The following is a 72089-nucleotide window of genomic DNA, read 5'->3' on the forward strand; positions in this document are numbered from 1 at the left end:
CGCCTGATCTTGCTCCAAAATTGGAACAAATTGGCTTAAGCCATTTTTTCCTAGGAATCTTATAGGCTGGGCATACAAAAAAAGTGTGTGCTGCTGTTTCGATCTGTGTTGGACATGTAATGCATTTGTTATCTGACATGGGATGCCAACTACTTGTGAAGGCTTTTATGGGGAGGGAACCCACCCTGAATTGGTGGTACAACTTACTATCATGTTTGAGCTCCAAAAATCCCCTTGACAGGATGGACCTAGTTACAGTTGAGAAACGATTAGTCTTTACCATGTTCCAATATGCTGCCTTAAACTCTTTTTTTGACGCCAATATGTTGATATCAGGATCCGCCCACAAACTACTCATCCCCATATCTAATAAAGTAGTTTATACTTTGTTTAACCAAGAAATCCTATGTAGGCAATCTGCCCCCGTACTTCATAGACAGCTTGAGCATACAAAGAGAGCTCGGGAGTAATCCAGAGCCTTCTCCACAGTGCAATAGGTCTAAAACGCGCTGTAGCCTCGATGGTGTTACAACCCAGGTCTAAATATAAGGGCGTGAGTGGTGTTGATTGAGGGAGGCCAACTAGAACTCTCATAAATTTATTTTGTGTGGCAGTAAGAGCTGATAAATCTTTAAGGCAGGGGCAATGGGCTTGGTCTGTGAAAGCCTGTGTTCTTTTATGAGCGCTCCAGCTCGTTGGGCGAGTTTAAGGACCAGCATCTCAATCTGGGGTTTCCAATTCAGTCTCCTACCTAGTGTAGTCCCCAGATAGGTAAATACATCTGTCTGCTCCAGGAGGACATTATTCATAAAGACTTTCCCTCTTATAGCTTTATGTTTGTGGAAAACCATAAACTTGGTTTTCTCCACATTTACCACTAGCTCATTATCACGGCAACGGACCTCGAATCGAGACAGGGCAGATTACAACCCTTTCTGGGTCTTTGAAAGGATCAAGGTATCATCCGCGAACATGAGCAGGGGTATCTTCATTTCAGCAAGTGTAGGGGCATCTGTATGATAGGTAGAAAAATACTGAACCACCCTGTTAATAAATAAAGATTACAGGGTTGGTGCCAACACGCACCCTTGTCTTACCCCCTTTGGGACAGAGAACCTGTCCGTAACATTCTCATGCATGCCCCAGCATACCTGTGCATAGTTAAACTCATTTAATTTAACTAAAATGGCCAGTAATTCCAATACCATCCCGATATCCACAAAGGCGCTCCACATATTGGTTCGAGGGACCAAGTCAAATGCGGATTTGAGGTCGACAAAAGCCACATAAAGTGAACCCCCTTTGATAACAACAACCCGCCAGTAAATTAGCATAAGTCTAAAGAACCTGATCTATAGTGCTAGTGTATGGGCGGAATATCCATTTCATCTATCCCAGGTCTGGATTCTGCCCAACACTAGCCTGGCGACGATCTTTTGGATGGAATCAATAAGACTTATCGGCCTGTAGTTACCTGGAAGGGAACGATCACCCTTTTTATATATCGGGAGAATTTCAGCACCAAAAAAAAAAATTGTCTTGAATGGGGGCGCCACTCGCTATTGCATTGGCCAATATGTGTATGTAGGTTACCCAGACTTCTTTATCGTGCAAAAACAGGTCCGCTGGAATGCAGTCAGGGCCGGGGGCCCTACCTCTCGGGATCATTTTAAGAACGGATGCGACCTCTAATATGGTAAAGTGCAAAGCTGTAGTAGGAGTGGGCATTTGAAAGGGGTCATTACTATGAGCGGAAGTGGTAAACTGCGCCTCATAATGCGAGGCCCACAACTAAGGGGCTAAATAATTAACTGGTGTTTGGATTAGTGCACCACTACCCCATTTAACAAGCTGCCAACATTTTACCATATTTTTCCCTTTACTGGCGTTAAACAGATCTTGCCAGTGTTGGTCATCCCAATCCTTCTTTGCGAGATATTTGGTTTTCTTGTACCCAATTCTTGCCTTTTCAATATCAACCATAATTTTAGATCTAATGGTTCTTGAGAGAAACTTGTAAGCCTCTCTACACTATTTGTTATACCAAAACACTGCGTTTGGACGTGCTTTAGACATCTGTTTTTTAGGTTTAATTAAAAAATTTCTTTTAGAAAAAAATCATTGTGGACCTGGAGAGCAATTGCATTAATATCCTCCTGTGTATCACAGTTTTGGAGGATAGCTACAGAGCGAACAACCATTATCTTTATTTGTTCTAAGTCCCCATCATTGTTAATAATCGCAGCACATCTAACTCTCCTGGAATCATTAGTAAGCATGACAGCTGCTGTAAGGGGCTCTGCAGGTTGGTCGTTGGCGTTAATTAGACCCAAAATCTGCATTGATAACACCAGAGGATTATGATCACTTTCATTCCGCCCCTGGACTTCCATATCCAATAGGGATGACCAAAATTCTATATTAAGGAATATGTAGTCTAGCCTACTACTTCTCAAGCCATTATTGAATGTGTGAGATTCTGCTCTGTCCGACCTGGAACTCCCATTTACTGCCCTCACACCCCGTTCCAAGCACAGCCCCTTCAGCTGCCAGGGAGCCTCAGTCCACTTTTTAATTGGACATAGATCTAGTTGCGGAATATTTCACTGAGCATCCTCCTCTATACTGAGGTTACCATCATCTTGATCTAAGGGCTCAAAGGAGCAGTTAAAATCTCCTCCTATTATCAGGTTACAACTCCCCTATTTTTTTCAATAACATTATCAAGAAGGGTAACTATGTTGGAACTTCTACCACCCGCCATCCCTCTTGCATAAACGTTAATGATCAAAATATCTGGTGGTTGTACCAGACGTAGCCGTATAGCCATGATGTCCAGACTATCAATATACACTTCCTCCACCTTGTAACCTGTTTGCTGTCTAACCCAGCAGGTAAATCCACCTATCGATCTACATCTCTGTCCCCCCAATGCTCCTTTAGAGAAATTAAAATACCCGGGATGTTAAACCTGCTCCAGGGACTAGGTTTCCTGGAATAACCAGATATCATGGTTTTCAATATATTCAGACCATGAGATTGAAGTAGTTTTAGAAAATAATCCCGCTATATTCCAAGAAACTATGGACAGATTTGGTTTTGAATGCCCTGGGGCTGTGGCTTCAGAGTTAGCAGGGGTAATGGGCAAGGTTACATTGCCCAAAGCTTCCATTCCAGAGATGCTGTTGGGAGAGGAGGATCTTGCTAAGGAAGATTTTGAAAAGGCAATTCTCCCTCACCACCACCAAACTCATGCCCACCCCGATTTGTGGATCTTCCCCTGAAATACTGTTCCTATGAGCAGACACAACCCCTACTCTTTTATCATCTCTATTTTGAAGGGGATCATCACTAGTGAATATAGCTGTTTCAGCGTCAGACTCTTGATGTCCCTTGGATGCTTGGGTACCAGTCAAAGTGGGGAAAACAAGTGTTCTGAGTCAGTCTATATCTTCTAGAGAAGTAAGGACTTCAAAGGGATTATTTGTTGGGACGAAATTATTAGGTCGACCATAAGGTAGCATTGCCCCCCTCCTCACCCTATGCCAGGAATCACTATTTGGTAGATTAAAGAACCCTAAGGGGAATATGTTAATACCATCCACCTTGATATGGTGATTACCTGCTCTCTCCAATATAAACTGAACCAGACTTGGTGACCTAAAGCTCAAGACCACGCAGTCACCATCAAAGGTCTTGCGTGATTTTCCGAGCCATGGTACTCTGCGAGCCATGTTAAATTGCGTAAAAAGGTGATCATTTGAGCCGATCCTAGTGCTCAACAAATGTAGGGCCTTATTCCTTAATGTTGACCTATGCTCCTGTGCATTAGGAGAAAGCACTGGAACATTGGCCAGAACAACTGTGTATGGAAAAGATTCCGGAGAAAGGTGAAGGGACATTTGAGCCCTCGGAACACTACCAACCAATTGCTGGGAGGTCCGAGAGCTAGTATCACACGTCCCCTCGATCACTGTTAATGGTTGAAGTAAACCACCCTGGGGTAAATGGCTCGATTGAATAACTTCCATTTCTAACCTGGCTGTGAGTAAGGGACAGAGTAGTTATGTGAACGTACCCTGGAGTCTACATGTGCGTATCAGGCCTACCTATTTTCTGCACACCCTGATAAATTTGCGAAGCACCATGAATGCGTTGCTCTATTTTAGTGACTCTATCTTCAATCAGGGTCAACTTTTGCAATAGGGAATCAAGCAAAGCCGAGAGTTTTGATGCTAGCAGTTTGCCCAGCTTGTCCTCGTTTAACCGAAATGAAGAGTTGGTATTGCCTAGTGCGATGCCCAAATTTATTGGCAGTTTAGTGGGTGCCTAGTTACCATCACTCTCTGTAGCGGCACCCTTACGTTTGACTACTTTAGAAGCCTGGATTTTGGACTTAGGGGGTTCTCTGGCTTTCCTTCTTTTGGACCTTGGTTCACAGCCATTAGCCTGACTAGACTTCTTTCCCGTAGTGGCAACCATTACTGAGCGAGAGCAACTTTCCGGGCTGGAAGAGGTAAGAAGCAGTGGATCTAAAAGTGCCGGAGAAATCTGGCTGTGATGGGGAATTAGGTCATTTGTATGATTACGTAGGGGAAGAGATGGGGACACTGAACAACTAGGGAGTGAAAGTGGATGTGGCTCTAGCGATAGCCTACATTCGGTTAGTTGAATCTCATGAATTAGCGCTGTTTCTGCCCTAGTAAGAAATGCGTCAAGTGTCCGAACAACCCCAGAGCCCACTCCCACCCTACATTTACTCATATTCCCAAACCCCAACAACAGTTGCAATACAAAATATGGTGTTTACAAGCGATTACAACTTACAATTTAAACGTTGATAAGGTGGCCCAGCCCAGTCTCCTTCAGTCAAAGACGGGCTCGGACGGGAGCCCAGCTGATGATTTCAGCGCCGCCTGGCCCGTCCTGATCTCCGGTGCGCTGTGGGTGCCTCTAAGATGTCTGGGAGTTGTGGTCTGTTTCGCAGCACTCGCGACACACACGGCTCCCTCGATATGCAGGACTCCGGTCCCCTGGGCCAAGGCAGAAGCACAGAAGCACACAGAAGCTCAGATTCTGCGCAGCCGTTTCTGTCCAGCCAATCTCCTTCGATGCCACTCTGGAGATCTATGCAGCTCCGCTTTGCGGTCAAACTGCGCTCGCCAGTTGCTTTACGTTTGCCTCGCGTTTGGCCTTTGGCCTCGGATACCTTGGATGTTGTCTTGAGTGTTTTTCTGGGCTTCCAGCCTGCAGCCCACGTTGCCCTCCGCACTTTTCCCTCCGCACTCCGCCCTCCAGCACCTGCACTGACTCGACTGGGAGTCTGCATTCTCGGCAGTCCGGCTACCGGTGAGCTGGCAGCAGTATGGCAACAGACTCAGCCCTCAGATTCGACAGGCTGTTTTTCGGGCGTTTTTTTGGGCGATTTCAGATGATTTCAGGAATCAGGAATCGCGGCTGTTCTCGGCGGTGGCGGCCGGCTGCAGCAGGAACGCGAATGCGAACTTGCTCCGCCTCTCTGCCTCCGCCTCTCTGTCGTCAACAAGGAAACCAAAAGTAGTAAGTTTAACCAAAAGTAGCAAGTGCATTCTGTGAATACCAAAAGAAATAAGTGCCTTCTGTGAATACCAAAAGTTGTAAGTTTAGGATTTTGTCTCAGTTCTGTGAATTGGGCCATGAGATATTAAGTGATTTGCCCAGAATCACAGGATGTTGAGCGTCATTGCCGAGACTCGAACCCGGTACCCCAGATTTGAGACACAGATCATTGTATTGCCTGGATAAAGTAAAGAAATAACTTGAATGTGAAAACAGCATCTAGGCACAAGATGGCTTCCCATGCACAACACACATAACATATGCATGCAGTGTACATTCTGGACAAGTGAAGGAATCCTCTAATGGAGGACCAAAGGGTTTTAGTGAGAGGGCATCTAGGTACTTCTCCCAAGTGTGCAGGCAAATTGCCCTGTGCTCCGGTACAATAATATACTGCCAAAAAGAAGAGGTCTCTCTGTAGCCAGTAGAGAATTCTGCGGGGGAAGGGGTAGAATGTTGCAGCCATTGTGGCAAAACAGACAAGAGATCAGAAAATAAAAAAAGGACATAATGTCACCTCTACTGTGTGGGGCTTTAAAGGTTATTTAGATAAATATGTGACCATTACCCAAATACGTCCCTCTAGTCCAAATTATTCAAATATGGGTTAATATTAAAAGTTGCAATACTGTTTGGATTTTTTTCCATAACAAATTGTGAGTTTAGTTTTCATTGAAATCAAAATTCAATTCTAAAACACTGCAGATTACCAATGAGCCGCTGGGGTTTGTCAAAGAAAAGAACAATGAATATGGTTTAGTTATCTGAAATATGTTTGTGGAACAGCCTTCAAACATGTCAGGTTTAATAAATGACGAGAACATTGGAGGAAATTGCATTGCTGTATTTTGAAAGCAGATTGCATCTGAGATTTTTTGAAGTCCCCTTGGTATATTTAAAAAAACATTAACATGAACGGTTTTAAGAATATCTTTGAAGAAAGGCAGCTAAATTACAGAAAAATGTAAATGAACACAATATAGGCTAGTAAAACAATGAATATTTTTTAAAGAGTGAGCCAGCTTCTTTGCATTTGATATTTTGAGAAAGTGGGTAATATACTCTTATTAATATACATTTTCAAGCGGGGTAGGTGGTTTAAGTCAGTGGTGGTGATGGAGAGTTGCAAGATGTTACATATTGTATTTTATTATTTTGGTGAGTGGAACATAGAGGCCCTGCTTACAATGTTGGTCGGAGTTGCCTCAACCCGACTACCGTTTCCATGAGGAAACCGCCCGACCATAGGTCAGTGGTTATGAACACCTAATTACGATGCAACCCCAGCACAAGCTCCCATTGAGAAATGGAAGTTGGTGAAAATCCCTATACCGTGTGACAGGCACCTCATGGTGTCTGCCACATGGTGCAGGGATTTTCGGGGGGGGCCATAGGTGACCCCCAGATACAGAGGGCCAGGGAGGAAGGGGGCGCTGCTAGGGTCCCCCAATGTCACTTTCCGACAGCTATTCGATATCAAAAAGGTTGATATGGAAAGGCTGTTGGAAACCAATATCATAATCCAGATGGCAGAACCGCTGTCCTCAAGGGATTATGAGGAGCTTCCGACTGACCGACGGCTCCATAGAGCCGTCGGAAGGTGTTGGTCAGTCCCTCTGACCGCACGCATCCTAATGCATTGGTCAGACCGCAGCAGTAGATGTGGTTTGGAACGCAACCAACAAGCTGTTGGTTGCGGTCTGAACCGCATCATAATGAAGCCCAGAGTGTTTGGGTGAGGGGTGAGGAAGTGTGAAAAGCTGGCAGGTACTATTTTACATTTCATTTAGAAGGGATCGGGGGCCAGAGAATGGCCGGGCTGGGTGGCAGGGTAACAAATGCTTCCTATTTTAAGGTTTGGCGAGAGGAGACAGACTAGAAGAGGTGAGGCCATGTTCTATATGTAGAACATAAAATTGTAGATGGGTAGCTGCCAATAATGTGGAGTTTTCTACCTTGGATTCCAAATAAGAGAGAGGTCGAGCTTTGCTTGTGACTATTAGTTACCTGGAGATCTCAGTGTAAAGCAACCCTATTACATGCCAATCTATAATTCTATCTGTTAGTTGAGACTTAGTAAAGGAGACTACCATTTACCTGTAAAGTAATATAATATATGAAATTAGTGCAATAACATTTTAAAATAATTTGCTGATGTATCTACCTTGCAGAACATCAACTTCATCAGGTCAAATATTGCCTTAAACCAAGTTGAGTCTTCAATTTCAGGTGCACAGTCAGAAAATATTTTTGCCAGGGGTGTGGGTAGTTTGTAAAAATACATCATATAAAGTGACAGTGTCTGCAAGTTTCCAGACCTTATATTGTTATGTATGTTATTTACTGCTGAGAAATTTCCGATACAACAAAAGTTTGAGGTCTATAGGGATAGTGTATGGTTATTTGTATAGTTTTACTGACCACTTATACCATACCGGTGACTAGTAAGAATTATTGAAAGCGAAGTAAAAAATAACAAAATTAATGAACACTTTCCGCTTGATTAAGATTTTAAAGGTGTGACAATTAGTGGAGACCCAGGTCTACTATGGCATGGTCTAATAAAAAGCAGGAATTCATTACACACACAATTTGAAACCACTGGCAGTCCATGGCTGAGCACTGATTTGGAACCCTTAAACTATGATCTTCATTCAATGGCAAAAGCAAAAGCCTTGGTTATCATCCTGATAGGTATCAAATTCTAGATGATTTTTATGCTAACATGAATCATTTTCTCTAATAATTATGCTACAACCGTTAGGTAGAGGAATTTTGGCATTACAATCTTCCATCCATATAAATGCTTTACCAGTATGTTGTTCCGATAGATTTTGGTAGATATAAGATGATCCAAGAAACATAAGAACATCACTTTGAGTACCATGTCGTTCATGTCACTTGGTACAGTAATCAATATTGTCAAAGCAAATGTCTAGTTTTGAAGGGTAGGTGATTCTGGGTTGCAATATCGAACCTGTGCACACCTTAGTACAAACAGCTAAGCTATCATATGGTCTACATCCATATTCCATAAAAGCCAAAGAGAAAAAAATTGTCAATTTTGGAACATAGGGATTTAAATTATTCAGGTCTCTTGGAACATTACCGTATCACACTTCAATGTCTTGTTAGTGGTAGTAAGTGCCATATAAATACAGTTTCCAATCACAATTTGCAATTACAATATCAAATGGCTCCAGAAATAACATGAAAACATAACTCAGCTACGTTCCAGGATGCAAAGGAGCAATGAAAACATTAGTGAAGATGAAGATTCATAGATTATTTAGCATGGAGGAACTTGATTGCTTTAGACTATCTTTGGAAAATATCATCAGTTTCATAAATCTGAACGGATGTTACTTTCTGCATGAGGGTTGTATCTCAATGTAAATTGTTTTTTAAAAAGCAGTTTCTCACAAAGTAATCATGTATGTATCTGGATGTATGTGATTTTTGTATTGCATGACAATTACCTGCAGGAAGCAGATCAGTGTACAGGGCCAATGGCTAAGGTAAAGTCAATGTCTGACTGGAGAGATTCAAAGTGGAGTATAATTTCACCACAATGCAGTTTTCTTTAATGAGCTGTGTCTTCAGATTTGCCCTAAATTGGAGCAGTGTTGGAGAAGTAATGATGAATACTGAGATACCATCCTAGATTCTGAGTGCATACATGAAAATGTCTATGACCTTGTTTTATCTTTTTTGCAATTCTTTACCTCCAATCTCATGTTGTCCCGACTGCAGGTGTACCGAGAACCACCTCAGGTGGTGAACTTGACAGTTAGTTTGGGGGGCACCAAGCATGATGGCATGATGCAGCTGGTAGAATTCCCTTAATTGGCTGAATGGGGCCCAATGTTGAGTCTGGAAGGCCATGGTGCAAGGCACTGTCACCATCCAGATGTATGAGGCCTTGAGAAACAATTCTCAAATTTCTTTGGATCAATGGTTTCACATTCATTAGTGGTGATATCTACTGTAATGCAGCTTTTGACCTATGGGAAATGAAAAGTCTGATAAAGACAATTGCCCTCACAATTATAATCAAGATAATGAATTCCCTTATCGACTAAGACAACAGCTTTCTGCTGGTGCAGCGCATCAGTATCGTCATCAGCTCATTCTTTGGAAAATCCTTTGTTCCAGCTTTACTTCAAAAGTACATATGATTCACAGCTTTTAAAAACATATTGCCATTGCTGTGTGAAACCTCTCCAGTTTTTCTGATTTATGAAGCACTCTGGTGCTGTTTTGAAAAGGAATGGAAGCATGGCTGTAATCTGTACGCGAACTTGAAATGTCTAGAACAATCTGTCAAACCCCCCTAATGATGGCAAAATAGCATCTTTGGGCCTCTTGGAACTGTCAGCGAGATTAAAAATCATGACCAAATCATAATAATACATTGTAAGTCAGACAGCAGAACAATCACAAACTGCTGGCCATTATCTAGCAAAGAGAATGACAGTACGGAGTGTAGACATGCCTCATTGGAGACACAAAACACATACCATTACACCTTCTTTGAATAATCCATCTCTGTGAAGAACTAAAGTGGTCTCCAAACTCACAGAATGTGCCAGCACTGGGAGCTGTGCTGCTGAGCAGGAGGGCTTTAGAATCATCAGTTTCCTACGCAGCAGGATGGTTATGTGTGATAGCAACAGTTTTGGAAGTGGGAGATGCAGCAAACACATTCTATATCCTTCCGTTGCATAGCCATATATATAGTTAGGTAGATTTCAGTTTGTAATTTTTTTTGATTTGTGCAAGTTGATAGTGTAGTGTAGTTCCAATAGTACCCTGTCATGCAAGACCTACACTGTTTACGGATAACATATACTGTGGGTCTGGTGGCAGACTGACTCCGTACACCCCCGCCGAATATGTTAGCCTATGTTTTGCATTAGCTATATCGCAGTGCCACTAGAATCTCCTGTTATCAGAGAGATTAGTTTTTGGCAACCGCAGAACACAATAACCTCAGACTCGTGGAAACAATATACTACTTTTCACTTGTGCATGCTTGTTTTGCTCAGGGAGATACATCGAAGAAACAGTTGAGCGTGTTTACAATAAGAATTTATTGTACCGTCATTCTTCTCATGTAGAATAGTGCGCTGCTACAACTGTAACACAGTAGCAGAGATATAGAACCAGCAGTATAGTGAATAAAAAGGAATAGTATTGTTCTACCATTTTGCAATAGTCATGAACACATACATGAATACAGAATTCATTTATAAAATAAAGTGCATACTCCTAAGATGCCTGTCTAGATGTACCTAAGTGTACCTAGCATGTGAGTTGGTGCGAATGAGCCTAAGGCTAAGATTCTAAGAGCCTAAGAGCCAAGAATCCAGATAGGATTTAGTCGAACCCCCATACCTGAATAGTGAGAGTGTGGGACTTTGTCCTGGACTTGAGCTGGACACCCCGCAAGGGATAGTCAGACCACTGTCAGCTGGAGCAATGGCATGCCGGAGCCACAGCGTCTCTGGTCAGAGTGTTGGCCTTGAAGTCTCGGTTTCCTCCTGCCTACTGATAGCAAGAGGTGCTGTATTTATACAGTCTATGTACGTGTGTTACCGATTGTTCAGTATGAGGATGACGTTGGGGATTAAACCTTGTGCGTCGATGGAAGAGGTGAAGTATACCTCATGGAGAGTGTACTCATCAATTATTCATATGTGCTAAGGATGACGTCTTAGCAATATTGATTGGGAAAAACCCACCCTCGGCATGGAACTAGGTGAAAGGTTTAGTCCATAAAAGGCTGCAGTCCTTAAAAGGCGTGATGTCCCTATAAGGCATTCTGTCCTTATTTGGAGTTATGTCCTTATAAGGCTTGTTCATATGAAATAACCAGCGATGATGTAGGAAAAGTGTACAATGTTCCCTGGACCTATATTAGGGTACAAATATGAAATATAACAGTAGATATTTCATTGTGTGTTGCAAGAGGTGCCACATTGGCACTGATTTATTTATGTTACTGCAGGTGCACAATGGAAGCAGCTGTTGATTCCATACGTAGTGGCATAGCAAAAGGGGATGGGATGCAGTATGCCCCGGGCGGCACAAGTTTTGGGGGTGGTGATGTCCCCCCTCTCACTCTTACTTGCGCTGTCCAAGGGACGGCCACCAAGAAAATCAGCAGCACCCTCCCATACGCTCTTACATACGGCCGTGGGCAGCTAATGCAGGAGACACCATGGGCAGGCCTACACAAACGTCCCTCAGTGCTGAGTGGGTTATAGTGAGTGCCCTAGCCACAGTTTGCAACCTTTTATAGTGTTAGTGAACATACTCACTGGAAGGCGTCCCTGATATCCTTCTGACTAAACCGCATTGTGCCCATCTGCCACCAAGTCAGGCCAATGAGCCCTTTCAGTATTACTGCCCGGTCACAGAATGTACTCAATCGTGTGGACCTTACTTGAGCTTCAATGGGAAATCAAGACACTAATGATGGCTCCTCTTCTCTTCTTGCTCTATTACTTTCTTCTCTAAAGCCACTTCCGGTTGGTCTCAGGACCTTGCAATATGTGGTTTCAGAAGAGATACAGTGGTGGAGTTGAAAATGTATCCAGCGGGCACTGCATTCAGACACTGTAGGAATCATCGAATTATCAGGTATTGTTCATACAGAGCCAGGCCAGCCTTAACTACTCTGTTAGCTTGTTTTACAAAGGATATATCTTTAATGGTGAAGAGGAAATGAGAAATCGTGTGTGGGGTAAGACATCTATTTTTTAATTGATAGGTGTCTTCCACATGCTTTATTACAGTTAGAAAAGGGGTTACAATTAACAACCTCAATACATTGTGATCTCTGTTTTGATATCTAATGTGAATTAAGGTATCCATGAATTTTACTCTGTTCAGTATATATTGAATGCTTAAAACTCTGATGGTTTGGACTGAACGTAACCAAAAGAAGTCCCTCCAGGGAGAGAAGAACAAACGGAAAAAACATCAACATTTGCATGGAAATGAAAAGGTTTTCCTTTTAAGTAACCCTCACCCACCAGGGTAACCCCTTGGTGGCATACTTCATAATAGGGTTCATCCCTAACCTGATACGGAAAGGGGCGTGCTATGACCAACGAGTACATGGGAGCACTAATACTATGATGTTTATGTGCACCTATGCTGGTAGTAATGGTATTGGAGTAAGTTTTATTGTGCATAAAAAGAGGTTTAAAAATAACATACTAGTGGGAAATAAGGTTAGTTTGTCCACTCCCCTAGCTGATACGATTAAAATACGGGGATGTTGAGAAACTCCTAGACTATATGACCCACCCAGGTCAACTAGTTTCAAGTCCTACCCCAAGGCTTTTCTTCAGGACCTAATGGGGTTGCTCCCTGTTACCACTCCTCTAGTCAACTGATCTCTAAGTAATAGAAAATAATGAATTTGATGAAAATAAACAATATAGTGGAAATGAAGGTAAAGGTATACAGCACCTAATTGGTCTGTTCAAATTTTTTCAAACTATCTCTACAGAGGTTGGGGAAGAAAAAGGAATCATTAAAAATATGCACAGCCCTTAGGCATTGTAAAGTAATTGTTTGTCATGCATTTAAATAATAGGTAGTGATATATTTCTCAAAACACATAAGCACTCTGTGAAATGTATTTATAATGAAGAGAAACGTGGACACTCAATACACAAAACAAAAAACAAAAAACACACAACAAAGTAGTTTCTCAATGAAAAATGTAGTGGACATAAAAAAATTCATGACATTACATACATGAACACGATCCTAGTCAGGCCTCATAAGTCTAAATCAGGGAAGGAGGGACGCCTGTAGTCAGACCCTGTGAATTAAGAGACAGAGTTTCTCCTGGAGAAATTAGATGCAGCAAAGGAAATAATCTATCATCATGGGAGGGTCAAAAGAAGTGGATTTGATTCACTGCAATTACTTCTTCAAGGCTACTCCCTTACTGGGGAAGACCTGTGTGCTAGTGGCTCCAGTGATGCTGGAGGGGCATTACGGGGTTGCCTCATATACGCGGTTGGCATGCTCCCGTCTGCGTCCTTGTAGCGGTTGTGGTGTTAGACCACTAACCTGCTTGGGGAGAGCAATACTCACTTCCTGTTTACCTGCGGGGCTTCCATAGTGCATGGGTCCGCGCCTAGGCTACTCGATTTTTCCAGCGCATGCAAAAGAGATCTGATACCAGAAAAAACCCAGTAAACCCAGTAAAAAAGGCGAAACAGACTAACTCCATACTATCCACCCCAGTGCCTTACTTAGAACTCCTGGAATTCCCTAAACAGTACCCCTATCAACATTTAGGCAGTGCCATATTCAAGTTATCCCCACTTTTTTTGGCACACCCAGCACACGGTATGGTAATATTATATATGGTTCGAGGTCCAGTGCACATTAACTGATTTATTTTAATATTAGCAGCATCCACGATCCTTTCCCATACGTTCCTGATTTTGATACCCTGAGGGGACCTTTTCCCATCCCATGGTGATTATCCAAATGCCTAGGTGCAGAGGTGAGTCTTTAAGGATATTTAAATTTCCAGTCTGTTAAAGGTGTAGGAATTTTTTCCTGGACTTGGTGAGATCTACCTTGGTATCACCTGCAAACGAACGATCAGATTGCCAGTAGCGCCAGTTGGTGGACCCGAGGTTCTGGTTAGTTGTTAAGTGACAAAAAGTTGGCAGTATAATGTGTACGAGGATGCTGTTTCTTCTACTTGAGGAATAGAGGGATTAATTGGGGGCGTTTCGGACCAAGCAGGAGGAGAGCTGCATGGTTTTAACATCTCTGATATTTTGAGAAAGATGTGCTGGAGATTCCAGTATACAGACTGTTGAATGGTCCAGGTATGTCTTGAGCCAGGAGCAAGATTAGGTTGCTCTTCTGAAAAGTGCAGAGCAGTGGCAGACCACCTTTCAATGGTTGGATGTAGTACAGTGCTGTTTTAGAGATCATATTTACCTGGATCAAGATTTGTAAATGCTACCACTTGGACTGACATGGCACCCAAGTGTAATGTCCTTATGCTGCTACCATTTTGGCCGAACCAATTATCCTGCATCCACCAATATACCTAAGAAAGGCACTGAAAAATGTTATGACGTTTGCCATGGTCATCTTCAAGCTTAACGTGGAATTGTATACATTGGCATACATGTGAGAGGTCTAAGATGCCAGCCAGACGACATGTAAGAACTGACTAGAGTTATTTATAGGGCAGAGTCCTGAGGTTTGCCAACATTGATGTTGGTAATTCTGGAAAGAAATGGCCCTAATTTGACTGGATGTTCATGATTTTGGCTGAAGGAAGTGAAAAATACCCCTGTACTGCTGATTCAGGGTGATGTACACAGTCTTCAAATTAGCATCTGCTGGTCAGTGTGTCAAAGTTGGCCAAAGGATTAAGATAGATCAGTACAGAGGGATGATATGGTCCCTGGATTTCAGAAGTGCTTTTGCATGAAAATACTAACTATATAACCTACTTATTATAATTTACTAACGGATTGCTGTCTTAAACTAAACCAACCATTTGCATACATCAATTACACGTGGGACTTATTGATATTTGCATGGCGAAATAACTCTAATAATTAAAATATGTACGCATATTAATAGTAGTACATGTGGTAATAGGATATCGCATGATTTATGTTTCTTATGTGATGTTTGCGTTCCTGTTTGGATCCTAAAGGTGAGTATTATCGCTTTATATGTTGCTATATGCTAGGAAAATACTAATACATAAAGGGATTAGTGAGGGTTTAACATTAGATTCTTCATTTCTTTGTATTAATTATTCTTTTGTGTTTGTTTCGCTTAAGTTGACATTTGGGCCTACCTAAAAATGGCGTCCGTAATGGAGTTCAGAAGTGGCCACCGTCTCGTGAGCGCGATGCCTACTGCGCAGACTCGGATGGCTCGTGAACTTTCTGACGATCCCGATGCACCGTGTTCCTGGTCAAGGATAGGAACTTGATGGACTGCCAAACTTCAGTCAGTAAAAACTGGTCTAAATGAACAATTGGGACATACAAGCAAACCTTCAACATTGTTGCATAAGGGCAACACTAACAGAGGAAATGAACCAGCAAAATCCATGAGAACCTCATAGAATAAAAATCGGACGTTCCCCAACCAGCCAATCACCGTCTTTCTTGGCCTAAAATGTTTCATGTTATCCCGAAATTTATTATAAAAGAATAGGGAGGGGCTAGAGCATTCAGCGGTTTGGATGACTGCACAACCTCCATGACCCCACAGGCGATGACAGATGCTTGCACGATCTCTGGTCCTATGGAGATCTTTGGGACTGTAATGTGCTGAGCAAAGAACTTTCGGACTTTGAGCTTTGGCCTGCTTTATTTGGACAATTAGCTAAATTCGGTTATGCAGAGCCAAATGAATTAGAGAAAAATCCAGATAGCAAGAATAGGTAAATATAATGTCATGCGATTTGTATCAATTGAACTAACAATTCTAAAACTTTTGATGAGATAAATGCTAATATTAATTGCAAACAATATTTAGATAAACCAATATTTGATTAACAGATATTACGAGTTTGTGGTTTTTCTATGAAGAGAGTAAAGGATTCTGAGTCTTAAATGTGTTTTAGTTGGTTCTAGATCACCATCAACCAATCCAACTAATTGGTCCGTCGACCAAGTGGTGGAGTGCCTTGATGTTTGGGATTAGGAATCTATAGGTGGTGAATGCTAATGTATATTCTGTAAAATAACTTTTCTTCCCTATAGGTAATAGTACCCCCCACATGTCCAGCGCGAAGTCATCATCCCTCCTGTGTACAGACTTGTGAGTGGAGACGTGTGAGTGTTGGTGTTATGGGCCCCACCAATGACTGCATGAGTGAATGAGCTAGTGTGATGTCGGGTCTGCGACGCAGGGAGGATAGTTGTGTATATAGATATTTTCCCCTTTTTCTCCGGTCCCGCGCTGGATCAGTTTTTATGGTACCAGTATGATGGTTTTATTGCATTGGTTTGGTGATTATTGCTTATAGATTTGATTATTGCTTATTTGATTTCCGATTTTTGAAAATTGATTATTGATTGCGGATGTTTGGATGAGTATTGGTTTATGTATTAACACTCTATGTTGAGTCGCGTTGCGTTCTATGTTGTTTTTGATGACTTCAGGGATGTAGGAAGTCGGATGCAATGTGGCAAGTGAAGTCACATGGTGAATTGTTTGTTGCCCTGTAGGTACACGGGGAAAACATGTGATGATTGAAGTTGCACGACGCATTGTCTGGGTTCGATTTGATAACATCGTCGTGTGTTATCGTTAGGGACATTTCTGTGTGAAAGAGGTGTATGGGTAGCGAAGGCCACCTGTGAAATTTCTGTCTTAAGTAACAGGAGTCCACGTGAACTCTGATTACGCTTATTACTGGAAAGGTAATAGGTGTTCCCTAAGCTTGATAGAAGGATAAAGTAGATGCTACTTTATTAACGAGTGTAATAATTCTGTAGTAGGGCAGATTGAAGTGCTGCTCTTGAGAAAGACAGGATTCTGAGTAAATGAACTACATTTTCCGTATGAAAGTGTGTAAATGAAATAGCATTCGACTTAATTGTGAAACTCTGGTCTTATTTCTCAGGAGCAGTGCGTCACCAACAGGTGTCTTATTTCCAGAGAAACGGTTAGTTAATGCTTGCTAGAAGGGTAAGGTAGAGGGAAGTGCTACTTTATTGACAGATGTAATGATTCCGTAGTAGGGAAGATTGAAGCGCTGCTCTCGGGAAAGACGGAATTCTTGTGAGAAAGGTCAAGACTATTTCTTTTGTTAGCGAAACAGATAATGGTGGCGTTTTCATGTCGTTACTAACAGAATTTGAGAAAAAAGTGAATGTAAGAAAGTTTGCCGATACATTTTGTAAAGGAGGGGGCAGGAGAAGCAGGAGTAGCGAGAAAAGCTGACGTCAGAAAAGACCACGCTGGGATAGGCCAGTCAGTAAGAAACGTAGACGCTCCTGATTGGTGTGTTAGTGTGCGCCGCGCTAGGAGTGGAGAATTACAGGGTGACATAGACGCTCCGGATTGGTGCGTTAATGAGAGTCGTGCTGGGATTGGAGAATTGCAAAAGTGACATAGACGCTGCGGATTGGTACGTTAGTGTGAGTCGCGCTACAATTGGATAAGACAAAAAGAATAGTCGTAGGAGAAATCTAGCGATACTAAGAAAAGAAAATGATGTATTACGATCCACCAGAGAAAGAGGAAAAGTCCTGGTTCGGAAAGATCAAGAACTTATTTAAAAAGGACAAACCGATTCTGACTAGAGAGGGACAGTTGCTTCCTCCACCGAAATCACCTGCATCCTTTATGTTTGCGAAATATGGCTATCATACAAGTATTTGGTTAGACAATTGGGCAAAGTATACAAAAGATGATGGAGTTTTAGCATTTCTGGAACATGGTTCATTCAATTTAGCGGTATTGAGGAATTTGAGAGAGAAAATGATGAAATTAGAACCGAGACCTAGACCTACTCAGTTTGAAGCATTGACAGAATGGGAAGATGAGATGTATGACAGAGAACGACAGCGGAGTGGTTGAAGGTACAAATATATGTTTGGTAGACCGTGTGGACAAGAGAATCATGATGATAGAATGAGGAGATGGCGAAGTGCAAATATGACTGATGGTATGTTCCATATGAGAAATGCCGAAGAGACTACTAGTAGAAAATGTACAGAAAAGAGAAATAGTACAGGATCAGAAGGGTATAAGTATGGTGTGCATGAGTCGGAGGATGATGTTCTTGAGGACATGTTTTATAAAAATCCACCCCCGTATCAACCAAATTCCACGTTATTGACACCAAGCGCCCCAGTAAAAGAATGACCACAGAATATAAAGTTTGAATCAATACCACATGAGGTAGGAAAAAATAATCCCTTCAGAGAAGCAGAAAATACACAGCCTAGTAAAATGGCAAAGGAAAATTCAGCTGAATTAACCAGAACTATTTTAGAGTTAACCGAAAAGATTAGGGAATTGACTAAAAACATGGAAGCTGTAACTGTTCCCGTAACAATAGGACCTGTAATGCCTATTTTTGATAAACAAAAGGATAGTGAGCATTGTCTGACGATTCGTTATAACAGTAATAAAGAAAATGAAATACAAAGAAGAGGTTCAAGAGAAAATCCATGGGCACAAGTGGTAGGAATTTCTGAACAAAGCACTCCTAAAAATTTGACAATAAATCAGAGTCTAGCAAATAGAGCAATAATGACGACAGAATCAGTACCAGGATCACCAAAAAGTTTAGAACAAACACGAAATGAGATGATTCCTGTAGGTCCTACTTCTGATGAATTAAGTGAATGGTTATGGAGTTTACATCAAAAAGATGCTGAGCCTCGACCTTTAGATGTGTCCAAATTAAAAAAAGTTTTAGAAAAATTAATAGTGGGAACTATTCCCACTGAAAAGTTAAAAGCCTATCAGGATGAAGAATTAATGTTTCTATGCAAAAGTATAACATGGAGAGCAAGAAATGTACATGAAAGATTAGAAGAAGTAGCAAGTGAAATGGGTATCGACTTTGAAAAGGTAAAGTCATTACAAAAACCATACAGAGTAGACTTTTCTGAAAAAGATATTGCAAATTTGAATACTGCAGGACGAACAACCCAGATTAAAGACTTAATTATTTTACTGAGAAAATAGGGCGATGTAGACAAATGGAAAGTAGATGGTTTTGAAAACGAGACGATGCAACAGACAAAACGTTTGCAGCTTACCCAGTAAGAGAAAAAGAAAAGGTAGTGACTGAATGTTACATGAGGGAGATTCCAGGTGGAGGCTATGCGCATGTCCCCTGGACCAAACAAGATATTTTATCATTCACCAATGACTCCTCGCTTGTACGAGAAGCCAGTTGAATGGTACAGGCAGGTAGACTGGTTTGTAAAATTATCAAAAGTACTGTGGATTGATTTGAATAGTTTATTTGACATAATTGTACCAGCAGACCTATGGGCAGAATGTACATTTTCAATAGGTTGGCCTACTCAAGAATATCCTAGAGATCCAAAAACAGGTGCCCCTGATCCAGAAGTAATGAGAAAATATGAACAAGTAGTTACCTTTCTGAAAAATAAAGTGCCTCCTAAAGAAACTGATTAGGTAAATATTGATAAAACTCATCAGGTGAAAGAGTCTGTACATGCATTATATTACGAGAGATTGTTACTAGCTTTTAAGCAATACAGTGGTGATGAAAATTTGAGTGAGAAAGATTTGAGTCATTTGTATATCGATTTGTGTATGGGTTGCGTCCTGAAGTAAGTGAAATGATTAAACAGCATACAGTAGATTGGCAAAATAAAAGATAGATGGAATACTGAGACATGCAAAATATTTTTGTGATGAGATTGAAGCAAAGCAGCGTAAGTTAAAAGAAAAAGCCATGTGGGCTCAAGTATAAGTGGCAGAAAGACAGGAAGCTCAATTGATTGAACAAGCAAATGGTACGGGCATGAGACAAAAACCTAACATTGGGAAAGGGAAAGGACAGATTAGTCTAGATGAAGCCAAAAACAAATGGCCATGTCATAATTGCGGAAGAATAGGGCATTGGAGGACCGAGTGTAAATTTCCCCCAAGTGCTAATGGTGATAATGCATCATTGAATCCAAAGGTGCAGGATGAGGTGAGTTTTCAACCATAGCGACAGCAGCAGGTTGTTGCCCAACAGTGTCAGACGCCAAAACCACCTTTTCCACAGAGCGTAAATACTCAGAAATACAGTAATGAAACAGGATTCTACAACGAAGAAGAGGTAACTAAGCTGCAGCGCGCTAGTGCTGTTTCGCAGTATTGGCTACAACGCGATGAGAGTGAGTCGGTAGAAAGCTATTGACGGTGCCGAGGAAAGGAAGAAGAGTGCGTACTTGGCGCATCTCTAGAAGCAGACCAGACAGGCCCTTTTGTGGATGGAAAGGTAAATGACGAAAACATTACTTTCCTAGTAGATACTGGTGCTACTCGTTCAACTGTTAGGTCAGCTGATGTCAAAAATCTTGCTCTCTCGGATGAAACGATCCAAGTAGTTGCAGTATCCAACAGACAGATAAAAATGTATCTCACTGAACCAGTTTAAGTTAACATAGGGAAGTTTTCTGAGATGCACCAATTTGTTGTGTGCGATTCAAGCCCTGTAAATTTGTTAGGGAGAGATTTGCTGTGCAAAATGAACTGCACAATATTCTGTACTCCGGATGGTATAGCTTTTGAGACCCCTGATGAGGATGTACTGTATAAAATGACTATAGCTAATATGGAACCTGAAATTACCGAGGCATTTGCTGTATTTGACCCCGAGGAATTGCCTCAAGAATCGAAAAAGACTGTAAAGACAGAGGTATGGGATTTCACAGGAGATTATGTGGGATTAATGAAAAATGTAGATCCCGTAAAAATTGCTGTAAAGGAAGGAGTAAGTTACCCAAATATTCCACAGTACAAATTGACACCCGAGATAATTGTAGGAGCCACTCCTATAATAGAGAGAATGATTGAACAAGGTATTTTGAGGGAAATAATGAGCAGTCCATGTAATTCACCAATTATGGGTCTGAAAAAGCCTAATGGAACTTTTAGAATAGTACATAACCTGAGAAAATTCAATAAAATCATTGTATCATGTTGTCCCAATGTATCAAATCCATCTGTGATTTTATATCAGATTCTTCATGATGCAGAATGGCATACAGTGATTGATTTGTGTCATGCTTTCTTTTCCATTCCGTTGCACCCTGACAGCCAACAGATTTTTGCGTTCCGGTTTGGCGAACTTATTTTAGCATGTTGCCGAATCCCACAGGGGTATACAGAGAGTCCCTCAATATTTAATCAGATTTTGATTGGCCCAGTATATCGATGACCTACTTGTGGCATCTAGAACTCGAGAAGCTTGTGTAGTGGATACCATTGCATTGTTGAATCATTTGGCAGATGGAGGACTTAAAGTATCCCCATCGAAATTGCAATTCTGTCAGAAAGAAGTACAATATTTAGGCCACAAAATTGATAAAGAATTAAGAAAAGTAACTGCAGATAGAATTAAGATAATAAAAGGAATGAGAGCCCCAACGACTCAAAGAGAAGTGAGAATGTTCTTTGGGATGGTTGGATATTGTCGTCAGTGGATTAGTAATTTTTCCTTGATTGCAAAACCTTTGGTACGCTTGACAAGGAGTGATGTAAAAGATCCCATTGAATTAAATAAAGAAGAGTTGAAGGCTTTTAAACAATTGAGAGATGGGTTGTGTGAAGCACCAGCTCTTGGCATGCCTGACTATGAAAAATAATTTGAGCTCTATTGCAGTGAAAGAAATGAATGTGCACTTTCTGTGTTAATACAGAAACACGAAAAATTGAGGAGACCAATTGCATATTTTTCAGCTATGTTAGACCCTGTAGCTGTAGCATTGCCTGGTTGTTTGAAAGCTGTAGCAGCTACTTGTAAGAGTCAGGAACAGAGTGAAGGAATTGTGATGGGATATCCTATGAGAGTGTTTGTACCTCATGATGTGGCAATCCTTTTAATAAGGAGCCGCACTACGTTCATGACGCATAGTCGCCTGACTTAATACGAGAAAGTCATCTTAGGTGCAACGAATGTGAGCCTTGTGAGATGTCTGAATGTGAATCCTTCAACATTGCTACCTGATGCTGAGAATGTGGAAGTCAGAGATGACGTTGATCATGACTGTTTGGAAGTACTTGGTTTCTGTACCAAACCACGTCCTGATATAAAAGATGTACCTTTGACAGAAAGTAACTATGTGATGTTCATGGATGGATCATGCTTGAGAACAGATGAGGGAATTCTGAGTGCAGCGTATGCAGTATGCACGGTAGCAGCTGTATTGGAAACATCTTGCCTGAAAGGAGTAAAATCAGCCCAAGTTGCTGAACTTTTTGCATTAACAAGAGCATGCAAGTTGGGAAAGAATGTGAGAGTGACTGTGATGACCGATAGTCAATACGGCTTCGGTGTAGTGCATGACTTTTGGCAAATCTGGTCCCAAAGAGGGTTTTTGACATCGAGTAGAACTCCTATAAGGAATGCTGAAGTAGTTGGAAAATTGCTTGAGGCGATACAGCTGCCTAAGCGGTTAGCAGTGGTGATATGTGCTGCGCATGCTAATTCTGCTGATTATATTTCAGCTGGCAACCGGTTTGCCAACGACATGGCTCAGTATTGTGCACGAAATCAGAACTCAGTCAATCGTGGGAGAGAAAAATAAATGAATGCATGTCCCTTGTTGTTTACTAACACTGTGAATACATGGGAAGAAGTGAGGCAGTTGCAGGGAGAAGCAGGAGATGAGGAAATGAGACAGTGGGTAAAAGCAGGATGTGCACCACGGGAAACAGATCATGTGTGGGTTTATCGGGATGGAAGACCAGTTATGCCTGATAGCATGGTTTCTACCATGGCACGGATGAATCATGGACAAGCACATGTAGGAAGAGATGCTATGATCAGACTTTTCAAACAGACATGGTATAATGCAAAAATTAGACTAGTAGCTGAAAGCCTTTGTCAAAGATGCCTTATATGTCAGCAATTCAATCCTGGAAGAAAAACAGTGGTAAGTCTGGGAACTATAGGACGAGAAGGAGGGCCTTTCACAAGAATGCAGATTGACTTCATTGAAATTCCTCCCTGCAACAGTTTGAGGTATGTTCTAGTGATGGTTTGTCTATTCTCTCGATGGGTGGAAGCATACCCAACAAGAAGAAATGATGGAATTACAGTAGCCAAGTTCATTCCTAGGTTTGGTTTTCCAGTCACGATCGAGTCAGATAGAGGAAAACATTTCCATAATGAAATCATGAAATTAATTTGTGAAGCATTGAATGTACAACAGAAACTACATTGTGCCTATCGCCCAGAGGCTTCTGGTGTGGTTGAACAAGTAAATGGCACCATTAAAAACAGATTAGGAAAAATGTGTTTAGCCACAGGATTGAAATGGCCTGATGTCTTGCCTCTGGTACTAATGGCTATAAGATCTATACCAGATAGGAACACAGGCTTGAGTCCTCATGAAATTGTGATGGGGAGAGCAATGCGATATGTTTTCATACCAGTCAACAAGCTATTGCCTATATCTGATGACTTGGTGTTGGATTATTGCAAGGGGTTGGCTGATTCTGTTCATTCTGTGTTTCATCAGGTTGGATCGGATGCCACCACCCTTGAAAAGAAGCCAGCTCATGATCTGAGCCCAGGTAACTGGGTGAGAATAAAAGTGCATAGAAGAAGAAATTGTTTGGTCCCAAGGTGGGGTAAACCACGTCAGGTGATCCTGACCACGACGACAGCTGTAAAATGTGCAGGAGTGAAGAACTGGATTCATGCTAGCCACACCTTGCGAGTTCCAAATCCAGTGGATAACAAGGAAGGAGAATACTTTGAAGAATCAGATACAAGTTCTGAATCAGATACTGAAGAAATAAGAGCAAGACAAACTCATGAAAGGGGGGAGTCGGAACCAAGTCCAGTTATAGCACCAGAGAATCTTCCATTAAGAAGAAAATTGCAGATTTCTGACACCACCTCAGAATCAGACACTGAACAAGCACATAAGAGTGAAAATAAAAACAGTGAGGAGACTGTCAAAGAAATTCTTGAAAAAGAAGTTCCATATGAAAAGTCAAGAGAAATTCCACCTGAAATAACAGAAGTAGATGGTAAGGTACCAGATACAGAGAGAGAGGGAAAGATTGTCGCGGAAGACCCCCGAGGAGATGTAGGGAAACCATACATCCAGATAGAAGAAGGGACAGTTAGTCAGCAGGAAGATTGTGTGGAAGAACCATGAGGAGGGACAGAAGTAGATAAGAAAAAGAAAGCGGTGGAAAGAAGAATTACTGAAAGTAAGGGTCAAGTTGGAACTGAATCAGAGGACAGTGACGAAGAAGTACCAGAAGGTCGAGTCCTGAGGAAAAGAGCATGGAGAACTGAGAGAAATGAAACGGGAAGTAAGCTAAAAAGGTCAGCAAACGATGACATTTGGCCAAACAAGATTAAGAGATTGAGATACAGATGGACACGAGTGAATTCATCTAGAGCTGAACAAGTGAATGACGTGTCTAGCCAGGAGAAATCAAAAGACGTTGAACAGACACCATCAGAAGAAAACAAGCGAACGAGAAAAACTAACCAGAAGTATAAGTCACCAGTATGGTCGTATGTGGCACTTACTGAAGTACGAGAAGAGGCAGACAGCCAAGGAGATCTAAAGGTGACTATACCAGAAGTGGTTGAGGACGACGAAGAATCGGAAATCCTGTGAGTTATCTTGTCCGACATCGGGAAGAGACGGATGTTCAGGAAATTCTGAATCAAGATTGTGAAAGAAAAGTGAAAGATGATCAAATGCCGAACTGAAGAGGACAAAAGTGCTCTAGAAATAGAAACTTGAAAATCACTAAATAATGGACATAAACAGAAAAAGAACCAAGTAGGTGCTTAGAGCCTTGGGTTAGACAAAAGTAGTTGTGAAGTGGAAGAGGCTAAGTCAAAAGACACTGATCATTTTTCGAAATGCCAAACACAGAAAGTAGAAAATCTACATGTGTGTTCCTTAGAAGATGGTGCAAAATGTGTTGTACAGGATTACTAATGCTTCTGTGGTGTGTGTTAGCTTTAATGGTCTCATTTAAGGTTACATTAGATACAATAGAAGGTCATAGTGAGAATAAGATTAATGTAGAAAAGATTCAAAAGATTTATCCGACTAAAATAGATAGAAATTATTTACATAAAGATAGGTCCATAACTGGCTCTTCTAACAATGTTTTCTTAAAATTATTGTACAAATATGTGAAGACAATGGATGTGACGGATTGTTATGTCTGCATGCAGATACCTGCATCAGTGTCTGAGGGAGTGAAGTACCATCACCTCCCAGTAACATATGGAATAACCTGTAGCGTATTAGCAAGTTTGTTTTAAAAAATAGGGAGACTAGAATATTATTTTCCAGATGTCGATAACATATTTTCACAAGTACCTGTAGTCAATAAACTGAATAAAGTAAAACCTGCTAAAGTGTTAGGTGATTTTTTCTTAGACACTAAAGAATTAACATTAGAGTCAATATTTAGAAATAATCTAACTTGTAGTCTGAAAAGAGAAGAGGAGACTTTCTTAGATATGGTAGAAGAAAGGAGACTAAAAATGCAAAAGAAGGTACCTGAGGGAAAAGAAGAAAAGACAGTTTGGGATGTTGAAAGAGAAAAACACTTGAAAGGAGAAGCTAGTCCAACAATGGCTCTAGATTGGCCTCAGAAAGGAAAGTTGTGTATTAGAAGAAATCAAACTACATATGATAACTATTTTGTAGGCACGAGTGATTGCCATGATACTTATAGAATCATGGGTGGATGGGGATTTAAAGGAGGAAATGATCCGGTTTTTCCTGGATCATATTTTATCTGGGGGAACAAAGCTTATTATCGATTACCTGACCATTGGTATGGCACATGTTATCTAGGCCTGGTTTTCCCAAAGATATTTCATGTGGGAAGAGGAAAAGATGGTGCACATGAGATAGGTAGACAACTAACACGTAGGAGAAGAGAATCTTGGTCAGAAATTGTAGGAGACATTTTTAGAGCGTTGATACCAGCAGATGGAATATCTCTGAATGCACATAAAATTAGAAAGTTATCAACAGTAGTGGATCGCTTGTCAATAAGCACTGCTAGAGGATTTTTATTGCTAAATACCGAAATGGTTGCCATGAGAGCTATGGTAATGCAAAATCGACTTGCCCTTGATATAATTTTGGCAAAAGAGGGTGGAGTCTGTGGAATGCTGAAAGTTCAACATTGTTGTACTTACATTCCTGATGAGAGTCAAGATTTAAAGACGTACATAAAGAATATAACTGATTTGCATGAGGACATTGTTCCACTGGAGGTTGAAGGTATTTGGGAAAAGATTGGAAAACGGTTTTCTACTATTAAACACTTTTTACTAAAACTAGGTAGTACCTTTATTGGTAAGATAACATGTGTGATTAGTCTAGTATTAATTCTGAGATTAGGATGTCTATGTAGCAAAAGAAGGAAAATACGAAATAACATGAAAAGAGAAACTATAAAGAAAAGATGATGATATGCTTTATTCGATACCAAAATATATCATAAAAGCAAAATCAGTCCTTATACAATTCATAAATAATTTGACATAGAACTAACAGTGACAATTCATTGCAAATTGATAATTAAAAAGTAAAATCCATTTTATAAAATAAATAAATAAAAGGAATGGGGAGAAACCCCTAAAATTTTAATGTCATGAAAAGTAATACACAACAGTATAGAACAAAACAGTTCGTGTAAGCCTAATCCATATTTGTTGGTGTCAAAAACTTCGAACGTAACGCCCATGCACATCCCAGGTATTTGGCCACCCCACAGATCACAGTGAGGGAAGTAGTATCTGTCCTGAGGACACGTAGAACAGACAAATAATTTCTTGAGCCCAGCAATATACAAACAGGTTTTAACCACTTACTTCTTATGTGTCTGTATACTGGGCAGGCAAACATAAAGTGGGCAATGGACTCGGTACGCGCTCCTCATCCTGGGCATGACACTGCTGCTGTTACTGAAGCAGATTGATCAATCCCCCTCCAGCTCGCTATTAAGTCATTAATGGGGAGAGTTCCGATTCTCAGTTTCATATACAGGGACCTATCTCTAGGGGTTTGGATAAAATCGAGATATGCTTCCAGCTTCCGAACAGGCTTGTATTCCATGAACCGCTCAGTGAGGGGACCCCTGTCCGCATTAGTCTCTTGAACCACCTCCACCCAATTCCAATAAGCTTTTTTTATAACCTGTTTGGGAGGCGGGTCTGGCTAACCCATGCCTCCCCTAGACCTATGTCAAATAGTAGATGCCTAAGATTTGAAATCCATTTGATCCTCTGGCCTTTATCCGCTTGAATTATATCGCTAAAAGCTGCTGCATAGTAGGACAGCTCTGGGGTTGATCTAATACGGGCCCAAAAAAGTAAAGGTCGGAGGCGTACAATATCTTTGATTGAATGTCTGCCCAAATCTAAATACAGGGGCTTTAGTGGGGTAGAAATTGGGAGGGAAACCAGACCTCTAAAAAACTTGTTCTCCGATCTCACTAGGTCAATAATGTTCTCAAAACCCCATAGTTCAGCCCCATACTGGGCTGAGGGGGAGTGCTTTACCTTCATAAACCACAAGGGCCGGGGATCTTGGTTTACTTACAGAGAGTTGTTGTTCTCTTAAGATCGCCCCGGATACCCGCTTGTGGTTTAGAAGCATTTTTGTCAGGTGGGAACTCCACTTCATTTCGCTGGTGACCCGAATGCCCAAATAATCAAAAGACTCAACTAAGTCTAGTGGTGTTCCTTGAAGGGTTATGTTATTTCTAAACCACTTCGAGGGGGATAGGGTCAACAATTTTGTTTTGGCGGTATTGATGATTAGGCCTCGACTGGAGCAAAACAGGCTAAATCCATCCAACAGCTTTTGGAGACCGCTTGAGCTTTTTGACAGCAGCAGGGTATCGTCAGCGTACAGGAGGGTCGGGATTTTTTCTCCCACCAGGACTGGTGCATCGGCCGGATACTCCCTCAAATGGTCTACCACCCCATTCACAAAGAGGGAGAACAAGGTCGGCGCCAATACACAGCTCTGGCGTACCCCCCTACTCACCTCGATCATCTCCGTTAGTTGTCCCTGAGATCCCCACCTAATTCTGGCATAGTTGCCCTCATGGAGGCATCTAATAAAATCCAAGACCATGGGGGGGTTACCTAACTCACGCAACACCTGCCAAAGCCTGGGGCGCGGGACCAGGTCAAAAGCAGTCTTCAGATCGATGAAGGCCAAGTACAAGCTGCCTTTCCCTATGACCACGATCTTCCATTAGATCATAAAGAATCTAAAGACCTGATCCATCGTACCCACTCGCCCCCTAAAGCCAGCCTGGAAGTGCGACAAGATATCACCTTCCTCCATCTACAACCTCAACTTCATAAGGAGCACCCTGCCAACCACCTTTTGTATCACATCGATTAGACTGATCGGCCTGTAGTTGGCAGGGTCCTCCCTATCCTCCTTTTTGTAGATCACAACCTCCGCCCCTTCCAGGATTCAGGGACTGCGTGGCCTCTAGCTATAAGATTCATCAGCCGTAAAATAAACTGTGCCCAAGATTTTCGGTCATACAAAAGGAGATCACCAGGTATGCCATCCTGACCCGCCGCTTTGCCGGGGGCTATGTTTTCTATTGCCCGGGCTACCTCCTGTAGGTCAAAAAGTTCTACCGATAACGAATATCCCAATGTATAGGGGTGGTGCTCGTCTCCTATATGTGAAGCATCCACCTTACCAGAGTATAGGTCATAGAAATGATCATACCATTGTTGCCCCGTAATATGGTTAGATATCGGCTCAGATCCTTTACGAGTCCCCTTATTGATTATCTCCCAGAATAGCGTGGAGTCTTTCTGTCGTGAGGCTGACTTAAGCTCCTGCCAGTGGGTCTCTTCCCACTCGCGCTTTGCTGCCACTTGGGATCTGGCATAATCCTTCCTGGCCATTCTGATTAATCACACATCTTTCCATCTGAGGGCTATGGATAGCGCCTGCCTCTTTTCCCTGCATGTAACCGAATACCAAAGATTCTTGGGCAATATTCGGTTTCCCTTCCCTGTTTTATTGACCTTGATGGTAAAAAACTGTTCCAGCCTTGTAATTAGATTTTGGTAAAAATCAGGAAAACAGGAATCGTGTGTTAATTCTAAATTGTCACCTATCGAGTCAAGCTCCTCAATCTTTTGATTTAACAATTCGGTTATGCTGAAGAGCTTATTGTCCTGATTTGAAACCTTGTGCCATTTAAGCCGACGGTTACAATTGGAGGGCTCATACTCTTTTGTTATCAATCTTAGGGGCTCCTCCGCTTTATAGTCAATGGGTCCCCAATTATTTTTGATTTGCATACAGAGGGGATTATGATCGCTATCCAGGGTGTCTTTTACTACCATATCTATCAGATCGCCCCATAGATGGACGTCGATCAAGATATGATCTATACGTGATGGTGAACTAATTCTGTTAAAAGTGTTGGCCCCGTGCTGATCAGAGGGTGTTCGGCCATTTACTGCTCTCAGATCATATTCAAGCGTTAAGGCGTTCAATTGAATAGCCCTTTGGGACCACTTCTTGATAGGAGCTATGTTAAGTATTGGAATATCCCATTTGTTATCTACCTCATTCATGCCCAGCAAGTCCTCACTACTCAATATTTCAAAAGTGCAGTTAAAATCTCCCGCTACGATGATGTTAGCAAGAGGATGAAGATGTGATAACTCTTGATCTAGAGCAGCAAGAGTTGAGGATACTTGGGCCCCAGGAGACCCTCGAGCATAGATACTGAAAAGCTCAATTTTTGTATTTGTGGTTGAACCTTTGATCCATAAATGTAATATGTCTGCTGAGTCAGGATTACCCTTGACAATTGACCAGTTCAAAGAGATATTAATCCATATGAGAAGGCCCCCTGATTGATGACCTTTCCCTGATCATGAAGCTGGAACAAACTATGTAGTGTACCCTGATTTATATAGGGGAACCATGCTCCAAGTCTCCTGAAACATGCAGACATCATACTTCTCAATAAATTCATTCCACTCTGGCTAGTTTGGTCTGGAGGCCTGCTATGTTCCACGAGAGAACATGGATCACCCTTGAGGTGTGCCTGTTAGTTCCCCTCTCTTTGGCCTCAGCTACCCCATCCATCGGCTCAACAGTTCTAATAGTCATCTCTGATCTATTCACATCTAGGCTTTTTGAATGAGAACCCAATGCACCCCAACTGACATCTAACCCACTACTGGACTTAGTTTGCTGAATACCCTTTTCTAGTCAGTCTATGGCATTTAGGCCGGACTCAGTTCCCATCTTACCCTGTTCAATCAACCCCACCGAACTTACCAATGACCATAGAGGGGATGGTCTAATCTGGATTGCAGAGTGCCCTGGGGCAGAGGTACGATGTTCCAAAGCCAATAAATTCTCAGCTAATTCAACAGTTGTTAATTTCATCTCTATACAGTCAGTCTGGGAATTTGCCATTGTGATCCACCTTATTGCCAACATATCTTCCTGTATAATTGACCTACACACCCTCACATGTTTCAGCGAATGGATAGTTTTGTTGCAAAGAGATTCACTACTTTCGTGAGCATAATTATGTTTAGGTTTGAGGATCTTGGTCATATAAATTGTTGGTAGATTAGTCCCTTCATGAATGGCACTTCTTTGCAAATTTGATCTAATAAGGTCTTTGTTATAGAAAAGTGGCCTCTTAGAGATTACGATGTTTCGATTTAAACCCGAAGGTCTATGTTCTTTAAGCGATTCAACGTGTGATCCGATAGTTATAGGTAGAGTGGCCGTGACGACAGCAGAGGGGCCCCGGGATTGAGTTTCTAGGACTAGGCTCGAACTCACCTCCTCCCCCCGAATGTGTCTAGATGGTACTCTTGGTGCTGAGATAATGGGAGTATTTGGGGGGAAAGGAACGGGAGTAGATCGTGGCTGCTCAATTCTACGTGATAGATCTTCCACTAATGCTTTGAGAGATGTTACCTCAGTTTGGAGGGAATCAACCTTCTGTAACAACCGTTCAACTGAGACAGCGCATTTACATCCCATTTTTGGCTCTATGACGGTGGCTACAAAAGGAGGGTCATTACCTAATGTTGGCAACATACTATCATCAATATGATCTAAAATGGCAAACCTATTAGAACATACAAGCTGTTTGCCGATTTCACAGTGATGCAATACCTCTGGAGTGGTGGGACTAGAACTTATATTTGAGATAGCAGCATGATGACTTGACATAGTATTCTCGACAGTGGGAGAGAGAGATGTACCAGTGCGAGGGCTTTGGGTTTGTTTAGTAAAAATTGTTGGAATCACTCTTTTTTTTTTCCCTACAGACTAGAGCCTCCTCTAAAGAGATTACGTGGGCATCAGGATTATTGATGTTATTGGCTCCCAAAACCTCTTCACATTCTTCAACTATTGCTTCTATTCTTGTAAGCACACAGTTACTAGCGGCGGAGCCTACTTTCTTTGCTTTTTTCCCTTTCTTATTAGGGCGCAGTGATACTAAGCCCCCTCCCTCCAATGATTTCCTTTTCCCCATTGATCTCAATTGTATGAACAGATACAACAATCAATTTAAAATAAATAAACTACTCTTTTTGCACAGTCACCATGGGATACAAATTAGCCCCGTAACCCCGCTGTCACAGCTGGTTTCCAATTACAGTACCTTTGGTCCCCAGCGGTCCGTTGCCCAAAACGTAAGAGGGATGGCCCTGCCCTGCCTCTTCCTGGCGATGACGGGGCAAGGACGGACCCGCCCTTGGCCCGGTCTTTGCCCGGGAGCTGCCCGCGTTGCGGGGCACCAGCAGCGCTTAAGAGCAGCCCTGGCACTGCCTGATGACTCCAATGGCAGGCGTCTGGGCTGAGCGCAAGGCTGCTGGGAGATGGAGTCCCTTCGCTGGCCGTTCCCCTCACGGCGGACTGACAGGTGAGTGTTTCAGACCTCTGTGGCAGAAAATAGATTTAGCGCGTCTCGCGCTGCGGGGCACTGGCCGCGCTTAAGAGCAGCCCTGGCGCTGCCTGATGACTCCGATGGCAGGCGCCTGGGCTGAGCGCGAGGCTACTGGGAGATGGAGTCCCTTCGCTGGCCGTTCCCCTCACGGCGGACTGACAGGTGAGTGTTTCAGACCTCTGTGGCAGAAAATAGATTTAGCACATTGGAAAAGAGAGAAAGAAAGAAAAGAAAGAGAATTTGAAGAGGTATAATTAGAAGAGTGGAAAGAGAATATATATAACAAGACAAGAGAAGAAGAGACAGGAGAAACAGTCATGTGATCTAACTAAATATTGAGAGAACTGAATTCATTTCTATTTACAAATTTTACAAAATTGTAAGGTAGTGTGGTGACATTTAAAAATCACCAAAGGGGGGATTGATGGAGCAGGTAAAACAACATTTTGTATACCTCCTCTATTTTGCATGAAAATACTAACTATATAACCTACCTATTATAATTTACTAACGGATTGCTGTGTTAAACTAAACCAACCATTTGCATACATCAATTACACGTGGGACTTATTGCTATTTGCATGACAAAATAACTCTAATAACTAAAATATATACGCATATTAATAGTAGTACATGTGATAATAGGATATCGCATGATTTATGTTGCTTATGTGATGTTTGCGTTCCTGTTTGGATCCTAAAGGTGAGTATTATCGCTTTAAATGTTGCTATATGCTAGGAAAATACTAATACATACGAATTCATAAAGGGATTAGTGAGGGTTTAACATTAGAATCTTCATTTATTTGTATTAATTATTCTTGTGTGTTTGTTTCGCTTGAGTTGACATTTGGGCCTATCTAAAAATGGCGTCCGTAATGGAGTTCAGAAGTGGTCACCGTCTCGTGAGCGCTATGCCTACTGCGCAGACTAGGATGGCTCCGTGAACTTTCTGACGACCCCGATGCACCGTGTTCCTGGTCAAGGATAGGAACTTGGTGGACTGCCAAACTTCAGCCAGTAAAAACTGATCTAAATGAACAATTGGGACAGACAAGCAAACCTTCAGCATTGTTGCATAAGGGCAACACTAACAAAGGAAATGAACCAGCAAAATCCATGAGAACCTCATAGAATAAAAATCGGACGTTCCCCAGCCAGCCAATCACCAAAAATGTTTCATGTTATCCCGAAACTTATTATAAAAGAGTAGTAGAATAGGAGGGGCTAAAGCATTCGGCGGTTTGGATGACTGCACACCCTCTATGACCCCACAGGCGATGACAGATGCTTGCATGACTTCTGGTCCTATGGAGATCTTTGGGACTGTAACGTGCTGAGCAAAGAACTTTCGGACTTTGAGCTTTGGCCTGCTTTATTTGGACAATTAACGGCTAAATTCGGTTATGCAGAGCCAAATGAATTAGAGAAAAATCCAGATAGCAAGAATAGGTAAATATAATGTCATGCGATTTGTATCAATTGAACAAAAAATTCTAAAACTTTTGATGAGATAAATGCTAATATTAATTGCAAACAATATTTAGCTAAACCAATATTTGATTAACAGAAATTACGAGTTTGTGGTTTTTCGATGAAGAGAGTAAAGGATTCTGAGTATTAAATGTGTTTTAGCTGGTTCTAGATCACCATCAACAAATCCAACTAATTGATCCGTCGACCAAGTGGTGGAGTGCCTTGATGTTTGGGATTAAGAATCTATAGGTGGTGAATGCTAATGTATATTCTGTAAAATAACTTTTCTTCCATATAGGTAATAAGGTACCCCCCACATGTCCAGCGCGGAATCATCATCCCTCCTGTGTGCAGACTTGTGGAGACGTGTGAGTGTTGGTGTTATGGGCCCCACCAATGACTGCGTGAGTGAATGAGCTAGTGTGACGTCGGGTGTGTGACACAGGGAGGATAGTTGTGTATATAGATATTTTCCCCTTTTTCTCCGGTCTCGCGCTGGATCACCAGAATGAGGGTACCTGGAAGGAAGCAGAGGTCAAGAACCTCCCCTCTAATGAGATGTGGACAGATAGCCTCCAAACACAACACCCTGATATCCTTCCTTCCTCTGCCTGCAGATATCACTCTATCTGGTCGCACAGTTCGACAATTTCAAAGCACACTATGATCACAAACTAATGTCTCAGTCTAACACCCCTACTGTGGCAGATATGATTCCGCCTCTCTTGAATTACCACTCCTTAGGGGATGGAGGGTGTCTACCTGAATGCTTGGTTCCACTGCTGCTCCCCCCAGTTGGATTTTCATTCTGCTTCTTCATTGATGTTGTCCTACAGTAGTCCGTCTTCTGTATACCTCCTTGGGCAATTGACAGGCAGGTATGCCACTGGCACAAACCTTCACAAGAAATTCTATTTCTAGTGCTGTTTTCACAAAGGGCTCAATGGCGCATTACAATGAAAAGTCATTTGTCATCCTCGCTGGGCTGTCTGACTGCCTGGGTGCTCACTCAGAATCCTGTGGTCTTCCCTTGATATTAGGACCTAAAGAAATATAGAGTAGACCTCATTAGGTACTGGCCAAACAGAATCTATTAAATCACAACTTTAAGCTGACTTTCGTTTCATGATATTTATCACACCATTTGAAACAATCATGACAGTGTTGCACTTTTGTGGAGGTGGTTCAGATGGCATGTGAAAACCAACATTTTCTACTGTCTTAAGTCAGTTCCTTGATGCGATGTTGCAACAAATGGAAGGGTATATCTGTTTACTTGTAGATTTGGTATCACTGTACAAATTCAAGGCCAAACTTTACCATTTGGGAGAAATACCAGATGTGGTTGGTGCTATTGATCACACATATGTAATATTGATTCCATCACTTTACTGAGAGCATGTGTACCACAACAGGAAGTTCTTTCATTCACTCAATGTGCTGATCTCTTCATCACCAACGACTGTGAAAGGTTTCTTGGATCCACCCATGTTTCAATGATGCTTCATAACAGCAGTGTGCCCCAGCAGATGGGAGACTTTGCACGAAGTTGTGGGTAATTTGATGTGCATTACTGTTTGTGTGGTAAATAATGGATATATTGTTTTGGATGACAACTGATGTACCACATATTTTGTTGTTCCAAGGGATACCACATGCCACAGTAGATAATGGCTGGTGACAATTTTGGAAATCCAAACAGTGCCAGGGGATGTCCATTACAAATGTCCACACCAGGGGATCTGCTAAGCAAACTTTTTGTCGCCTAGAGGTCCACTTCAGATGCCTAGATATGACTGGCAGAGGCTTATTATACTCTCCTGGCAACGGTTGCAAGATTATTGCTCTCTGCTGTATACTTCACAACATTGCCTTAAGGATTACTATCCCCCTAACCCGAGATGATGACTAACAGCCACATACCAATGGTGAGGTTGGAGGTGAAGAACTGAAAAAGAATAATGATAAAGAAGATAGAGTGGAAGTGAGCTCTGAATTGACTGAAAAGATCTTTGCATAAAGGCGACTATACACAAATAGAAGAATGTTGGTGACTCACATGCTGTAGGAACAGAACAGGAAAAGTGTTAGCATACTCAGGAAATGTTTCCTGTCTACTATAATAGATAATCAACTGTGCTCATTCAGTAATATAACTCATATATGTTTTATGCTCTGATTTTAACTATATATGCCCCAGATTTCACACGTAAAGTGTACCTTTCGTTGTGTTGATGTGAAGAAACATAACGTTATGTAATCATTGTGTTCCTCGAACATGGGGGGATGCTTACAATAAACTGGTACAGCGCCGCAAGCAATTTTGCTGCACCGAGCTATGTCATTTAAAAAATGTAGGGATGCACCATATTTACAGGAATACTGCGCACCACTGTGCTTTCCCCTGCTCCGGCACTAAAACAGCAGCCATGCACCAGCGCAGGCACCCATGCACCATGGTGCAAGCCTGCCTGTGTTGCAGTGATGATTGTGTTTGTACAGAAAGGGACACCTTCCTTCACAAAAACAATCATTAATGTCATTTTGCTCCTTCTATGTGTGCTGTAGAATGTAAAAAACAAGGAGAAATAAAAGGATTTCTGCTCATTATACCACTTTAACGTCTTCCCTTGAAAGACGTTAGTGTTTGGCGCTGCCTCAGAACTACCAATCCTTGTAAATCTGGGGCAGTGTCAAAAATCTACGGGTGTTGCGTGGGAATTATGAATGATATGTATAGGTAAGCATTCACTACTTTTTATCCAAATTTAAAAATATATAATTCTCCAGTGTCATAACATCACATAAATATATTCCAGGTATGTGTCATGTTGTTGTATGAAATGTAAGAAATCAATCAATGTCATGGCCGATGCTGTATAGGGAAGCCTCATTGGCCCTGATTGCGATGTCGGTCATAGTTGCCTCCGACCGACATCGCTAGGATGGATTTCAGGTTGGCTGTGCCAACACAACAATTATGATGCAACCTCACATGGTGCGGTTGCAATCTTCCATTTTTCGTGTTTAAAACTTTTTATTGAGACAAAACAAACCATGGGGGAGGGGGACAGGAGGCAGGATACATGGAACACAGTCAAAGAAGAGGGGATGTATCTCCAGAGGGTTGGCAATAGGTGGCGCGGTGGCTCAAAGGGAAGAACACAGTGACTGAACGCTAGAATTGCAAGCTGTGGAATCCCACGCGCGTATCCGAGACCCTAAAGCTGAGCAAGAGCATCCCCCCCCATCAACACCTCAACAGAAAATCTTCCATTTTTCAATGGGAGCTTGTGCAGCAGGCCAAAACCACCTGCAGCACAAACTCCCCTTGAAAAATGGAAGTTCTGAAACGTCCCTGCACCGTGCCTGTCATACATTGCAGGGATGTGAAGAGGTGCACCATAGGTGCCCCCCAGGGCCACATGTGGAGAGCCTTGGGGGAAGGGAGCCCTGCTAGGGGCTCCCAAAGACACTGTACGACAGCAGGTCCATGTCGGAAAGGCTTACATGGAACTGCTGTCAGAAAGTGCCATCATAATCCCAACATCGGTAACCCAGTCCTTAAGGGATTATGAGGCCTTTCTGACTGACAGAAACGAGTTGGATTCCCCTGACGATTCATGCCCAGACCGCCGTCATTGTAATGCGGCGGTCGGTGTTTAAACCTACAATGTCGGTCCGACCAGCGGTCAAATGCTTTCCGACTGGCAATTGTAATTAGGCCCATTGTGTTTATGTCTGTCTGTTGACAACAATGCAACTCTAGGTTTGTTCAGGTTGATAATTATTGTGCATTTATTTTCAAAGAATGATGTAGATGAATGTTGTTTTATTTCACAAACACGTCAGAGAGTTTGAGGGGATATAATTTATCAGAGAATGTGATGAAGATACTGGTGGGAGGCTTTGTGAGGATAGGCCAATAATTGTTTGAAGACAAAAAGCAGAAGTCCCGATTAGGTACGTAAATGGGTATTGATTATAGCCATAGGATGATATATGTCTTTATAGTGTAGTGCCACACAGGATGACATCAGCCACTTTTCCTCTTGAGAACGGGTTCATCAGTTTTGGGATCTGTTTGAGAAGTAGAATAGTCCTTCTGTAGGGCCTGTGCAGGGGTGGGAGCAGAAACAGTTGGTTGAGTTCCAGAGGCTGCAGTTGGCAGTAGTGTTTTTTTTTTCATCATCTTCCCACATATTGATGTTTTAGGGAATGTGATGGAAGGAGATGGTGGTTGGACATGGAAAGCTGCTGCTAGGTCACACTGTTGCCGTGAATGAATGATAGTTATCTTGCAATAACCCACCCTGCAATCTCTTGCCCTCAAGTTCCTGCCCCAGGAGTTCACTCTGCACCATAGGCAGGTGGATAATATGTGTCTTGTTTGTACCTCCTGGACTGTTCCCATGAGGCACAGGGTCAGACTGATTTGCATATGGCCATGTCTGAACTGGGGTGGCAGAGTGGGCTAAAGAACGGTGATGGATCAAACCCAGATCTGTTGACTGGGTGTGAGTGTTTGATTGGTTCTGATGCTCCGTCCATCACCACCCCCTTTTGTACCGCTTTGTTTGTACCTCCTGACACATTGCTGCATCCTTCATGTTTTGGTGGAAATTAGTGAAATCAATTCTTGCAGATGTCATTAACATCTAATTCTTCCTATGTTGAGATGTGCTTGATGTTGTTTGGAGCAGAGGTGGATGGGTACAGTGGATGTGTTGGAGTCAAGGTACTAGTAGATGCATTTCTGCCAATACTGGTGGGAGGGCGAAAAAACACTGTTGGATGCTGCTGTGCTATTATTATGTGAGGCAGAAAGTGGATGCAAGCAAGAGTGACCTGATGTGCCTGGGGCTTTATCTTCTTTCTCATTTATGACATTTATTGTTGGCTTGGTGTAGCACCTGGAATGTAGGGATGAAGTGATTTTTTAAAACAGATTTTTATTGAGCTTTGGGCATATCGTCTTACATTCTTTTACAGTCGCTGGATGTAGGGATGGAGTGATATACATGATATGTTTTTGTCAATAACGGAGCATTGAAGTGACTGCTCATTCTCTTCATGGCATCTTAGCTAACAGGCCCACACTTTATTTATACTTAACATGGTCTGCCATTAAATGATTACTACTTTATTTATACTTAACATGGTTTGCCATTAAATGATTACTACTTCTACAGGTGTATCACTCCAGTTACATTAAAAAAATATGGCAGAATTATTTATAAGCAAATTGTGGATGATAACTTTTCAAAACCCATAATTGAAGTACGACTGTTGTGGGGTAGTTATACTTTTAACAACATATGGATAGCAGAAGGGAGCTGTATTGGCATCATGAATAGCTCAGTTGTGTGCTTCATTGTGTTGAATTATGTTACAGATGGTTTTCAAAAGTGTACACATTATATACAATATGTTGATGTGAAAATATGTGATTGTCTGACAATCAGGTTTCTTAACACACTGTCAAATATATTTTCACCTCTTTAATATGTTGTATTGCCTGCTGGTTATCCAGGTGTTCCAGTGTGTTTGCCAAAGCAGGTACTTTGGTTGTATCAGATTTGTCAACTGGCACTGGCTCGTTATGTACCTTGATAATCCAATAAAATATGTTTAAAAAAAAAAGACATTAGCTCCACCAATCGGCTCTGTGATGGGCAATCACTAACATCTTTTGCTATTTATATCCTAGCTGGGAGTTGGTGTCAAAAGGGAAGGTTGCTGCAAATAATCTTCAAAAAACCCCACCCCTACTTATAATAGTCACACTGTGAATACTTGTATGTGTTAGTAAGGCCTGCCTGACCAGAATAGTATTTTTGGCAATCATGTATTTGAAATATGTATAGACATATTTAAACAATGGCAATTTAATAAAATTATTGTGAACAATTCTGAGGGGTGGCATTAAAAAGTTTGAAGACCACTGGCATGGCATAACATAACATAACATAACAGGTATGTCTTGTTGGATTGCCTGTCAGACTTTGACATGGCAGACAGCCACCATGCTTATTCCATTGCCATCCTCTATCACAACAGCTTGATCATTGCTGTGCGGTGGCAGGTTACTCTAAATATGGAGGATGATGCACCACCACATCAAACTTGGGGGCATATCATCAAGGGCAATATCGCCGCTTTAGCGGCACTTTTAACGCTAAAGCGGCGATATTTTCATCGCCCTATCAGCAAGCTGTCGCTAAAAGCTGTTACCGACAGTTTACTGGCAATAGCGCCCCTTGTCAGCACGCCTCCCATCGCATCGCTAATGAGATGCAAAGGAGCCTGACAAGACTCCCTTGGGAAAATATCGCTAACCCAGCTTCGTCATATTGACAAGGAGGGTTAGCGATATTTAAAATCACGTAAAGTATGCCTTAACACAGGAATTTAACGTCTGTTAAATTCCTGACTAAGGCATACCTAACATGGGGGGTGGATTGTGTGGCTAAGACCACAGGCCCTGTCATCTAGGATATCGCCGTTTTCCACCATGGAAAACGGAGATATCCCCACTATCTCTGGAATTTTAATCGCCTCGCCGATGCGCGTTGTTGATAATGCGCTAACCAGGTGATAAATTCCAGAGATAGCCGGCTATAAATATGTAAGCGCTAAGCGCGCTTTGCGATATTTATCGCCGGACCTTGATAATATACCCCTTGGTGAGGTATGGCCACCAATGGAGCCTCATCCCCTGTTGCACTGCCCTCTAAGATCACTATATCTACACTTGAATTTACTGGATATTGGTGGGTAGGTTGTGTTCTCCTTTTCATCTTTCCTTAAATTCCTTGTATAGTTTACTTTCCTGTTAGATGTTAGAGTTTCTTGCAAATATGCACATCTTCAATTCCAGGTCCTCTGTACTAACACTCAAAAGGCATTAGTAGTTGTTACTGGTTATTTCTCAGCCAGTTATTAACATATTTTACTATTCAATTTCTCAAACATAGTCACTTTTCTTACACATGAGCACCGACACCGTTTCGTGTCCATGAGAGGTAGAAGCTGCTACCCCTTGCTTGGACCATGTGTCCCCTGTTACTGTCTTGGCAATCCTTGGCCTCAGAGTGGACAAAGCAGTTCCGAGAATAGAAAAAAACAATCTTATGAAGAGCACTGTTCAATTTCTCACTAATACATTATACTTTCAATAGTGTAAAACCCATAATTTCTGATGTGCAATTTCTACTCTTTAGAATGCATCATAATATGAAACAAATTAGAAAATACTTATTTTTTAAACTTGTTGCCATGTCTAAGGGGAATGCATAACACATGTTTTGTTCGACGAAAACCTTCATCTCAATGCTTCACACGTGCGATAGTTCCTTTAAAGTGATCATAAATCAAAAGTTACTAACAATGGCAAGAGGTAAATGAAGCCAATAGCAGAGATGGGGCAGCATATACCTCATATGAATTTATACAGGTTAACGTTGTGGTACTTTAAATTTTGGGACCACGTAGGAGGCATGGCCCTACCCTGCCTATTTCGGTATCAGCGAACCGCGAATGGCCAATGTGGTATGTACAAGTGTTTTGCATAACGTTTCATCGATAAATTCACTTTGTATACGATATTACACATTGACTTCGTGGGTTCCATTTTAGAGCGGTAGCCATCTTATGGTTGCCCTCACATAGGCTGCGCATTAAGGCCATGCATAGGCCTTCAGAACACATGTACCTTCTATTGACTTCTCTGTGACCTGTGCGAACTGGCTCCACTGCCCGAGGTCAGTCCGGTCTCACGAGCTCCCCTTCCTACGGCCACCTGTGATTAGCATCAGGGGTTGACACACCATAAAGCCTTTCATCCCACACAAGCCCCAACTAATCTCCTTCACACCTGACTCCGCTTCCTGCTTTATGGCCTGTTTACGAGGAGGAGGTGCCCGTGTTTATTGGGGTTGGCTGATATCTGATGAGGGATCTGAGCCTCGCTGGGTAAATAATTGTGGGCTGGCTGAACTGAAATGTGGGATGGTCATCATGACTCTGCCTTTTCGTTTGTAATGAATACATATGAATGACCATATCGTAAAACGAGGAATGTGTGCCTGAAGCATGATATTTTGTATATAAGGAGAAGACTGGTTTTGTAATTTTGAGCAGTCTCCTGAGAACATACCTGTGTGTACTTCTAGGATTGCTGTTACTGGCTGCAGTCAATAATAAAACGATCTTTGACGCCACCACAAGACTCTGTGTTTCTGTGGTCCAAGACAGGAAGAACTCGAAGTCATAGGGTGCTACCCCTGGCCCCGCTGGGGTCTTAAATTCTTCAGTACTTCAGTTGGCGCCCAACTCGGGGCGATTTCAGCGGTACTGGTCCAAGCCAGAGGTTCGTGAGGAGCTTCGTGTGGAAATTCTGGAGGAAGGCCGCCACTTCATCGACCCCTGCATGTCGACGTGGTTCGAAAGTCTTTGCTGCGAGGTTCCCCGCTTGCTGACGGCTACGAAGGACTGCTGCCCTGACTATCGCCCTGTTTTGGACCCTTGATAATTTGGTAGAGCGAAACGATTAACCGAGTCTTCTGGTGACGTCATCGATACCTCAGTTAAGTATAAGTGGAGCGTCTCCTAATTCTTAGTTTGGTTCTTAGTTTTGGTATCCCTTCGGGATCGCTTTGATTTGGAGCTTGCAAGCGCCAAAGCCGAAGGACTCGTGTATTCACTAGACTATCGCGTTTTGATAATCCTTTGAAGTTTGAAACTAGACTAGTGAGCAAAGATGGCTGGTACTAGTATATTTGGAATCTTGTTTTGTTTGGGTTGTAAAAGGGATTCCCAATTAGAGGATTCGTGTCCGGTTCCTCCAATTGGGACTCCAACTTATGAGCTTTATGTAAAACATGGCGTGGGCCCGATTGCATATAATGAAATATGGATCCGATACACCAGGAAGGACGGTGTTTTAAAATGGCCCCAAAATGGTAGTTTCGATACAGATATCTTAGACAATTTGGAAGTTAAATTATTTAAAAAGAAAGCCCGGCCGGCGATGTTTGATTCTTTCCGCCTATGGCGAAAGGAAGCCAAACAGAAGGAAATTAAATTAGCAAAAAGAAATAAGAGAGAAAAAGGTATGTCGATAATGCAAGCAGCTGTACAATTTAAAGATAATGAGGAGGAACAAATGAATGATCAGTTACATAGACAGCGTAAACTAGGGATCGATAAATGTTACCCAGTTTTGCCGCACCTTCAGCAAGATGTGTTAAAAGAGAAGGAGAAAGATCCCCTAATGTCACATTTGCTGAGTTCGCCACCTCCGTATGCGCAGAGTGCTACAGCACCTCCGCAACCCTTGAATGCACAGCCTCCAGTTAATGTGCCGCAAGCTTTCCTGCAGCCGCCAGCTCCTCCTCAGCCGGCGACTACTCTTGTGGCGCAGCCCCCTCAAGGGCCGCCGACTTTGCCGCCTGCATCCCCTTTGCCTTCTGCGACTTTGCCGGCCCCATCAACTGCCTCCCTTGGCGCTCTTCCCGATACTGTCCTTGCATCTGCATCTACACCCACCGTGCTTCCCTCTGTCTTTCCCCCTGTTCTTGCCTCACCCTCTCCTACTACACGACAAAGAATAGCTAGTGCAGTTACTAGTTTCATATCGCCTTTATTTGGGTCGTCTGGTGCGACCCCTGACTCAAAGCGTAAGCAGTTGCGTAGTCAGCGGCCTGGTTCTGAAGAGAAAGAAGTATTAGACCACATGGCACGTAACTGGATTGTTCATCCATCAAGGTATAATGTGGAGTCTGTCATGAGTGTCTTTCGCCAATGGGAAACACCAAAGCAAAGATATGTTTTTGATAAAATGTGTGAATTCCTCTGTGAGGAATTGGAAGATCATGGTCTAGACTCAAGCCCACAGGTTTTGTGTCGCTTACGGTTTGAATTTGACAAAGGCACGATTGTGGGCCCCAACGTTGATAGAGCAGTTACGACATTGTTGTCCTTTAGGAATGGGGATTGTCATCAGTCACTGTTCGAACAAGAATTCGCCGTAGGGAAAAAGGTAAACGTGCGACAATATCCAATGCGTGAGGTTCCTCCAGTTTGGAGACCTGGTGATGCGAATGCTGTTCCACCTGTTCTGCCACATTTTCAGCGTGTTTGGGTACATGTTCCCTGGAAGCGATCTGAAGTATTAGCCCTTAAACAGACATTGCCTGACCCCCGTAAGAACCCTGCAGGATATTATAAGGAGTTATCGCAGACTGCAGAATCGTGTGTCATGAACCTGGCAGACATAGATATGTTTTTTGGAAATGTTGTTCCACAGCCTTTGTGGGGATTGATTCGTAATGCAGATCATGCTACAGAGTTAGGTGACACATGGGCTAATATTATTATTGCTAATGATGGACAAGATGGTGGTGCCAAGCCTGACCCGTTGGTAGCAGAACTCCCTGCTCGAATCATTGCTTACATGAAGACTTTAATGCCCGCGATGCGTGTGAATTGGGATAAATTGTCTGCGTGTAAGCAGAAGAAAGATGAAACAGTGGTCAAGATATGAGTACGGAAGGTGGTCAACTATTATTTGTTGATAAATTTGTGCATAATTTGCTTCCCGAGTTGTGTAAGAAGTTAAAAGATTCAGAGAGTTCTTGTGCTGTTTCCTCATCAGCGCAAATACTGGCTACTGCACAGTATTACGAAAATAGAGATAAGGATGAGAAAGATAAAGCAGACAAGAAAATGAAGGAATTAAAAACGAAGGTTCTTTTACAGCAAGCTTACCCGCCACGTGGTGGCCAGAGTAATTATCAGCAACAGCCACAGTTTCAGAGAAACGTGCAAAGGTACGAGTATTCTCAACCACGTGTTCCTGTAGGCCCTAATCAATGTTCATATTGCAAGGAAGAGGGTCAGTTCAAGTATAGTTGTCCTATTCTGTTACAGCGCGCTAATGGCGCTTTTAGCACCAGAGGTAGAGGTGGTCAACAAGCTCCTAGAGGTAGGGGACGCGGGAATGTTCCCCAGAACGCGCGTCCCCTTCCATCTCAAAATACGATTAATAGTTTTGATCAGCAAGGCAATGCAACTGGTAGGACAGCTCAGTACTATAACAATGACTATTATGCAGAGAATGAAAATGTAGAAAGTAATGATTACTAGGATAGCCGTAGACAAAGAGAGGGAGTTGTTACAGTGCCAGTGGATCAGAGTGGACCGTATGTCAAGGTGACTACAGCGGGTGTGTCAGAACCTTTTCTGTTGGATGCTGGTGCTGCAAAAAGTTCAATTATGCATTCAAAACTCCCTGGCGCACCTTTGTCTGGCGACACGAATGTTTCAGTAGGTTTTTCTGGCGCCCCAGTTAGGAACCCGATCTCTAGTCCTATGACCCTTTCTGTTGGACCTTGTGAGCTGAAAGCACCCCTTATCCTCATACAGGTTGTGGTGAAAACCTGTTAGGATTAGATTTGTTGAAGAAATTACATGCGACATTATATTGTTCCCCCTCAGGAGTACAACTTACACTTGGTAGGGAAGTGATTTCTCCAATGTATCTGTCAAGGAATGAACTGCCAGCTGAATTGTTGTCTCTTCCGGATGCTCTTTGGGCTTCTGGTCTTAATGATGTGGGCCTTTTGGAAATACCGCCATACGTGGTAACTTTGAAAGCCAATGTTAAATTGCCACGCATTCCCCAGTACAAGATCTCTAATGAAGGTGAAAAAGCGTTGCTAGCGATTATCTATGATCTGATTGAAAAGGATGTAATTGAAGAGACAAGAGGTAACGTTTGCAATAGCCCTGTTTTGCCTGTTTTAAAACGTACTGACCCTTCACAGCCACCTGTTTACAGATTTGTGATCGATCTTAGAGAGGTAAATAAGATTGTTGTGCCACAGTTTCCAGTTGTCCCTGATATAACTGCTTTGTTAACTATGATTCCAGCTTCCGCTGCTTGGTTCTCAGTGATTGATTTAAAGAATGCTTTCTTTAGCATCCCGATTGCAGAGGAAAGTAGGGACATTTTTGGTTTTAGCCTAGGAGGTCGTAGCTTCCGTTTTAAATGCGCTCCTCAAGGCTACTGTGAAAGCCCATCAATATACAGCCAAGCTTTAAAAGCACAGCTTGATGCAATTGTTTTACCTAGTGGTGCCACCCTTATCCAGTATGTTGACGATTTACTAATCGCCGCGGATACTGAGGAGATTTGTAAAGAAGCTACGGTGTCCTTGTTGCGTCATTTGTCTGCCTTCCATCACAAAGTGTCTCTCTCAAAACTGCAATATTGTCGACAAGAAGTGACCTACTTAGGTCATCTCTTTTCGAAGGAGGGAAGGAAACTGACCCCAGAAAGAATTCAGGCCATTGCAAAATTGAGCGTGCCAAGAACACAGAGAGAAGTGCGTGCTTTCTTGGGTATTACTTCCTACTGTAGGCAGTGGATCCCGAGTTTTTCTTTGCTGGCAAAACCTTTAATAGCATTGACATGTAAAGATACACCGAATCTCGTCCCATGGTCTGAAGAGTGTCAGAAAAGTTTTTCTGAATTGCGTGAGGCATTATGTTCAGCTCCTGTGTTGGGCACTCCCGACTACAGCAAGCCTTTTACATTGTATGTTCACGAGAAAGAAGGTTGTGCATTGTCAGTGTTGACACAGTCTTTTGGAGACAAACAGCGCCCATGTGCGTATTTTTCATCGACCTTGGATCCGGTAGCTAAGGCCTTGCCAAGTTGTTTGAGAGCCACAGCGGCAGCAGCTGTCTCTATTCGACAGTCTGCTGGGTTAGTAATGAATAACACGTTAATTGTGATGGTTCCGCACGCAGTGGACACGTTGTTGAACAGGACCAAGACACAGCACTTAACTAGTGCTCGATTGTCAGGTTATGAGTTGACACTATTAGCGAGTCATGTACACATAAAAAGATGCAACACATTGAATCCAGCTACCTTATTGCCAATTGCAGCAGACACAGATGAGATTGAACAGCATGATTGTCTGTTTAAAACAGAAGAAGAAACAAAAGGGAGAGTGGATCTTAAAGATACTGCCTTGACTGAATGTGATGGTACCTTATGGGTCGATGGTTCATGCTTCAAGCTTCCGAATGGTGATACGACTGCTGCATATGCTGTCACGACTTTGCACACGGTTGTTGAAACCGCGCGTATACCACATAACTCGGCTCAAGCAGCAGAGCTAATTGCACTTACGAGAGCATGTGTGTTGTCGAAAGGTATGAAGGTGAACATATACACCGATAGTCAGTATGCGTTTGGCGTGGCCCATAGTTTTGGGCGCTTGTGGAAAGAACGTGGATTCCTGACTTCGCATGGAACCAAAATTCAGATTGGTCAGTTGATGAATGATCTCCTTGAGTCACTGACCTTGCCACTACAAGTTGCGATTGTAAAATGCAGTGCGCACAAGAAAGTTACCGATGATGTTGGTCGTGGTAATGCATTTGCTGATGAAATCGCGAAAGAAACAGCAAAGAATGTAAATAATCGAATGTATGTTGCAGGCCCTGCAAGATGGGTTGGTGATGTTGGAATGTGTGAAGACACGATAGAGAGCGTGAAGTCCCTTCAAGCTGAAGCCACAGAGAAAGAATTGAGCAAGTGGAGAGAAAGTACGGGTAAATTGGATGAAAAAGGTTGTTGGGTCAATTTGTCAGAACATCAGCGTTGGTTGTTACCCGATGCGTATGTGCTTGCAGTGGTAACGATGGCTCATGGAATGGCCCATATTAGTGCAAAAGGGATTTGCAAGTTGTTGGCTCCAGTATGGCAAAATGCTGGAATTCCCAAATATGCAGAGAATGTGGTCAAGAATTGCATGGTGTGTCTGAAATACAATCCTGGTAGGGGAACCCCAACTCCAGCTGGTCATTTTGCACCTCCAACGTATCAGTTCGAGGTTTTGCAGCTAGATTTCATCCACATGGAAAGGTGCAACAATTTAAAATATGTACTCGTTGTTGTCTGTGCCTTCTCAAAGTGGATAGAAGCATACCCCTTAAAAGACAATACTGCCTTGTCCACAGCTAAAGCCCTTGTCAAAGAATTTTTCCCTAGGTTTGGAATGCCGAGAATGGTCTGAAGTGATAATGGGAGTGAAATTGTGGGTCGAGTGATGAAAGAAGTATGTGAGGGGCTAGGGATTCAGCAGAAATTTCACGCTGCAAATCACCCCCAATCAGCTGGATTAGTAGAGTGCTATAACGGCACCTTAAAACTTAAATTGGCCAAGATTCAAGCAAGCTCTGGTCTTAAATGGCCTGACGCGCTGCCTCTAGCACTCCTGTCAACAAGAATGACTGTGCACTCACGAGTGGGACTTAGTCCATTTGAGATAGTGTTTGGCCGCCCGGCCAATATATGGGGAGTGCCAAGGCCTACAAAATTCAGCGAAATCGAACATCCAATACTGCTTGACTATCTGTATGAATTGACGACTAAATTGCGTGTTTTACACCAACAGGTGCACGATACTCTGCCTCAGGCCTCTGAAGCTCCAGGACATCCCATTGATCCTGGAACGTGGGTGCTGGTGAAAAATTTTCAACGGGCAAAGAATGATGAGCCCCGTTGGACCGTTCCCCATCTCGTCCTTCTTTCTAGAAGATCGGCTGTTCGAGTGAAAGGAAAGAAGAACTGGATCCACGGCGTCCACTGTAAAAGGGTCCCTTTGCCTTTGCCCTATGACCGGTGGGTCCAGGAGGGGATCGCTGATTCTGAAACTGAGACCATGCCTCGTTTCCTGCCTTTTAGTGATGCGCGTGTGAAAGGAACAAGCTCTGAGCGAGAAAGCGACAATATTCTGCAAGAAGCTGTGCCACCGTCAATCCGATTGGATACTACAGAGCCTGAACTTTTGTTTCAAGATCAGACAGTACCCGGACGAGAACGCTATAACTTGAGACCTAGAACTATGGACAAATAAAAATTATTTTTCTTTCATATTTTTGACAGTACAGCTCTCTCTCATCTGAGAAACTTTCTTATTTTTGGTTTTTCTTTTTCGAACCACCATCCGGGTTCAGTTGTAGGGTCGCGGTGCCAAGACTTTGGGGTACAAGCCGGAGATGTTAGGTCAACGGTTCTGGTTAGTCTAGGGCGTTCCCTGGACTGACAGGCGTATTCCTAAGCAGAAGAAACTCACCCGCCACGAACAGCACGATTAGAGGATGGAGTTTTTCAAGAAGGAGAGACCCGCTGAGGAAATGAACTTTAAGAAAATAATATGTAAAATAATGAAGAGCAAACGTTTTGTATTATTATGTCTGTTTGCACTAGTTAGTATGATGATGTTTACTGTGGGATATGTATTATTGTCCTCTCAAGTGCCATTTGCACCCACTGTACAGCCTATACCTCCTCCTACTGTCTCCTTGCACTCTTTCCACCCTCTGCCTGAACACGAACAAGCTAGACGGTCTGAGTTTGTAAATAACTCGTTTATTCAACTCCTGCACCAGCACCAACTAGTTATGAATACAACCAATTGCTGGGTGTGTGGTTTAATGCCACATACCATTAATAAGGGTATCCCATATCTAGTGCTGCCATTCAGCTATAATGGATCGTCATGGGCATTCCAGACCATGTTTCTTTTTGCATTAGATGCCTACTCCCCGCCACAACCGCGTTCCATCAGACCTAGCACAAACAATAAGACCTTAATGAAAGGAGTTGCTGATATGAGCAGAGATATCGACGCATACTCATCTATTCCCAAGGATGAATTGCGAGCTTATGTAGGTTGGAACGCGACGGGGTATAGCATTAGTCTGGGCGAAAAGCAGCGCAAAATTTCATCCCCAATTTGGGTCGTACCCCACATAGGTCGGTTCTGTTTACAAGGTAATGGTCAGAATCCAAGAGCTCAACTGGGGAAAAGTGACTGTACTGAAACGTACACTTTTCCACCACAATTTTCCCCTGCGTTTTTGGCTGCCAAGGGTACATATTTTGTTTGCAATGACCGAGCATATACATGGTTGCCCCCTGATTTCTCGGGCACATGTTATATTGCAAACTTGCTACCGCCAACATTTACTGCTGCCTCTGATTATCACAAGACCAGAGTTGTGGAAGGCGTTTTTAGTCAGGAGGATACTGCCGGTCAGGAAGCGGGAGACTTCTTTTTGGGTTTCCTGCCGTTTTGGGGACCGATGGTCAATAGTAGGAACCTGAGACAACTGACTCGTGTGGTTGAATCCACTGTTAATGTAACAGCTGGTGCCCTTGGTAATTTTACAGCTGAGCTCCAAGCGGATCGCCTCATGACTTTGCAGAACCGTATGGTTCTAGACGTCATACTTGCAGACCGTGGTGGGGTATGTAAGGTCATCCAATCTAGCTGTTGCATTTTCATACCAGATAACGCTCCAACAGTTTATCAAGCCATCTCCAAACTGCATAAAATATCTGAATCTATTCACGTGGATAAAGGAGATTGGTCACTGATGGGGTGGTTCTGGGAACTGATATCTGCCTAGGGATGGAAGATTCTGATGGTCATTGGAATGATCTTAGCCATTCTTTTCCTGTTCTGTCTGTGTGTACAGTGTGCTCCTACAGTATGTGGCCTCTGTGCTACATTGTGTGTAAGGAAATCTGTATCGAGGGACGAGCTAAGTAATAGGATGATGCTACAGCAACATCTCCATGACTTTATGAGTATAGACCTGGACTCGGATTAATATGAGTATAGGTATTGCCTATGTAAGGGCAAAAGGAGGGTCTGTGGTACTTAAAATTTTGGGACCACGTAGGAGGCATGGCCCTACCCTGCCTATTTCGGTATCAGCGAACCGCGAATGGCCAATGCGGTATGTACAAGTGTTTTGCATAACGTTTCATCGATAAATTCACTTTGTATACAATATTACACATTGACTTCGTGGGTTCCATTTTAGAGCGGTAGCCATCTTATGGTTGCCCTCACATAGGCTGCGCATTAAGGCCATGCATAGGCCTTCAGAACACATGTACCTTCTATTGACTTCTCTGTGACCTGTGCGAACTGGCTCCACTGCCCGAGGTCAGTCCGGTCTCACGAGCTCCCCTTCCTACGGCCACCTGTGATTAGCATCAGGGGTTGACACACCATAAAGCCTTTCATCCCACACAAGCCCCAACTAATCTCCTTCACACCTGACTCCGCTTCCTGCTTTATGGCCTGTTTACGAGGAGGAGGTGCCCGTGTTTATTGGGGTTGGCTGATATCTGATGAGGGATCTGAGCCTCGCTGGGTAAATAATTGTGGGCTGGCTGAACTGAAATGTGGGATGGTCATCATGACTCTGCCTTTTCGTTTGTAATGAATACATATGAATGACCATATTGTAAAACGAGGAATGTGTGCCTGAAGCATGATATTTTGTATATAAGGAGAAGACTGGTTTTGTAATTTTGAGCAGTCTCCTGAGAACATACCCGTGTGTACTTCTAGGATTGCTGTTACTGGCTGCAGTCAATAATAAAACGATCTTTGACGCCACCACAAGGCTCTGTGTTTCTGTGGTCCAAGACAGGAAGAACTCAAAGTCATAGGGTGCTACCCCTGGCACCGCTGGGGTCTTAAATTCCTCAGTACTTCAACGTGACCACTATTGTGTTTGTAAATCATCATCGTCCTTTATTTCGGTTCATAAAACCCCCCAATAAAAGGCAACAACACAGTCGTACATGAAAATCCCTTTTTGGCTCATCTTGTGATATATCAGTGCTTTATCATGATAGATTTCCATTAGGCTATGGAGATGACAAACCATGTGGCATTCCTGGTCTAAGCTCAAAAGAGATCACTTCCTGTGATATTATTAAGGGCAAAGGATGTGTGAAATAACTTCCGGTACCCATGGTATTTTTTTGAATGTATACAAGCCCTTATTGACACTGTGAAGAAAGTTAAGCAACACTGAAGCCAAATCCTTCTGAATATGTAATTGAATGCAGAACCAATGCTTTGACAAATCCCTAATGTTGCCTTATTAGCTAAAGCAAATTAATGTGTCACAGAGGAGGAGTTTGGACAAAATATTGAGTTCAGAACTTCCGGTACCCATGGTATTTTATTGAATCAACGTCTATGTATATAAGCCCTTATTGACACTGTGAAGAAAGTTAAGCAACACTGATGCCAAATCCTTCTGAATATGTAATTGAATGCAGAACCAATGCTTTGACAAATCCCTAATGTTGCCCTATTAGCTAAAGCAAATTAATGTGTCACAGAGGAGGAGTTTGGACAAAATATTGAGTTCAGAACTTCCGGTACCCATGGTATTTTATTGAATCAACGTCTATGTATATAAGCCCTTATTGACACTGTGAAGAAAGTTAAGCAACACTGAAGCCAAATCCTTCTGAATATGTAATTGAATGCAGAACCAATGCTTTGACAAATCCCTAATGTTGCCCTATTAGCTAAAGCAAATTAATGTGTCACAGAGGAGGAGTTTGGACAAAATATTGAGTTTAGAATATTGTGTGGACATTGTGTTGTGCCAAGGGTATGGAGGACAAAAAAATCGTGAAGGTCAGTTTCTCTGGGTATACAAAGCATTACTATACTTAACTCCACATTTACCTTGACAATATGTCTGTATCTTCAAGGGACGTAGATGTGGAGTTAAGAATAGTAAATCTATACTTACCAATTTGCACTTACCTTCTCTATATTCTCGACACAATATTCTATCACACAGGATAACTTTGTCCTGATATTCAGTCAGTGATCAAAAGAGGAATTGACTTGTGCTTTTCGGAAAGGAGGCTCCCATTAAAGTCTTGCACTTAAAGCTTTGTCCAGCATAATGTTTGCTGCCAGCACAACATAACATAATAAAATATCAATACATTGAAGTGATCCTCAAGCAGTTTTTTAAATTATACAGGATTATAAATTTCAACTGGCTGCTTCCATGAAGAAATGAAGAGGTTTTAAATAATGAATGCACCGACCTTATACAAATGTAATCATTTTAAACCATGCATTGCTGGCAACCCCTTGTTTATTACTAATTCTACTGAGGCCTTTTCTAATCTTGTGAAAAGGAATAATGACATTCACTGTTTGTGATACCAGAAGGAGAATGCATTTATCCTCAATGAAAGATTTACTTTTTGTTAAAAACACTTTAAGGGAATATTGTCATTATACCCAATGATAATGGAAAAGCAATTTGATATTTGTGATGGCTGTATGGAGAAGCCATTGTTTGCAATAAGACAGATATTTGAAAATAATAGGAAAAATATCAACATTAACCATGCTGGATTTAGTGCTATATGTTACAGCATGCAGAAAGCATCAATGTGAATTCTCTGAGAGTGAGCTAGCAGAAATAGAAGACACTTTTCTATGTAGCAAGGTTGCAATAAACTGGCACTGTAGTCTTGTCTATTCACTTCAAATATTCTTTAATGTGCGAGTGCTGTACCTTAGCTAAACGCAGCTAAGTAACTATTTTAATTTATATATTTATTATAAATCAATTTTAGATGTCAACAGAATATTTGTGTGATCTGCCTAACATATTTAAGGCACAGTAAAAAACAGTTAGGGGATACGATGGCAGACGACCTTCAGTCCATCCGCCATCGTATCAGGGATCGGGACCACCTGACATGCTGTAGGCATTTTGATGCGACCACCACCACACCGGTCGCAATGCCTATATTTTACATTGTGGCAGGTGCCCACTGCAATGTAAAAACGAGAAATGTTACATATCCCTGCACTACGTGGCAGGCACCATGTTTGCAACATGGTACAGGGATCTGTAGGGGGGCATAGGTACCCCCCAACACCCACAACCAAGGGCCAGGGGGAAGGGGGCCCGCTACAGGCCCCCAATGTCCCTTTCCACCAGCCTTTTCAAGGCAGGTAACCGGACATGAAACTGCTGCCAGAAAGGGACATTGTAATCACTACGGCGGTGCCTACGTAGGGACTACAAACCCCTCCGCCAGGCTCAAGGAACCCGTCAGATGTGTGGCGGTCGGTCTTTACTGCCACCACATGTCTGCCCGACATCATAATATGGCGGGCGGTAAAGTTGGTTACGATGGCGCTGAGACCGCCACCGATAGCCTGTCGGTGGCAGTCTCCCCGCCATTGTAATCAGCCCTTTAATGATTATAGATGAATATGAGGTGGTAAATAGGGACTTTGTAAAATGTATAATATAGCAAGAATGACTCAGGAATATATTAATAAATTAATTAAATTGAAATTGAGTACCATTAAGCTAGATAACAATAAGGTTAGTTACGGACTTTAGATAGGACAGATTTGCAGCCTTAAATGCTATATAAGTTAATATTCTTACCATGAACTTTGCAAACAACATGATTACTATTCTCCAAAAAGATTTGGAAAATTGAATGGTTTTCAAAGGCACAAATCACAATTTATTCGCAATAAGGGCTTTTTAGGGTGCCTAATGATGCATCCAATATCAAATTGTGCCAGAGCATAAATCGTTGCTACCTGAAATTGTCTATTTTATGTGTCATTAAGCATTTTTCACATTAAACGTTAAAGAATGTCATGGTGAATGACATAGTACTATATGTGTATCAAATTGATGACATCGTGCACTCACTTTTACGTGAGACAAATAAATATAAATGCAGTGACAGAGAAACAGATAACATAGAATATTGAGCAGTGGTTTGTGCTTTTGGTATTCTGAAGATGACTAAAGCTATGCAAAATTCTGCATCCTGTTTCCCAAAGAAACGTTGCAAATGTTGGTGTACCATGACCAAAGTAAATCAGAGAGTATTGCTGTTAAATGTAGACCCCACTGCACAGGTAATTCAAACAGTTACAAAAACATTAGAGAAAGTTGAACACATCAAAAGTTGGATTTGGCAATTTGGGGACACAAACTGGCTGTCATATTTCAATAACATTCCTAAAGGTATTGTTGTCAGATTTGATGAGAAATGTCCATATTATAATAACATCAATGACAATCTTGTATTAATGTATAATAATACATTCCACTCACTATGAACATTTCTCTTTACGCTGTAGAATTGCACCCAAATAAAGTGACATCTTTACTTTCTCTTTCTAACTCTATGTTTTCTCTTGCTCTCCTCTCTATTTCTCTCTCGCTTTCTTTATCCACACCTCAGATTATTAATTGTCTGGAACCATAAAGTCAAATTTCTAAGAAAAAATTGTTACCATTACTGATTTTACGTCATCACTATATATTTATCAAAAGGAGCGGGGAAGTCTTAAGACCAAATGGGAAATATATCTATCTTTGTATTCACAGATTTTACCCATTTGCTTCTATTTATAACTTCTCCTTCCCTCCCTCCCTCCATCCCCCTCTCTCTCTCTCTCTCTCTCTACCTCTGTCTCTCACTGAAAAAAAAGTTAAACAGACACTATAGTTAAGTGAAAATGTCAGGTAAAACCTACTGTTTAAAAAAAACAAAAACACTGAACTATAACTCATGCCCTAAAATTAACTATAACTTGTGCTCTCCGCCATGCATAGTGTTGTATGAATGGTGTCATTTAAGATGTTGCAATCATGTTATCAATGATGTCATACAATACGTCATGAGTGATGTGATATGTAAATCATAAGCAGTGCATGGTGAAGGCGCGAGACATAGTTCCTTTTAGCTTTATCCCTGGGAGTCCTACCGGACACCCGTGGGATCACAGCTGTAAAATAAAAAAAAATATTTTAGCCCCAGGTGGGGTCCCTCTGAGACCTTCCCTACAAAGGTTACAAGGGCAGAGTAGGGTTACCTTATATCTTTTTTTCTAATAATATTAGGGAACGGGACCAAGTCCCTAAGTCCTGTAATGGCTGGCTGCAACTTGTTTTCCCAAGTTGCAACCATTCAATCAGAGCGCTTGCTTACGCAAGAGCTTTTCTCCTGTGGGAGTAAGTTGGCCAGGTGTAAAAAAAAACACTGACCAATCAGTGCGCTCTATAATCTGAGAGTGCATCAAAATCAATTGTCCAGATATACAAATATTTTGTACCTTAATTTCTTGAAAATGAAAGAACGGACTCACACCAAATCACAAGAAGCACACTTAAGGCACCAAGCCCTAACGTCCTGCCAAATTGAAAGTAATTCCATTCAGCATTTTTTTGCGGCAGTACTGTTAAAAAAAGTCTATGGAAAATGCAATTGGATTCTGCATTTTGAGACCATCCCTTTTTCACGGCCTCCACGAAAACGGATTTTTGCCATTAATTTTTTTGTTAGGAACTTCAGACACGGTCCAAACCGTTGAATGGATTTACACTAAGGGGTATATTCACAAGAACGTGTGATAACTACCGCAAGAGTAGCGTAAAGCAACTTTCAATATCGCAGCCTACTGCGGGAAAATAACCCTGTGCCAACGTGGAATTTACAACAAGGCGGTAGCATGCGATAGTCACCAGCTAACCCGCCAAATCTCTGCGTGAAAACCAACGCCATGCCGCATAAATGCGATACCCGAATGCCAAAAAACATGCGATGAGGCCAACTGCAGTACAAAAAGTAGCAAAAACCAGCCACAGGCCTGCAAATCCCACACGTCTGGCAGAACAATGCATCATAAAAACCACAGAAAAAACACACCAAAAACAATTCAAAGCGCGTAGCAACATGGATGCACCCTGACACAGCGCAGGGGCCAACTCGAACCCCATAACCCACACAGAATACCAGCAAGGAACAACGGGGTCGGGGAAGGCCAAGGAGAAGAGGGAGAGGAAGACGGGGTGCAGACCTCAGGAAAACAAGACCAGTATCCCGGAGGTGACAGAACACTACCAGCAACTGACCCACTAGCAGACCACCTGGATTGCAGTCGGAATGCTGAGGAGGCCAATCCAGTAGGCCAATAGGTGCCTGCATGACGTGACTACCTAAACCAGGCACAAACCCGCTGTCAACAGGAAGGCAGCAACGGCGACAGGATGTGGCATTCCAGCGTCACCTGAGGAGCTGAAGGAACCCAGGAAACAGTCATCAGTGAGGAGATGGTGCAAGGAGTAGGGAGTACAGACATAGCTCGAGAGGACCTGACACAACATCAACAGGGAGTGCAACAAACAGGGACTGAGGGGACGGGGGAGTGAGCACAATGGCATGCATGCACAATGAGTTGTAGCACACTGCACACCCACAATCACCCAGGTGCATGGGCCCGATCCCCATGGCACACTGCAGCACACACACATTGACGACAACGAGGAACAACGTGCAAAGCCGACACTGAAGAACAGAGGACACAACTGGCTCCGCACAACCACAGGGACACACGTAGATATCATGTCAAACTGGCTACAGGCACGTGCACCCGGCCCCTTTATTGGCAGGGCCACATGTACAGTGACGCCTGTGCTGGATGTGTGTGGGGTGAGTGTAAGCCAGTCTGCACAGGATGCTTGGTGCTGGCAACAACTTGAACATTGGACACTAGTGCAACGGAAACAGAAAACACATGCATAACAGAGTCAACTGCACAGCAACATGATGGAAGCCGGAGTAAGGACAGAGGTCCCCCAATATTCAGTCAGGAGGTTCCGTGAGTTGCAGTGCACTGAGGTTGGGGCACTGGAGATGAGCGCGCTCATGTGAAGGAATTGCTAGGATTGTGTCCTTTCGGGTTAGTCTTGATGCAGATGCAGTGGGGTGTGTTACACCTGCATCAACTACCTCATCAACGTCCCAGTTCTCCCACACTGCCTGAGGTGACTGTTGTGTCCGCAGTCCAGAGCGCAATACCCAGTAATGGGTCCAGGTGTGTGGCTCGACTACCACCTCCAGTCTGCATTCCTGCCTTGGGGATGTTGCCTCCTGTCCTCCCATTGTCTGTGCCATCTCCCGTTCCCACACTTGACACATCTTCCCCATCATATTCCCAGGTCTTCCACACTGCATGAGGTGACATAGCTGCGCAACATCTCCACAGCACAAAACTCAATCACTAACGGACAATGGCTTGTGGTGCACTGAGTCACTGGCACCTGGAGTGCTGAGCAGGGTATCAGGCCGATGATGGCATCCACGACAGGTCTGAGCAACTCCGCAGGTCTGTCAGGACCACTGTATCAACTCTGGCAGATGGCGGTTGGAGGTGGTGGCATGTGCCTCCTGCGGTGATGCGACGTCCGGGCCAGCCAGGACCCAAATCTATGTGTGGGCCCTGGAGGCCCGCAGTTGAGGCTGGAGGCTGCGGACAGCGCAGGGCCACAGACACATGGCGTTGATGACCCCAAGGCCAAGACTTTATGGGCCATCCAATATCTCAGAAGAAGGGGTCCCGGACCTGACCAGCACAGAGACAGTGGCCCCAGATGCACGGCGGCCGGCACAGGCACCCAGCCATGGGACAGTCAGATGGGCCATTCGACTTGAGCGGGTCACCATCAATGTCCGAGGTGTATGTTGCGGAGGGTATCGGGGGACAGTGAAAGGTGTCCTCCAGGGCTTGATGCCGAAAGGTTTGATTTTATCCGGAAGCAGCAAATGGAGGAGTGGAATGTGACAGCCTCGTTGCCACCACCAATTAGGTATCAGCCACATGAGGATGAAAACTGCCCACTAGTCCATAGACTCAGACGCCAACAAAGTTCGACCAGAGAGTGTCCATGATTGTTGGGGAACAGACTTAGTGGCACCGGGGCTGAGAGGGGATGCTGTCTGCAATGATGCCGGTACGCTGATATGAACTCAGCCATTGCAAAATGAAGACTCTGTGACCTACTGGACCGCAGAGTAGGCCGGAGGCAACGGTCAGCAGTGGCCCACAGCAACGTGTTGTTGGCTGACGAGGCAAAGAGTTAGTGACACAAGGGCAGTTGTCGGTAGTGTTCTATCACCTCCGTAACGATGATCTTGTTCCCTCCGGACTGCAACACGTCTTATGCCTCTCCGTGCGTGTGATGACATGTATTCTGCCTTTTGAATAACCGATGTTCAGTTCCAAATGTGTGACCTACCTGACCGTGGTGTAGGCCTGAGGCAGTGGTCAGCACGACCCATTCACCGAGTATCACCGGCATAGGTTGGATGGCCCCACTGGCCTGCGTAGTTCAGGTTCTGTGGCACCACATGTTGGGACATCTCCCTCTATGTGACCCGACTTTCGTCTGGACTGAGCAGCATCTTCCTCTTACTCCTCTCCGTTCAACCACTGGTGTGGACTCTGCCATTCGTGATTTGTGCCTACGTGCTGGATGTGGGACCTACTGGTCCGCATCGTAGTCCTGGTCCCTCTTCCACATATCGCCGGCTGGTGTTGAACAGGGTTAGTGGCACCACGTGTCGACGGCTGGCAATCAACAGGGTTAGTGGCACCACATGTTGCCGGCTGGCGTTGAACAGGGTTAGTGGCACCATGTGTTAACAGGGTTAGTGGCACCATGTGTTGCCAGCTGGCGTTGAACAGGTTTAGTGGCACCACGTGTCACCGGCCGGCGTTGAACAGGGTTAGTGGCACCACGTGTCAACAGGGTTAGTGGCACCACGCGTCACCGGCTGGCATTGAACAGGGTTAGTGGCACCACATGTCGCAGGCTGGCATTGAACAGGGTTAGTGGCACCACGTGTCACCGGCTGGCGTTGAACAGGGTTAGTGGCACCACGTGTCACAGGCTGGCGTTAAACAGGGTTAGTGGCACCACCTGTCGCAAGAAGCCCATATGGAACTATGCCTCACTGATCGAAGGGAGTCTGGTGCTGTTGCCGGTGGCCCGGATTGGGGTCACTGCAATGCATGACTCAGGACACAGTTTCACAAATGGGATCTACTGGGCCTAGGAGTAGGCCTGAGGCGGCAGTAGAGTATGTCAACAAAAAAGGACTAAAGCGGGCCAGTGTCGTGGAGGCCGTGATGGTCTGAGGAGGCCACCAAGGTCACGAGACTCGGGCCTGGAGCTTGCGCCGGAATATAGTGGGCCCTCCTTGACACACGCCGGTGTCGGCAGGTGATCAGTGAGGCCTGGCTGTGCAGGGGCGGGCCACACGGGTTTGTGGTCTGGCAGGCGCACAGCATCGCAAGCAACTCAGCTCTAGAGGACGGCGTTTGACTCGTGGCGGGGAGATAGGCCCCGTCCTGGCAGAGACGTTGGGCTTTCCAGAAGAGGACCACGTCCATGGCTACGTGCTTCTTATTCGCACCCCTATGCTGGCGTGGCGTACGCTGGGCTATCCCACTCTGATTACGCTTAGGGAGGGCGTAACAGGCAAGATTTCCTGCGAGGTCCTCCACTGACTGTGGTGACATGATTGCGTCCACTGTCCAATACACTCCATACAGCAGAGGTGTACGTCGCCATGGATATGGGTGTGTGCTGCATACTGCGGTCTGTCCAGCACATCTCCGCCACTCTTGGCATTGTGTACTTTCCCAATCATGGTACTACTGCATCCTTCACACATGCCTGTTTGCCACCTCTCCTCACATTTGGCTGTTGTGTGGCTGTGGTACCATGCCGTTGACGGCTCATGTTCACGGCTTGGCCAGGTAACCATTGTGAGTTGTTCTGTCATGTCTGGTGGGTGGGCATGTAGTTGTGCATGTTGGCTGTGATTTTGTGACGTATGCATTGCCAGAGTTGTGATTTGCATGGTTGTGGAGTTGATGTGAGTGGGGTGTTGATTTGGAACTTGCCAAGGGGCTGTGCATTTCCCTTGTTGCCATCCTGGGTGCGCTGGTTGGTGATGGACGGTCGGAGGATGAAGGAATCATGCACACTGGCTGTGTATTTGAAGGTGACATTGTTGGAGGTTCCACGTGTTCTGTTGTTGCCTGCACAATGGGGTGGGATGTGTGATTTCTGTTGCGGTGATTGTGTGCTGTGTCACCAGGGGGCACAGGTGGGACATGTGTGCTGTGGATTGCCCCCAACATGTGCGTGCATCCTACTATGGCATATGATCCTTGCTTTGTCTCCAGCGTGACCTGCGCATTTTGTTGGATGTATGGGAACTGGCTGATGGTGATGTCCAGGACAGGTGTGAGGGACTTGGGTGTGACTGACAGTGAGACTCCTCCGACTCTGGCGGATGTTGGTTGGGGGTGCCAGGGGCCAACAGGTGCAGCCAAGCCAGCAGCCTGGTGTGGGGTGGGATGTTGGTTGTCCACCGTGTTGGTGCCGTAGGCCTGTTGGGCGATGATGGTCAGGATGCTTGGGATGGTTGTCTCTTTCAGCCTGTGGTGGATGGTGACATTGTCAGGGGTTGGGTCTGTGAGGCTGGTACGCTTCCTGGGTGTCCGCTCTCTTTGTCTGCACTGCATCTGGGGTGGCCCGGGGGGTGTTCCAGGTGTGGGTTGTGGTCCTGGGGTGGTGTGGGTGGGTGTTGTGGCCCTCTTGGGTGTCCGGGCCCCATGATAGGTGGCTCCATAGCATCTGTTGCCCTTCCCATGTGGCCATGGGCTGATCTCCTTTTGTAGTGCAGGCTGCCATCCGACTTTACACCAGGTCAGAGTAGGTGTAGCTATCCTGGTTCTAACGCGCCTTATCGCCTGTTTTGTGTTTTTTATTGCTGTGCTGTCTGATCGTTGAGAATGTTGAGGTGTGATGTTGTCGCGGCTTTTGGCACGGGAACGCCCATTCTTTATCTCATTAGCGATAGTTGCGCTGGGCCTCTGTGATGATGTTTTTTGCGGCTGCTATCATGGGTAAACTGGTGCTGTGGGCTGTCTACACAGGCTTGTGAATGGGGAGGTATTTTTATCACAACTTTGGCTGTGATGAAGTGACGTTAGTTCAGCGATAGTTTCTTGTGACTAAATGCCCCTAAATTTGGTAAAAAGCTTGGGGCCTTTTTAGGTTCATCCGCCACCACAAGTTCTTTTTTTTTACTTATTTTTTTATAAATAAGCACTTTTTCCCACAGATTCATAGATCCTCCATAAATTTGTGGTAACATTAAAAAAAACATTCTTAGCTCCAGTCTGAGTTCCTCTGGGACCGCACCACCAGGACTAGGGAATCATGTGTCCTTGCTTTACATTTTTTTAGGTCTCAGGACTGAGTCCCGAGCCCTAAAATGACTGCCTCCACTTGCTTGTTGATGTGGTGGTGGCTAATCAGATCTCAGCAGAAAATCTGTCAGATCCACTGAGGCTCTGCATCCCTAGACATACAATTTATTTGAGCAGTAACTGCTCAAATACTACTGAATGGATTTACATCAAATTACAAAAAGCACTCTTACTGGACCAAGATCTAGCTTTCTGCCAAATTTGGTGAGAATCCGTAGCTTTCTGCCAAATTTGGTGTTAATCCATTCTGCTTTTTGGGTTTTAGCTGTATTTTAAGTTCCTATGGAATAATGAATGGGGAACATGCGTTAAGATGCAAGCAAAAGTTAAAGTACACAAAAAAATGTATTTATAAACTTATACCTTTAATTTATAATTTGCTCAACACCTTCAAATTGTTATACCTCACGCTCCTCAACTCAGTAGCCACACTATATGAACTATGACTCACCACTCTACCATGCACTCTGTTCTCACAAAATATATGATTTGCGCTGTCATAACTATCATTGTAAATAATATAATTTTAGATGGTATAACTGATAGAATATAAGAGTGTACAAGCAGTGCATGCAGAATGCACAAGTTATAATTTGTGTACTGTGGCTGCTGCTTTAAATGAACTTTGTATGGAGGTGTGCAAGTTAAAATAATTTAGAGGTGTTGTGTAAATTATAATGTTGAGGTAAAAGTATAAGTTCAGAAATTTAATTTTTTGTGTACTTTAACTTTTGTTTGCAGCTAAAAAAGAAGTACAGTTATAGAAATTTAAAGGTGGTCCCTAAATACAAATGTAAGGTGTAACTATAATTGAAGAATTTCTAATGTGTGTGTATTTTAAGTTTTGTTTTTATAGAAAGAAAAAATAACATTTCTCTAAGTATAACAAGGTTTAACCTTTGTTCTTTTCATTGAACTTCAGTATTCTTTTATTTTTACTTAAAACATTTTCTGAAATCGTATAGTTTACGGTCGTCAAGTGCAGTGTTATTAGGTAGAGTGTTGTACAGTACAGTAAAGGAGAGTGTCATAAAGTGTACTGTCATAGAGGACAGTGATGTAGAGTGGAGTAGAGTACAATGTGGTGCAGTGAAGTGGCATACAGTGGAATACCATAGAGTGGAGTGGGAAGAAGTGGAGTTGCGTAGAGTGGAGTGTTGTACAATGCAGTGCGGTACAGTGGAGTGACATATAGTTGAGTAGTATAATAGTGGAGATTGCAGTGTTGTAGAGTGGAGTGGAGTACAATAGAATAGCATACAGTAGAGTGGCATAGAGTGTTGTGCAGTAGAGTGGAATAGCATACAGTAAATAGCGTAGAGTGCAATAGAGTGGAGCAGCGTGCAACGGAGTGAGGCATAGTGTAGTGGCATACAGTACAATAGAGTAGAGAAGCATAGCATATAGGGGAGTGTCATTCGGTAGAGTGCCGTAGAGTGTAGTGCTGTGGAGTAGAATAGCATGGAGTGGAGAAGAGTGGAGTGGAGCGATGTAGCTTAGAATAGCATAAAGTGTAGTGGTGAGTCTGGAGCTGAGTGCACTAGAGTAGCTTAGAGTGAAGTAGTGTAAAGGGGACTAGCGTAGTGTGCTATGGCTTAGACTGGAGTGGCATAAAGTGGAGTGACGTAGAGTGGAGGGGCATAGATTGGAGTGGCATAGCGTAGAGTGGCATAGAGTGCAGTGGCATCCAATGGGGTGGGTTAGAGTGTATTGGCATAAAGTGGAATAGCGCAGAGTGGAGTGGCATATAGTGAAGTGGCATGGAGTCAAGTGGCATGCAGTGGAGTGCTCTAGTGCTGCCTGGCAGAAAGTGCAGTGAGGCAGAGTGTAGTGTTGTACAGTGGAAAAAGGTACGCTGGTGTGGCATAGAGTGGAGAAGCATAGAGTGTAATAGCATACAGTGCAGTGGCGTACAGTAGATTAGCATACAGTAGAGTTGCATAGAGTGGAGGGAGTTATAGTGTAGTGGAGTACAGTGGAATAGCGTAGACTGGAGTACAGCGGAGTAGTGTACAGTGCAGTGGTTTAGACAGGAGTGTTGTAGATTGGAATTCTGTACAATGGAGTGTTGTATAGTGGAACGGGGTTGAGTGTAGTAGGGTAGACTGTAGTGGTGTACCGTGTAATAGCATACTGTAGAGTGGCGTGCAGTGAAGTGTTCCAAAGTGAAGTGGCAGATAGTGAAATATTATAGAATGTAGTGGTGTAGGGTGGAGTGACATAGAGTGAAGTGGTGTTCTGTGGAGTAGCGTACAGTGGAGTGATGTAGAGTGGAATGAAACTGAGTGTTACTGGGGTACAGTTTAGTGGCATAGAATTGAACAATTTACAGTGTAATAGCTTACAGTGGATTGTTGTGGCGTGGAGTAGTGTATATTGTAGTGGCATAGAGTGGAGTGGCATAGAGTGGACTTGGTTAGAGTAGAGCGGTGTATAGTGGCGTACAGTTGGACAGCGGATATTAGAGAGGCGTAGAATGCAGTGGCACAGAGTGTAATCCAATTTAGTGGGTCACAGTGGATTGGCATACAGTGGAATAGCATTGAGTGCAGTGGTGTTTTGTGCAGTAGCCTAGAGTGTAGCAGCATACAGTATAGTGAGTTACAGTGTAGTGGCATACAGTACAATAGAGTAGAATAGCATACAGAGGAGAGTCATTCAGTAGAGTGCCGTAGAATGTAGAGGTGTGGAGTGAAATAGCATATAATGGAGTGGCTGAGAGTCGAGTGGAGTGGACTAGACTGGAGTGGTATTGGGTGGAATAGCTTAGAGTGAGTGGCGAGTATGGAGATGAGTACACTGGAGTAGCATAGAGGGGACTAGCATAGTGTGCAGTTGCTTAGACTAGAGTGGCATAGAGTGGAGAGGCGTAGAGTGGAGTGGCATAGTGTAGAGTGGCATTGAGTGCAGTGGTGTCCAGTGGAGTGGGTGAGATTGTATTGGCATACAGTGGAAAAGAGTACAGTGGAGTGGAGTTTAGTGGAGTGGCGTGCAGTAGAGTGCTCTAGAGTTTACTTGCATAGAGTGCAGTGAGGTACAGAATATTGGAGTACAGTGGAATAGTGTACACAGGTGTGAAGTGGATTGGAGTGGTGTAGAGTGGAACACCATACAGTGCACTGGCATACAGTAGATTAGCATACAGTAGAGTAGCCTACAGTGAAGTGGAATATGGTGGAATAGGTTAGACTGGAGTGGTGTATAGTGGAGTGGTGTAAAGTGTAGTGGTTTAGCCAGGAGTTTTGTAGAGTGGAATACACTACAGTGGAGTGTTGTATAGTAGAGTAGGGTTGAGTGTAGTGGGGTAGACTGTAGTAGCATACAGTGTGCTGTGGAGTGGCATAGAGTGGGGTGTTCTAAAGTGGAGTGCTGTACAGTGGAATAGCGTAGAATGTAGCAGCGTAGTGTGGAGCAGCATAGAGTGGTGTGGCATACTGTGGAGGAGCATGCAGTGGAGTGGTGCAGAGTGGAATAATGTTGAGTGTTGCTGGCGTACAGTCTAGTGCAGTGCAGTGGAGTGGCATAGAATGGAGTGATCTACAGTGTAATAGAGTAAAATAGATTTTTGTGGAATGAAGTGGTGGATAGTGGAATATCATATAGTGCAGTGGCATAGACTGGAGTAGCATAGAGTGGAGTGGCAATGAGTGGAGTGGAATAGAGTGGAGTGGTGTAGAGTGAAATGATGTTCAGCGGAATAGGGTATATTAGAGAGGCACAGAGTGAAGTGGCATAGAGTGTAAGAGGATAGAGTGAAGTGCAGTACAGTGGAGTTGAGTACAGTGGAAGAATGTAGAATGCTTTGGAGTATACTGTAGTAGTGCATAGTGGAGTGGTGCCAACGAGTGTCATAGAACTGAGCAGTATACATTGCAATAATGTACAATGGAGTGGTGTACAGTGCAGTTGCATACTTTGGAGTGTGTTAGAGTGGAGTGGCATACAGTGGAATAGCATAATGTAGAGTGGAATACAGTGGAGTATTGTAGAGTGGCGTGATATAGGGTGGGGTGAGGTACAGTACAGTGGAGTACAGTGGACTGTTGTATAGTGGAGTGGGGTTGAGTGTAGTAGAGAAGACTGGAGTAGCATACAGTGTAATAGCATACTGTGGAGTGGCATAGAGTGGAGTGTTCTAAAGTGGAGTGGCAGACACGGTAATAGTATAAAGTGCAGGAGCAGCTGGTGCAGGTAAGTGTGGGGGCGGGGTGGGGGGAGTTGACAGACAACGAGGGAAATTTACATGAAAAAACACTTACCTTGCGCTCACCTCATTGCCGACTTGGTGATGCGGCGAGTGCAAGGTTAGTGTTTTTTATGTTATTTTCCCTCATTGTCGTCTTTCGCTTCCCCCACCATGCTTAACTGCACCACCCGCTCATGATAGCGTGTAGTGGTGTAGAGTGGAATAATGTTCAGTGTTACTGGCTTACAGTCTAGTTGCATTCAGTGGAGTGGCAGAGAATGGAGTGATGTACGGTGAAAGAGCATACAGTGGATTGTTTTTGCATGGAGTGGTGTATAGTGGAGTGGCATACAGTGCAGTGGCGTAGACCAGAGTGGCATAGAGTGGAGTGGCATAGAGTAGAGTGGAATAGAGGGGTGGCATCGAGTGGACTAGGGTAGAGTAGAGTGGTGTACAGTGGTGTACAGTGGCATACAGTGTAATGTGGTATATTAGAGAGGCGCAGGGTGAAAAAGCATAGAGTGAAGTGTTGTACAGTGGAGATGAGTACAGTGGAATTGTGTAGAGACTAGTGGCAAGTATGTATTTGAGAACACTGGAGTAGCTTAGAGTGCAGTAGTGTTGAGGGGTCTAGCGTAGTGCGCAGTGGCTTAGACTGGAGTGGCATAGAGTGGAGTGGCATAGAGTGAAGTGGCATAGAGTGGATTGGCATAGCATGGAGTAGAATAGAGTACTGTCTCATAGAGAACGGTGGCATATAGTGGAGTGGGCTAGAGTGGATTGGCATACAGTGGAATAGCAAACAGTGCAGTGGCGTAAAGTGGAGTGGGATGGAGTAGAGAGGCATACAGTGGGGTGTTCTAAAGTTGATTGGCATAGAGTGCAGTGAGGTACAGTGTAGAGGTGTACAGTGGAATAGTGTACACTGGAGTGGGGTAGAGTCTAGGGGCTTGGAGTGGAATAGCACACAGTGAAGTGGAATATAGTAGAGTAGCATACAATAGAGTAGCATAGAGTGGAGTGAAGTACAGTGTAGTGGTGTACAGTGGAATAGCAGAGACTGGAGTGGTGTGCAGTGGAGTGGTGTGCAGTGTAGTGGTTTAGACAGGAGTGTCCTAGAATACAATACCATACAATGGAGGGCTCCATATTGGAGCAGGGTTGAGTGTAGTGAGGTAGACTGTAGTGGCACACAATGTAGTAGCGTACTGTGGAGTGGTGTAGAGTGGGGTGTTCTAAAGTGAATTTGCGTAGAGTGTAGTGGTGTAGTGTGGAGTGGCATACTGTGGAGTAGCGTACAGTGGAGTGGTGTAGAGTGGAATAATGTTGAGTGTTACTGGTGTACAGTCTAGTGGTGAACAGTAGAGTGTCATAGAATGTAGTGATATACAGTGTAAGAGAGTAAAGTAGATTATTGTGGATTGGTGCATAGTAGAATGGCATACAGTGTCGTAGACTGGAGTAGCATAGAATGAAGTGGCATAGAGTGGAGTGGAATAGAGTGGAGTGGCGTAGAGTGGATTGGAGTAGAGAAGTATGATGTAGAGTGGAGTGGCGTACAGTGGAATAGCGTATATTAGAGAGCCGCAGAGGGGAGTGGCATAGATTGTAAGCGCATAGAGTGAAGTGTTGTGCAGTGGTGTTGAATACAGTGAAATAGTGTATAGTGCTTCGGAGTATAGTGTAGTAGTGCATAGTGAAGTGGTGCCAACTTAGGTGTTATAGAGCTGAGTAGCATACATTGGAATAGTGTACAGCGGAGTGGTGTACAGTGCAGTGGCATACACTGGAGTGTGTTAGAGCATAGTGGCATACAGGGGAACACCATAATGTAGAGTGGCATACAGTAGAGTGGTGTACAGTATAGTGTGGCAGAGTGGAGTGATGTAGAGTGAGTGAGGTACAGTTTAGTGATATACAGTGCAATAGCATAGAGTGTAGTGGCATAGAGTGGAGTGGGGAGGCATGCGCAGGAGTGGGATACAGTGGAATAGCGTACACTGGAATGGGGTAGAGTGAAGTGGCATGGAGTGGAGTGGTTAAGAGTGGAGTGGCATAGAGTAGAGTAGCATAGAGTGGAGTATCATAGAGTAGAGTTGCATAGAGTGGAGGGAGCTACAGTGTAGTGGTATACAGGGGATCAGCGTAGACTGGAGTGGCATAGATTGGAGTGGCGTACAGTGTAGTGCCATAGAGTGGAGTGTTGTAGAGTGGAATACCATAGTGGGGAGTGCTGAATAGTGAAGCGGGGTACAGTGTATTGGGGTAGACAGTAGTGACATACAGTTGAGTAGCCTACAGTGGAGTGGTGTCAAGTGGAATAACGTTGATTGTTAAGTGGCATGCAATGTAGTGATGAAGAGTGGAAGGGCATATAGTAGAATAGCGTACAGTAGAGTGGCATAACAAGGATTGTCATACAATGGAAAAGTATAGAGTGTAGTACAGTTGAGTATAGTGGTGGTGAGTGTAGAGCTGTATAATGAATTGATGTACAGTGTAATAGTGCGCGGTCCAGTGTCTTATAGTGGAGTAGTGTATAGTGAAGTGGCGTTGAGTGTAGTGGCATATAAAAGCGTACAAATCAGTGCTGGACTATAAAGTACTGTACAGTGGAGTGGCATACAGTGCAATAGTGTAGGGTGTAGTGTAGTGTTGTCACTGACATATTCACCTAACTATAATTAAACTTTAACCTTTGTTTTTTCAGTGAATTTGTAAGTTTAAAAAAAAAAGTTGATCTTTTCATACCTAACTATAATGTTACTATTTGTTTTTTGTGTGAAAATACATAAATCTTTATATCTCTATCTATCTATCTATCTATCTATCTATCTATCTATCTATCTATCTATCTATCTATCTATCTATCTATCTATCTATCTATCTATCTATCTATCTATCTATCTATCTATCTATCTATCTATCTATCTGTCTATCTATCTGTCTGTCTGTCTGTCTGTCTGTCTGTCTGTCTGTCTGTCTGTCTGTCTGTCTGTCTGTCTGTCTGTCTGTCTATCTGTCTGTCTGTCTGTCTGTCTGTCTGTCTGTCTGTCTGTCTGTCTGTCTATCTATCTATCTATCTATCTATCTATCTATCTATCTATCTATCTGTCTGTCTGTCTGTCTGTCTGTCTGTCTGTATGTCTGTCTATCTATCTATCTATCTATCTATCTATCTATCTATCTATCTATCTATCTATCTATCTATCTATCTATCTATCTATCTATCTATCTAACTATCTCTATATATATAAAAATATATATATATTTTCACTGAAATAAACACAGGTTTCAGGGACTTTATAGTTAGAAATTAGCATCTAAAAATTCTTTGATATTCACTGAAAAAAACACAGGTTTCAGGGACGTTATAGTTAGTTGTACATTTCACTCATACAGAACCAGAGAAATTCGGCTGCTATAGTTAGTTGAGCAAACTATAAGTCGCGCCCCCGCAATGCACTGATGATGACATCACATATTACATCACTCATGACATGGTCAGTGACATCACTGATGACATCACTGAATACATACTAGAATGTTTTCCATACTTCCGCTTTGGACATACTACACGTTTCTCATATACAGGATATTCCCCTAAGTTAGGAGCATAAAGTCTTCTTAACCGATTATACTCTGTTACACAATTTGCATAAGCACTAACCTTTTTCTCATCAAAATCAACCAAATACAAACCAGATTATGTTCTTACTCGAGACAATGCAACGTATGCCATGCCCACACTGTACTTCCAATATTTACCAAAGCACTGTCTACACTTAAACCTTGAAATTTATGAATGATCACTGCATATGTTAAAGAAAGAGGAAACTGTTTTCTACGAACAAACAAGTCTTTTACAAGCAAAAAAACAAACAACATAACATTCAATCTGTTTTACCTCTGATTAAATTTAATCTTCAAAAATTCAATTCCATCTCTCTTCTGATAATTAACAAAATCAACAACTTTTCCCATTGCTCCATTTACTAAACCATTACATCCAAATTATGGCGTAATATTACCCGACAGCTATCTGCGAACTAGGATAGGCACTGGATTTTCCAGATTTAAATATCTGCGTTAGTCTTGGGTTAATGCGGAAAAAAGGGAAGTTAGAGGAAACCGGGAAGTTGAAAGGCTGTGTCAAACTATCCACCCATTGAGGAGGGAGATCTCAGTATGGTATAATTACTTATTGGATGTCGAAGATCAGGAGACTCCTTCCTCAGAGATGGTGTGGACTCAAACCCCTCTCGGTCCCTCAATAGTTTCCCTCTTTGAGCCATCCTTGAAGGTGTTATATAAGCAAGTTAAACCTGCTTGCATATAAAAAGAACCAATTCTTTGTTATAAATAGACTGTATTATACTCCAGCGAAGATCGACAAATTTGTCTCAGCCCCCCCCTCCCCCCCCCCCCCCAGTGCCCGAGATGCTTGCAACCTTCGGCTAATTATCTACATGTCTTTTTTGAGTGTCCAGAATTGGAAATTTTCTGGAAGGAGGTTGGTGATTCACTCCGAGACATTTTTAAGATTAAAATCGATGTTAATATGCCATTTGTTTTCTTTGGTGACGACGGAATAATATGCCAAACAGTTTCACAGACACTGAGAGGTCTATTGTTATATCTGGTCCTTTTAGCCCGGAGAGAGATCTGTAAGAGATGGAAATACCCCCAATCACCAAAAAGAGAAGACTGGCTTAAAGCCTCATTTGCTATGGCCCGTTTGGATTACGAAAGCGCAGAGGATAAGACATCTAACATCTGGTATCCTCTTATGAGTTGGGGCCGTAGTTTGCGATTAATATAACTGGTCCAATGATTACATCAAGCTCCCTTATGAAAAAGGGATTGGTCGGGGGACCAATGTGAATGCGGAAAGCCTGGAGGCCCACAAATAGTTACAATGGCTTTATAAGATCCACTGAGGCTTGACTGGTGAGATGAGGACAAAAAAAAAATATATATATATATTACCCAACAGTTTACACATACATATAAAGTATTTTCTAAACCAGCAGTCTTAGATACAGACTTCTCCAAAGAATCCAATTTTGACTCATTTCTCTGAGAGAAGAATAGTAAATCCTACGTGTTCCATTTTATCAATGGCTTCCATTTTCACTTTTGGTTGTCTCTCTAGTTTCAAAAGTTCTTGATTGAATATAGAACACTCTTGCAGTGTGGGCATTAGGCAAACTATAGAGTTCTTTTCTCCAATTCTTTTGTACATTATTTCAGGTGCAATATTTTCATTTGAAAACAAGTTAGTTAGTAGCCGACTTTGTAAAGCTTCTTTACCATGTTTTGTCAAAACACCAATTCTAATATCTTGAAGAATGTTTCCATAATGTTCATTACTTGCTTGTAGCATATTCTTAATACGTTCTTTATATTCAAAATGAGACTAAATTTTCACATTTCCAATAATTTCCAAAGATTTCCTAGTGTCTTCATGGACAAGTGTTTCAAAAACTGGTTGCCCTTTCACAGGAGTAAGTTGTAGTAGATCGACAAATACTATTACATGTTTTCCTCCAAACAGAACATGATAATATGTTTTTAAAATCTGTTGCATTCTTAAATGTACAAAGGCAAGCATTAAGTTAGAGACCATGCTCACCTCATCAATGATTAGAAGTTTCATTTTCTTCAGTACTCTTGAAACTTCAAAACAAGCTTCTCCAGATAGCTTGTGATATTAAAATGTATTTTCAAGTTCAACTGGTAGCATGAGTAATCAATGTAATGTAATCCCTTTAATATTGTGTGCAGTTAACCCAGTTAGAGCGGTTACAACACAAGATAAATGTGATTCAGTGGTTTTCTGCAGATAACTGGTCAAAACTTTAACTAAGACACTTTTTCCTGTTCCAGCTTGCCCACTGATAAACATTTGAATAGGTTTAAATGACTTGCACTGACATTCTTTTTTTTCACACAGTAAACCATGCTGAATCTGTTGTGTCACTTGCTGATATATTTCTTTTTGTTCAATATTGGGTTGTTTTTCCAAGTTTCCCAACTCAATAATGTCCTGTTGTGCTTGTTGCATTGCCGTTTCTACTTCATTCATG

This window comes from Triturus cristatus, chromosome 6, assembly GCF_964204655.1.
Source record: "Triturus cristatus chromosome 6, aTriCri1.1, whole genome shotgun sequence".
NCBI lineage: Eukaryota > Metazoa > Chordata > Amphibia > Caudata > Salamandridae > Triturus > Triturus cristatus.